Source organism: Nicotiana tabacum, chromosome 4 (genome assembly GCF_000715075.1).
Source record: "Nicotiana tabacum cultivar K326 chromosome 4, ASM71507v2, whole genome shotgun sequence".
Taxonomy (NCBI): Eukaryota; Viridiplantae; Streptophyta; class Magnoliopsida; order Solanales; family Solanaceae; genus Nicotiana; species Nicotiana tabacum.
In genome coordinates, this window is record NC_134083.1 from 89,908,169 (window position 1) to 89,970,656 (window position 62,488).

At 38.4% G+C, this 62,488-nt stretch overlaps 1 protein-coding gene across 1 annotated transcript; it reads right to left on the reverse strand.

Annotated features, from left to right (window-relative positions):
• Window positions 1–33,290: 33,290 nt before the first annotated feature.
• Window positions 33,291–36,398, reverse strand: LOC107789811 (receptor-like protein Cf-9). Its single transcript, XM_016611682.2, has one exon. It carries the CDS (start codon window positions 36,396–36,398, stop codon window positions 33,291–33,293), a length of 3,108 nt encoding a protein of 1,035 aa, XP_016467168.1.
• Window positions 36,399–62,488: the final 26,090 nt, after the last annotated feature.

Genomic DNA, 62,488 nt, shown 5'->3' on the forward strand with positions numbered 1-62,488 from the left:
ATGGAACACTGGATGAACTGCAAAGAGACTAGGTGGTAGTACAAGTCTGTAGGCCACCTCTCCAACCCTCTCGAGGATCTCAAATGGCCCGATATACCTAGGGCTAAACTTTCCCTTCTATCCGAACCTCATAACACCTTTCATGGGCAAAACTCGGAGCAAGACCCGCTCCCCAACCATGAATGCAACGTCGTGATCCTTCTGATCCGCATAGTTCCTCTATCTTGATTGGGCTGAATGAATTCGATCCTGAATCAATTTAACCTTTTCCAAAGCATCCTGAACAAATATGTACCCAATAGCCTAGCCTCACCAAACCAACCCACCAGAGACCGGCACCGCCTACCATACAAAGCCTCATACGGTGCCATCTGAATGCTCGACTGATAACTGTTGTTGTAGGAAAACTCTGCAAGTGGCAAGAACAGATCCCAAGCACCCCCAAAATCCATTACACACGCACGAAGCATATCTTTCAATATCTGAATAGTGCGCTCGGACTGTCCCTCCGTCTGAGGACGAAACGTTGTACTCAACTCCACCCGAGTACCCAAATCATGTTGTACGATTCTCCATAACCGCGATGTAAACTGCGTACCCTGGTCAGAGATGATAGAAACCGACATGCCATGAAGCCTGATAATCTCGCGAATGTAAACCTGAGCTAGTTGCTCTGAAGAATAAGTAGTAACCACATGAATGAAATAAGATGACTTGGTCAATCTATCCATAATCACCCAAACTGCATCGAACTTTGTTTGAGTCCGAGGGAGCCCAATACCAAAATCCATAGTGATCCTCTCCCATTTCCACTCTGGAATCTCTAACTTCTGAAGCAATCCACCCGCCCGATGATGCTCATACTTCACCTGCTGACAATTTAGGCACCAAGCTATATACTCCACTATGTCCTTCTTCATTCTCCTCCACCAATAATGCTACCTCAATTCCTAATACATCTTCGCGGCACCTGGATGAATAGAGTACAATGAATTGTGAGCCTCCTTGAGAATCAACTCACGCAAGCCATCTACATAGGGCATACATAGCCTTCCTTGTATCCGTAACACACTGTCATCTCCAATAGTAACTTCCTTGGAATCACCATGCTGAACAGTGTCCTTGAGGACAAGCAGATGGGGGTCATCATACTGACTCTCTCTGATACGATCATAAAGCGAAGACTGAGTAACCACATAAACAAAAACCCGGCTAGGCTCGGAAACTTCCAATCTGACAAACTAGTTGGCCAAGGCCTGAACATCCAAGGCTAAAGGCCTATCTACTACTGGTAGATATACTAAACTGCCCAAACTCTCCTCCTTGTGACTCAAGGTATCGGCCACCACATTGGCCTTCCCGGGATGATATAAAATGGTGATATCATAATCCTTAAGTAGCTCCAACCATCTTCGCTGCCGTAAGTTAAGATCTTTCTGTTTAAACAGATGTTGTAGACTACGGTGATCGGTGTAGACCTCACAAGGGACATCATACAAATAGTGCCGCCAGATCTTCAAGGCATGAACAATAGCTGCTAATTCGAGATCGTGGACAGGATAGTTCTTCTCATGCACCTTCATCTGTCTAGATGCGTAGGAAATCACCCTACCATCCTATATTAACACCGTGCCAAGACCAATGCGTGACGCATCACAATACATCGTATAGGACCCCGAGCCAGTAGGCAATACCAACACTAGGGTTATAGTCAAAGTAGTCTTGAATTTTTGAAATCTCTCCTCACACCCCTCGGTCCACCTGAATGGAGCACCCTTCTGGGTCAATCTGGTCATAGGTGCTGCAATAGACAAGAAACCCTCTACAAATCGATGGTAATACCTACCAAGTCAAGAAAACTCCAGATCTTCGTAGCTAAGGACGGTCTGGGCCAACTTTGCACTGCTTCAATCTTTTTCAGATCTACCTTGATCCCCCCACTCGATACCAAATGACCCAAAAATGCAACTGAATCTAGCCAGAATTCACACTTCAAAAATTTTGCATATAAATTCTTTTCTCTCAAGGTCTGAAGCACAGTCCTCAGGTGCTGCTCATGATCCTCCCAGCTCCGGGTGTACACCAGAATGTCGTCAATGAACACAATGATGAATGAGTAAAGATAAAGCAGAAATACAATGTGCATCAAGTGCATAAATGTTGTTGGGGTGTTAATCAGCCCAAAAGATATCACAAGGAACTCGTAATGACCATATCAAGTCCTGAAAGTAGTCTTCGTGATATCTGGCTCCTGAATCTTCAACTGATGATAGCCTGAATGTAAGTCGATCTTAGAGAACACTCTGGCACCCTGAAGCTGATCAAATAGGTCATCAATACGTAGCAATGAACACATGTTCTTCACTGTAACCTTGATCAACTAGCGATAATCAATACACATTCGCATAGAACCTTCCTTCTTCCTTACAAACAAGACAGGAGCACCCCAATGCGACACACTGGGCCGAATGAATCCCTTATCAAGCAACTATTGCAACTATTCCTTTAATTCTTTCAACTCTGTTGGGGCCATACGATACGGTGGAATAGAAATAGGCTGAGTGCCCGGTAACAAATTAATACCAAAGTCGATATCTCTCTCAGGTGACATGCCCGGAAGATCCACCGAGAATACATCTGGATAATCCCTCTCTACTGGAACTGACTCGACGGTAGGAGTATCAATACTAGCATCCCTCACATACGCTATATATGCATCACACCCCTTCTCAACCATCCGCTGAGCCTTTAGAAATGAGATAACCCTGCTAGGAACATAATCTAAAGTACCTCTCCACTCTAATTGTGGTAGACCTAGCATAGCCAACCTCACCATCTTGGCATGACAATCAAGGATAGCATGATAGTGTAACAACCAGTCCATGCCTAAAATAACATCGAAGTCCACCATACTGAGCAATAATAAATCAGCTTTGGTCTCAAAACCACTAAGAACAACCAAACACGACCAATACACATTGTCAACAATAATAGAATCTCCCACGGGTGTAGACACATAGACAAGAGAACTCAAAGAATCACGGGATACACCCAAATACGGAGCAAAATAAGATGACCCATAGGAATAAGCGGAGCCTAGATCAAATAAGACTAATGCATCTCTATGACAGACCGGAACAATACCTGTGATGACAGAGTCGGATGCAACTTCCTTCGTGCTAGCAGGAAGGGCATAATATCTAGCCTGGACTCCCCCTCTAGGGCGACCTATACCTGCCCGACCTCCACCTCAAGCTGGTTATGCATGTGGAGTGGTAGTTGGTGCTGTAAACATAGCCTGAGGACCCGGTGGAGCATGCGGTGCCTGAGTGGTCTGTGGAGGTGCACCTCTCCTGAGTCTGGGGAAATCCATCACCATATGACGAGTGTCACCACACTCAAAACAAGCTCTCGGAAGATGTGGCTGATGTGGTTAGCTCGGGCATGATCGGCTGGACTGACCGCTGAAAGCATCTGTGTATGAGGTACACTAGACAATGGAGGTGCATAATAGGGAGCCTGGGGCCTAGGAGTGGCTAGAGTACCGCTGGCGGCTGAAAGTGCTGAATGAACAGGGCGACTCGCAAAACTCCTACCCTGTCGAGCTGCAGCTGAGGCACGAGTACCACTATATGTGCAAGACCTCTTGGCCTCTCTCTCCTCCCTCTCCTGAATCAGCATACCCTCGAATCTCCTAGCAATCCCCACTACCTGCTGATATGCGATGTCCATCTCTAACTCTCAGTCCATGCTAAATATGATATTGGGGTTGGGCCCCTCGATAAATCGACGAACCCTCTCTCGAACAGTAGCAACCAAGGTTGGTGCATGCCTAGCCAAATCACTGAACTGGACCGCATACACAAAGTCATAGAACCCTGGCGCAACTGCTCAAACTCTACGCGTCATGTATCTCTAAGACTCTAGGGAACATACTCCCTCAAGAACATATCTTAGAACTAAGTCCAAGTGAGTGAAGCTGCCTCGGCTGGACTACCCAACTCATATGCTCACCACCACTGATAGGTTATTCCTCTAAGCTGGAACATAGTGAAAGAAACCCCACTGGACTCCACAACACCCATAGTATAGTGGATACGGTGGCACTCCTTAAGAAAACCCTAGGAATCCTCTGACATCAAGCCATTGAAAGTAGGAGGGTGGTACTTCTTGTACCTCTCAAGCTTGAGCTGCTCCTCCTCAGAAGCTGTTGCCCTAATCTTGAGCTGCACTGGGGCTGCCGACTGCATTAGTATGACCTCAAGAACCTGGTCGACCTGGACTCGCTTCTCTAGGTACGGGCGTTGGGAATCTGTGCTCCTCCTCTGGCCTGAGATGTGATAGGAGCAAGTGGTATCAACCCTGCCTGAGCCAAAGTGCTGAACATGCTCAGAAACTAGGCGAGAGTCTCCTGGAGGGCTGGTGCAGTAACAGTTGTCTCAGGTGCCTGCCCTCCAACTGGAGATACTGGTGGATCCTATGTAGCAGCTCGTGTCGGTACTCTGGGTGCACCACGTGGACGTCCTTGGCCCCAGCCTCTCGCTGCTCTAGCAGGGGGCGCGGGTGTCTGGTCATCCAATCCAGTTGTATGTGTCCTCACCATTTGTGAGAGAATAGAAAGACAAAAAATTTAGAATCCGAAGTCAAAGATTTCGCACGATAAGGAATCAAATAAGTGAAGGTTTTCCTAACAGTTTCATAGCCTCCCGAAGATAAGTACAGACGTCTCCGTACCGATCCGCAAGACTCTACTAAACCTACTTGTGACTTATAACACCTATGAACCTAGAACTCTGATATAAACTTGTCACGGCCCCAATTTCCCTCCATAGAATGTTGTGACGGAACCTAGTCTCTAAGATTAGGTAAGCCTAACAATTATGCGGAATAATTGAATATTAAGCTAAAACTCACAACCTCAACATCTTAAATAAATAAAAACTGCAATTCAAAATAATTACAACTCCTAAAACCCGGTAGATACAAGTTACGATCTCTAAAGAGAAATACTAAATATCTCTACACATCTAAGTCTAATGAGGATAAGGAAAACAACTTAATAAAGATAGAGGGGGACTCCGAGGTCTGTGGATTCTGGCAGATATACCTTGAAGTCTCCACGTACAAACTAGCTCATTGATATCTGGTCTGGTAGGATGTACCTGGATTTGCACAAAAAGATGTGCAGAAGAGTAGTATGAGTACACCACAATGGTACCCAGTAAGTACCAAGCCTAACCTCGGTAGAGTAGTGACGAGGTCACATCAGGGCCGTACTGGAATAATAAGAGACAAGGCTGGGAAATATAATGGTATAATGAAATGACAGAGAAGCGTAACAATAGAAATTCACAGAAGGAACAACACGGAATCAAAGAAGACAATTACAACACGTAAGGAAGCAAGAATCTTACAAGTTAAGGAGCAACAGCAACAACAACAATACAGCAATAGAGGAAATCAACAGGGGCACTCCCGAGGTACCGCCTCGTAGTCCCAAAAGTAAATATCTCACAGCGGCACGGTAGAAACCTCGTGCAAACAATAATAATCGCACGGCAGAAACCTCGTGCCTTAATAACACTCCGCACGGCAGAAGCCTCATGCCACAATAACACTCCGCATGGCAGAAACCTCGTGCCACAATAATGATCTACATGGCAAAAACCTCGTGCCACAATAACAATCTACATGGCATAAACCTCGTGCTATAATAACACTTCGCACTGCAGAAACCTCGTGCCACAACCAAATAGTTATCTGAATAAAAATCATGAAAATAGCACATAACAAATGAAACAATGAGATTACAAGCAAAGAATCCTACAGTTAAAGAATGAATACGAAATCAAAGAAAGCAGGTAATTAAACTAAGCATGTTGCACAAATTGCAAGTAAGAGATAAGACACGTAGACATGTGACATTAGGCTAAACATGATGACTACACGTGCTAGAGTAATTCAATTAAGGAAATAAAAGGAACTACTTAGTAAAAATCAAGTTTTTAACATTTAGCCCGAGTACGCACTCGTCACCTCGCGTACACGGCCTTCACGTAATGCAATTTACCATAACAGTACCAAATTTTAAGGGGAATTTCCCCCACACAAGGTTAGACAAGTCACTTATCTTAAACCTCGCTCAATCAATCAATAAGAAGGTCTTTCCCTCGATTCTCCAAATTCAATTAGCTCGAATCCATACAAAACAATTACATACAATAAATATAACTATAAAAAACTAATTTAAATAATGAAACTACAACTTTAGGAAAGAATTAAAAAATCGCTCCAAAAAGTCGACCCGGTGCCACATCTCGGAACCCGTCCAAAATTACAAAAACCGAACACCCATTCTATATCGAGTCCAGCCATACAAGAATTATTCAAATCCGATCTCATTTAGCCTTTCAAAACTCATGAATTCAGTTTAAGAACTTTTACACCTTTTTTCCCAATTTTTCAACCCAAATCCTTAATTAAATGAAGAAAATCAAGAAATCAAAGATAGATTAGTGAAATTTAATCAAAAACGAGTTAGGAACTCTTACCCCAATAATTTCTCTGAAAATACCTCAAAATATCGCCTTAATCCGAGCTATATATCTCAAAATATGAAGAAAATGCCAAACCCTCAAATATAACCTCTCTGCCCAACACTTTTCACATTTGCGGACAAATAACTCGCACCTGCGATCTAGCTTTTGCGAGTAAAATCTCGCATTTGCGGCCCTCACTTAGAAGCCCAGCCTTCTCACCTATAAGCTTCCCATCACATCTGCGATGCCGCAGAAGCGCCACATGGACCGCAAAAGCGAACTTCCTCTAGAGCCTTAAACTCGCACCTTCGATAGGCCCACTGCAGATGCGGTCACGCACCTGGGTTCTTAAATCCGCAGGAGCGGAACTCTAACCCAGGCCCAACATCGCAGAAGCGGCTTCTCACATGCGCTCCAAAATGCGCAGGTGCGACACACCAGAACCAGTCCAGCATCAGCAATGCCACAAGTCTCAATTTGTTCCGGTTTCTATCTAAATCACACACGGGGCCCCCCAGAACCCTGTCCAAAATATACCAATAAGTCATAAAATATCATACGAACTTAGTCGAGCCTTCAAATCACATCAAACAACGCTAAAAACATGAATTTCGCATCGATTCAAGCCTGATGAACTTAAGAACTTCTAACTTCTACATTTAATGCTGAAACATATCAAATCAAGTCCGATTGATCTCAAATTTTGCACACAAGTCATAATTGACATTACGGACCTGTTCCAACTTCTGGAATCAAAATCCGACCCCGATATCAAAAAGTCCACTCTTGGTCAAACCTTCCAAAAATCTTCCAACTTTCGCCAATTACTGCTGAAATGACCTACGGACCTCCAAATCAACATTTGGAGACGCTACTAAGACCAAAATCACCCTACGGAGCTATTGGAACCATCAAAACTCTATTCTTGAGTCGTCTTCACACATTTCAAACTACAGTCGACCCCTATGACTTAAACTTCAAATTTAGGGATTGTGTCTCAATTCTCTCCGAAACCAAAAACCAAAACTCCCGGCAAGTCACGTAACCACAGTACAATACAAAGAAGGCAACAAACTGGGGGTCGGGGCTAATACACTCAAAACGACTAGCCGGGTCATTACACTACTCTGGCGTGGCTCGGGTAAGTCCTCTACTGCACCACCTGCCCGTCCTCGGCCTCTCGCGGATCTAGCAGGCGGTGTGGGTGTCTGATCATCCGATTCTCTGTACTAGGGCTGCTTATCGGGCGGATTGGGCGGTTAATTACTCTTAATGGTTTGGCTTAACGGTTATCGGCTTTTAAATGTATTAATCCGCTAGCCACCCGATAAGATATCGGGCGGATTGGTATCGGTTTAGCTCTTATCGGGCGGTTATCGGGCTATTTATCGGCCTAATTAAATCTATATTGCGTGCATTAATTGTTTGTTGGCCGCCTAGCATACAAATTCATAATAGGAAATTACACATTGAGTCCCGACAAACATGTCTGCTAACGCCTACATAAGAATGATGTAGTGTGTCATGTGTTGTAGAATGAAAAAAGTAGAACACATTGTAGGCTAGATTACATCCCAAAGCAGACTACATATGAGTCCAAACATACATGTATGTTAACGCCTACCATTAAATCCCAAAGCAGACTACATTACATGAGTCCAGACATACATATGTCTGTTAACGCCTAGCATACAAATTCAGAATAGGAAATTCCAGTCTATATTCAAAGTGAGTCCAGGATACATATTTCAAAATGATTAATCCATAAGTGAGCAGAATACACAAAAATGTTTGGCCAGCAGCTAACGCCTAACAGAGCTTGAATTTATGCAGCTTCAAAGTTCAAACAACAACTTCAAATTTCTAACTTAAACTCTCAACCAGGCATTTCACGCTATATCATTAACCATACAAACAACACCGAGCAAAAGCCAGTTATGTATAGAAATAGGGATGGATTATAAGTAGTAAATAATTTACAAGAAACGCAGATGCGCTATTTCCCCAGAACATAATTCAAGACAGTACTATCGTCAATATTGTGGGATAAAAGTTGTGGCAACAACACTGTTGTTCTTCTATTAAACATAGACAGCAAGCATTAGTTTTAAAAAAATAAAAGCAGAGGTGAATCATAGACAACAGCTTAAACAATCTTATAGTAGGGTGGGAGAATAAGCTAAGCAAATAGCTGGAAGAAGTGGAAGAGTTTTTGATATTTAATATATATATGGGTAAAACAAATTATATATATATATATATATATATATATATATATATATATATATATATATATTCTTAACGGGTTAACGGATTATCCGTTAAGAAAATTGAATAATCCGCCCCCAAACCGATAAGCCGTTAATAAAAAAATTTCAATCCGTTCCCCGTCCGTTAAACCGTTAACCCGATACCAATAAGCCATTAAGCTTCGGTTTCGGTTCGGTTTTCGGTTTTGGTTCGGTTTTGAACACCCTTAGTTGTGCGTGTCCTCACCATCTGTGAGAGAATAGAAAGACAGAGATTTAGAATTTCGAAGTCAACAAATTCGCACGATCTCACGAAGATAAGTACACATGTCTCTGTACCGATCTGTGAGACTCTACTAAACCTGCTTGTGACTCGTAACACCTATGAACCTAGAACTCTGATACCAACTTGTTACGACCCTAATTTCCCTCCGTAGGATGTCATAATTGCACCTAGTCTATAAGACTAGGTAAGCCTAACATTCATCCAGAAATAACTGAAATAATGATTAAAGTCTCAATAACTCAGCAACTAATATAAGAAACTATGCAACTCAGTATATACAACTTCCCAATACCCGGCGAATACAAGTCACAAGTTCTATAAGATGGTACTGAACATCCTTATACATCAGTGTCTATAAAAAGGATAAGGAAATATAATAGGCTAGTTAGATGGGGACCCCTAAAAACTTATACCACCGCATGCGTATCCATACTCGACGTATCACAAATCGCACCTCAAGTGCCCAATATCACAACTTGCCAAGAAACCAATAACAATAGAGTTTTCACAACAGGTAGCACATGGCTCAACCATAATATGCATAAGAGTATCAACAATAACATTGAAGGTGAACAACTCAACAAGAATAGTATTTCACAACTTTACGACTTTGCCGCAATGTCAATCACGACCTTCATAACTCAATACCAAATTCAACAACAAGATATCCCAAGAATAACAACTTCATGTAAAGAACTCTATAGTTAAATGATGAATACGGAATAGAGGAAACAATACTTCGACTAAACATGTAAGGACAATTTAACAAGTAAGAGATATGACAAGTAAAGCATGTGAAGATAGACTAGTGATGCTGAATATAACATGTTAAGGTAACTCAATTAAGTCACGAATGGAATCTATAGAGCTAAAATCGGTAATTTCCACATTCAGCCCGTGTACACACTCGTCACCTTGCATTCACGTATTTCACACATCACAATTATCACAAACAACACAAATCCTAAGGGGTACTTCCCCCACACAAAGTTAGGCAAGACACTTACCTCAAAACACGCTAACTCAACCCATTAGTAGGTATTTCCCTCAATTATCCAACTCTGAACGGCTCGAATATAGCCAAAACACCTTCATACAATAAATATAAACTGTAGGAAACTATTTCGAACAATAAAGTTACGATCTTTACAAAGAAACAAAAAGTCGACTCAAAAGGTCAACCCGGGCCTGCGTCTCGAAACCCAACCAAAATTACAAAATTTGAACGCTCATTCGGTAACGAGTCCAACCATACATGACTTACTCAAATCCGACCTCAAATCGCCTTTCAAATCCCCAAATTTTAGCCTAAGAAATTTCGCAAATTTTTTCCCAAACTTCCAAGTCAAAATACTAATTAGATGATGAAAACAACAATAGATTCGTGTAATATAGCCAAAACCGAGTTAGAATTACTTACCCCAATGATTTCCTTGAAACACTCTCGGAAAATCGCCACAAACAGAGCTCTCTAAGTCCAAAAATGAAAATGAGATCAAACCCTAGAACTTAGGCCTTTTCTGCCCAGTGAATCTGCATCTGCGAACCCACAGCAGCATCTGCGGCTCCGCACCTGCGGAATTTCCATCGTAGGTGTGGTTCTCACTAAGCCCAGCATCCTCCGCTTCTGCGAGAAAACAACCACATTTGCGCACGCGCACCTGCGACCAATACCTGCTCATTTGCTTCCTTCCATCGCAAAAGCGACTTCGCTTCTGCGGAGACCTTCCTGCTTTTACGATCCCAGTGTCCCTCACTCACTATTGCACGTGCGCTCCTAAAGCCACACCCATCGCAGGTGCGATAACACCAAAAGCAGCAGTACTTCAGCAATGCTTAAGGTCCAAAATTGTTTCGGATTCAATTCGAATCACACCTGAGGCCCTCGGAAGCCCTTCCAAATATACCAATAGGTTCCAAAACACTTAACGGATCTACTTGAGGCCAAAAATTACATAAAATAATACCGATTCAATGAATCGCAATCCAATTCAAGCCTACGGAAATAATGAACTTCCGAAATCCAAAACTAATAATGATTCATACCAAAACAACTCCGATTGACTTCAAATTTTGCACACAAGTCATAAATGACATGACGGGCCTATTCCAACTTCCAAAATCAGAATCCGGCCTGGATATCAATAAAGTCAACTCCCGGTCAAACTTTTCAATCTTCCAAACCTTTAACTTCCTAACGTTTGCCAATTCAAGCCGAACCGACCCACAGACCTTCAAATCAATATCCGGTCACACTCCTAAGCCCAAAATTACCATATAGAGCTATTGGAACCATCAAAACTCTATTCTAGAGTTGTAACGACCCGATCGGTCGTTTTACTTTCTAGATCCATATTCCCCTAAATAAGACTCCCCATATGTGCTTTTACTATTTTATGACTTGCGGGGATGGTTAGTTCAGGTTTGGAAGCGTTCGGGTTGAAATCGAAACATTCAACTCCTTAATATTGGCTTTAAAGGGCTAAGTTTGACTTGGGTCAACATATCTAGTAAATGACCTCGGGATCGGGATTTGACGGTCCTAATAGGTTTGTATGATGATTTTGGACTTGGGCGTATGTTCGGATCGTGTTTTGGATGACCCGGGAGCGTTTCGACACCTAGAGTTGAAAGTTGGTTTATTGAATTTTAACCTTTTTTAAATTTAGTTTGGAGTAGGTTTTGGTGTCGAGGTCCGTTTGTGATTTCGAGCTTGGGAATAGCTCCTTAAGGTTATTTAAGACTTGCACACAAAATTTGGTATCATTCCGAGTAGTTTAAGTATGATTCGGCGCGTTCAGAGCAAATTGGAAGAACTTGAAGTTCATTAGTTGATTCGATTTGGTTTGGAGTGTGATTCTAAGTTTTTGTGTTGCTTTTCATGTTTCGTGAGGTTGATCAGGTCCGTTTTATGATTTCAAACTTGTTGGTATATTTGGGCGGGGCCACGGGGACCCGGATGCCATTCGGACGAGGCATGGAACTCATTTGGACTTGGAAAGAATAGCCGAAGCATCAGAGTTCTGGTGCAATCGCACCTGCGGAGGGCCAGCCGCAGGTGCGAGCTCGCAGAATCGAGCCAACAGCCACAGAAGCGGCCCAACGTGGCCTGCCCAGAGATCGCAGATGCGGAGCATGGTGCGCACCTGCGAAAGCGCAGGTGCGATGGAAGAAACCGCAGAAGCGGCCAAAGCCGCAGGTGCAGCACGTGCGTCGCAGAAGTGGACCAATTGTACACAGATGCAGAAGTAGGCCAACTGGGGGAGAGCCACATCTGCGATGATATTTCCGCAGATGCGGAGCCGTAAAAACGGCCATAGAGCCGCAGAAGCAGAAGTGTTGGAGGTAGTGAGGTTCATTTAATACGGGACTTAGGCCATTTTTGACTCATTTCTTTCACTTCTTGGGCGATTTTGGAGCTTCTTGGAGAGAGGTTTTCACCTAGATATTGGAGGTAAGTAATTTCTATCCAATGTAGGTTAAATACATAGATTATGGATAGATTTTAACATGTAAAATTATAAAAATTATGGGTTTAGATGAACAAACCTAGGTTTTGATAAAAATAGAGTTTAACCACGAAAATGATTATGGGATAGGATGAATATTATATATTTGAGTTCATAAGGTTATGAGTAATAATTACCTTTGAAGATTTTCGAAATCCGGGTACATGGGCCCGTGGATGTATTTTAGGAATCTTCCTACTAACTTTCTTAAGGGCAGACAAACTAGTGATAATGCAATCATTATTCAAGAAATTATTAACCATTTCCAAAATATTAGAGGGCGTCGAGGAAAGCTCCTACTAAAAATTGATCTTGAAAAGGCATTCATCAGACTTGAATAATCCTTTATCTATAGAGCTCTACAATCCTTCAAATTTCCTCCATGTATTACCAAACCTATTATGAGCTGCATCAGTACCTCTAGAATCGCAATCCTAGTCAATGAATCTAAGACAGAATTCTTCTACCCGACTAGAGACATCAAACAAGGAGACCCAATGTCACCATACTTTTTTATCCTATGTATGGAACTCCTTTCTAAATATATCTTCCACCATGTTAATATCGTCTTATAGGATCCAATTCAGCTTAATTATACTGGGCCACTTCTCTCTCACCTATTCTACGCAGATGATCTAACACTTGCGTTAAATGCCAACGTAAAATATGTTCAATCTATCAAGCATTGCCTCACATTCTTTAGCCAACTTTCGGGCCAGAAGATTAATACTAATAAATCCAAAATTACCTTTTCTAAGAATTGTGATCCTAGTACCAGGAACCATCTTGCCAACATCCTTAATATAAAAAATAAGTGATAACTTTGGAAAATACTGGGGATTTCCTATACTCCCTCACAAACCCAAAGCATCTAATCTTCACTACATCATTGATAATTTGAATTCCAAACTCTCCGGCTGGAAGAAAATTTTTCTATCCATCGCAGGTTGAACAACCTTAGTCATGTCAACCCTAAACTCGCTCCCAAACTACTCCATGCAATATATTTTACTCCATGTATCCATTCTAAAGAAATTGATAAAATTCAACCGCAATTTTATATAGGGTACTATCACTTCAAGAAAAAGAATTCACTATATCAAGTGGGATACTATCACTCAATCTAAGCAAGACAGTAGACTAGATATTAGAAAAGCCAAAGACAAAAACATCTCTTTACTCTCTAGTCTCTCTTGGCGCCTTTGTAAAAATACTAACTCTATCTGGGCCACTACGCTCATTAGTAAATATAGTCAAAAAAGGAATCTCAACTCCCACTCTTTCATATGGGCCAACATCTTAAGAGGTTGGAAATATTACTCCAAAGTGGATAATTGGACCAGGTAACATTAGCTTTTGGTTTTCGGCTTGGATTCCCAATCTTTATTCATTAAACAACCTTATACATGGACCACTAAGCCAATTAGACTCTTCCCTCAAAGTCAACGATCTTTGGGATAACAATCACTGGGACCTGTCCAAAATATTCCTACGAGTTTCCTAAACATATCATCAACAAAATTCACTCTATTAACATTTCCAATCTTCAAGAGTCCAGGGACATACCAATTTGGGCTCTTACTCCCAATGGTTCTTTCTATACAAAAACAACCTATAAGCTCATCTCCACACCAACACACACTAATTACAAGTTCCATTGGATATGGAAATTAAATACTCTTAATAAAATTAAGTTCTTCCTTTGACAATGCTCCCATAACCGTATGCCTACCAAATCCTATCTCCATCACATTGGCCTAGACATTGATACAATTTGTTCAATCTATAAAGGAACTGAGGAAACTATTACCCATATCTTCTTCGATTGTCCAATAGCGCAAACCTTTTGGAAAGAAACAATCCTGCAGAACCAGATTCTAGACCTCAACTTTGACCACTGGCTCATTACCCTCAAAGACTCACCCATCAACATTGAACACCTGAGTCTAACCTGGAATAAATTCTTCCCGTTTTCCATTTGACACCTTTGGCTCAATAGGAACAATAACTACCACAATAACCTTTGTAACCTACTCACCCTCAACTCTGTAGTCATGCGATGCATGGAATATAAATATTGCGCTAACTCACCAAATCAAAACTACACCACCACCTCTATAATGATAAAATGGTGTCCCCATGTTACAACTGAGTTAAAACTCAACATTGATGGGGTATTCAAAGACAAATACAACAAAGGTGGTGTTGGAGGTATTTTCCGAAATAGAACTGGCGACTTGATCCTAGGCTACTGTATGCCCACTTATGAATAAACATCTACCTACATGGAATTACTTGCCTTAAAAATGGCCTTTATATTGTACGAGTTTTTAATTTTCATAGTTTAGAAATTGAAATTGATGCTACTGAAATACTCAAATTGCTTTGCCATGACAATTATTCCCTCTACACTAACCTTGTTAATGAGTGCAGGTTACTACTAAAGGAACTGGGGAATCCAATGATCCGGCATAACTTCAGAGAAGGAAATAAAGTTGCACATGCTTTGGCTATTGAAGGATCCAAGCAGGCTAGCACCAACCCTCTATCAACGTTAACCTACCCGTCTAATGGTTTTTGGAAAATGCTTCATGAAGACAAAATTGGAGCACATAGTACTAGATTAGTAACTACTAATGTACTAAATAGCTTATCTAAACTTGGGAACCTTATTAGTATTAGTAACCCTACCTCCAAGAGCTCTACTAGCTTAGATATTTCCGATGCTCCCAATGGGACATCATCGTACCCCTATCTAATGTAACTAGCTAAGTTATTAATAATATTTCGTATTTTAAGGTTTAACCACAAAAAAAAGATAATGTTTAGAACTTTGCAAATCACGATTACCTAATAGCGAAATCTTTAGGTCTAGTACACCTTGTATGATATGTTCCTTCTCTAGTAAGAGTTAGTGATGTGTATATTGTACCTTCTTGAAGGTAACTTAGGTGACGAGAGAGTCAAACTGCTATGGTAAACCCATGTGTTGGCCCAAGTAAAGGATAGTTTTGAAGATTGACAAAGGAACTCAGGGATGAACCAGGTCCATCAAGGGTAGGCATAGACACGGGCAGATTCAAAGCACGTGAGATGCACATGCAGGAGATAAACGAAATCTGGCATAATAATAGATATCTCCTGATCGAAAAGATTGCATAATTGATAAAGGAGAAGGACTCCTTACTCAACGAGAACATTATCCAAGATAAAGAAGGAGTTAGGAGTTGAGATTAACTAGAACTCTTCCACCAAGGAAGAGTAGCATTAGAAATCTAGTCATTTTCTACTCTACTAACTCTATAAATCGCAGAATGTTCTCATTCTACAGGGGACGCACAAAAGCAGAAGTTAAACGTGAATTGAGAGCAAAATAGCAAGGCATTTTGCAAGCAGTTCATGTGTGATTCAAGTGTGCGAACCTGAAGCTACATGAATCAGATAGAAGAACCAGCTCCAAGTGTCCGTCTTTTATTCTAGTTCAATTGTAGTAGGCGTTTTCATATTATAACTTTCAGCTTTATCTAGAGGCAATTATAATAAGTACTCAGAGTATTCAAGTTAGAGTTAACTTGAAGTTGTCGTAGCAGTTAGAGGCTGGTTGCCACAACGGGATTAGAGTTAATCCTAGGTTTACAAAAGTGTTTTGTGAATGTAGTTTTTGGCTCAGTGATTTAGTGGAGAGTTTGGGAAAATCCTACTAGGAAGTAGGTCGTGGTTTTTTCACCTTTTGAGCCAGGTATTTTCCACGTAAAATACTTGTGTTCTTTAAATTCTGCATTTATTATTCCGCAATAGTAGTATAAGGAACACATAGAAAAACTAGGTCCTTCTATAATCTGTGCACGCAAAAAATTGGACACCACACAAATCACCCCTCCCCCCCCTCTTGTGTGGTATTGACGTATAAAATATCAATTGGTATCAGAGCGGGTTATCTTTGAAGAGGCTAACCTTAGGAGAAGATCAAGATGAGTGCACCACTGGGAACCAGGAAGGACAATCAATTGCTAGGCCTCCACTCTTCAATGGACAGTACTACTCTTGGTGGAAGAACAAAATAAAAGACCACATAATTGGAGAAGACTACGAGCTATGGGACATTGTTATTGATGGTCCTTTGGCTACCATGAAGAAGAATGATGAAGGAGTAGATGTGCCAAAGACAAGAGCTGACTGCACTACTGAGGACTTGAAAAAGTGGGAGAAGAATGCTAAGGCCAAGAAATGGCTTGTGTGTAGACTTGGTCCAGACGAGTACAGCAAAATTCAAAGTTGAACTACTGCTAAGGAAATTTGGGACACCTTGCAAGTGGCTCATGAAGGAACTGCTCAGGTGAAGAGGTCCAGAGGTACTTTACTATATTCTCAATATGAGAATTTCTCTATGAAGGAAGGAGAGACTATCCAAGAGATATATACAAGGTTCACCATACTGACTAATAAACTGAAGTCTCTTGGAAGGACTCTTCTTGAAGAAGACAAAGTTGAGAAGATTCTGTCTAGGGTTCTACCAGTTTCTTGGGAAAGCAAAATCACTGCAATTTAGGAATCTAAGAACATTGCAACTCTTAAACTGGATAAGCTGATTGGAAATCTCACTGCGTATGAACTTAGAAGGCAGACCATGAAGATGGATGTGCCCAAGAAGGAAAGGAGCCTGGCACTCAAAATCACTGAAGGTGCTGATCTGGAGGAAGATGAAATGGCTATGATCACCAAGGACTTCAAAAAATACCTTATGAGAGAAAAAGGTTCTTCAAAAGGTGGAAATTACAACAAAGCAAGGTTTCCTAAAAAAATGACCAATGAGGGCTGCTACAAGTGTGGGAAGATTGATCATCACATCAAGAACTGCCCTCAATGGGAAATTGAATGGAAAAAGGAAAGATCTGAACGAAGGAATAGGAAGAAGGAACAGGTTCATCCCAAGAAGAACAAAGGATCAACAAAGGCTATGGTTGCTGCTTAAGGAGAAAGTTCAAATGAGGAATCAGATGATGAAGATGGAGATGAACAAGCACTTATGGCAATTGGAGAATCAGATGGGAAATCTCATGAGGAATCTGAGGTAAGTATAATTCATCTCAAAGACAAGATTAAGTTTTTGTCTAAAGAAAATCTCTCTGAATTATTGCTAGATTTCATTGATGAATCTAAGGTAATAAATAAAGAAAAAGAACAGTTGTCTAAGGATTGTGTGATTTTAAAAGCAAAGTGTAAGAACCTGGAACTCAGAGTTAGTAAGGCTGTGAGTGAAAATACTGCTCTGAAGAACCAGGTTCATACATTTGAAGCAAATGTTCTTGAGTTAAAATCTAAAAATCTAAAACTGAAACTAGGAACCAGTAAGAAGACAACTGATTGCACACAACTCACTTTAGAAGAAAATGTAGGCAAACTGAAAGATGAGTTGTATAGGAAGGATGAGCAGGTAAGAGTGCTAAAGGAGGATCTAGTCAAGGTCAAGCATGAACTAGACAGAACTAGTAAATGGAACAGGTCCTCCGATGCTTTGTCATGGCTACAGGAACATCACAGTAGCAATAGAAGAGGACTTGGATTTGGGAATCAGCTACCTAAGTGGGATCCTAAAAGAAAGTACCTCACTCTTCCTGAGAACAAGATTTGTACTCACTGTGGTAAGACTGGTCACTATAAAAGTAAATGTAATGCAAAAGAAAGGGCCAGTCAAAAGAACAAAAATTTTGTTCAAGGGAAGAATTGGTTACCAAGTTGGGCTAAAAAGAATTTAATTCATCCTTTTGCTTATAGAAAGGGATCCAAACTAGTTTGGGTTCCTAAGACTAACCCCTGATTTCCTTTTGTAGGTTCAAGTGAAGGGGAGCAGCCAAATATGGTACATGGACAGTGGCTGCTCAAAGCATATGACAGGAAGCAAGGACCAATTCCTTTCACTTGAGGACCTCAAAGGAGGAAATGTCTCCTTTGGAAATAGAAAGAAAGGTGAAATCATTGGGATTGGTAAGGTGGGTAAGGATGACTCTCATTCCATTGATAATGTCTGCTTGATAGACGGCTTGAAGTATAGCCTAATTAGTGTGTCACAATTGTGTAATAGAGGTAACTTGGTAGCATTCACCTCTACTAAATATTTTGTGATAAATCTTATCACTGACAAGATTGTTTTGCAGGGTAAAAGAGTGAATATAATATATATATATATATATATATATATATATATATATATATATATATATATATATATATATATATATATATATATATATATATATATATATGTCCACACTCTCAGAGAATGAACTAACTTGCTTAAGTGTGCTAGATAGTGATCCCCTCCTTTGGCATAAGAGCCTTGGACATGCAAGTATAAGTCAACTTAACAAATTAATCTCCAAGGACTTGGTGATAGGACTGCCTAACATTAAGTTCAAGGAAGACAAAGTTTGTGAGGCTTGTGCAAGAGGGAAGAAGGTAATATCCTCTTTTAAATGCAAGAAAGTGGTAAGTACCACCAGAACGATGGAACCGGTTCATATGAATCTCTGTGGTCCAATGAGAACATTAAGTAGATGTGGTAAGAGATATGTGATGGTGCTTGTTGATGATTACTCTAGGTTTACCTGGACACTGTTTTTAACATCTAAAGATGAAGCATTTGACATGTTCACTTCCTTTGTTAGAAAAACTCAGAAACAATTAGGAAATCAACTTGCATCAATTAGATCTGATCATGGTACTGAATTTGAAAATGCTAAATTTGCTAAATTTTGTGATGTGCATGGCATAGATCATAATTATTCTGCCCCTAGAACTCCACAACAAAATGGAGTAGTTGAAAGAAAGAATAGGACTCTTGAAGATATGGCTAGGACTATGCTTCTTTCTAGTAAGTTGCCCCATAGCTTCTGGGCAGTAGCTGTAAATACTGCATGCTATATCATAAATAGATGCATGACAAGACCTCTAGTAGAGAAGACTCCCTATGAGTTACTTAAAGGGAGAAAACCAAACATATCCCATCTTAGGGCACTTGGATGCAAGTGCTTTGTGCACAACAATGGTAAGGACTCCCTAAGTAAATTTGATCCCAGAAGTAATGAGGGAGTATTCTTGGGATATTCTTCACATAGTAAAGCTTATAAAGTTTATAACAAAAGAACTATGTGTGTTGAAGAAAGTGTACATGTGGTTTTTTATGAAACTAACATTCTTTCTGAGAGACAGGAATAGGATGATGAAGCAATTGGGTTGGTTAAACACTTAAATGAAATCACAGCCCCGACTGAAGCATCTCTGGAGGAAGGAATATGTGATGGAACAGGTCCATCTATCCCTAGCAACATGACAGGGGGAATAGAACAAAACAATTCTCAAACTTCAGTGGAACCGGTACCTGAACCTGTTCCACAACAACAAAACATTGAGGGAACATCAAGGGGTAACCAATTGGTTGTGAAACCTTACAGATATCAAAGTTCTCATGCTATTGAGAACATCATCACTGATCCAACCTCTGGAATCAAAACCAGATCTTCTTTAAAGAATCTTTGTACTTTTGATGCTTTCTTATCTCTTATTGAACCTAAAACTGTTGCTGAGGCTTTGCAGGATGCATACTGGGTAAATGCAATGCAAGATGAACTCAACCAATTTGAAAGGAGTTAAGTTTGGCATCTGGTGCCAAGACCTTGGACAGATTAGTAATTGGCACAAAATGGATCTTCAGAAACAAACTTGATGAAGATGGGACTGTTACAAGGAACAAGGCAAGATTGGTGGTTCAAGGATATATCCAAGAGGAGGGCATAGAGTATGATGAAACCTTTGCTCCAGTTGCAAGGTTGGAAGCAATAAGACTCCTCATAGCCTTTGTTGCTCATACGGAATTTACCCTCCACCAGATGGATGTCAAGAGTGCCTTCCTCAATAGCTATCTAAAGGAAGAAGTGTTTGTTAAGCAACCTCCAGGGTTTGAAAGCAAAGAGAGTCTTGATCATGTATACAAACTTGACAGATCACTTTATGGGCTCAAGCAGGCGCCAAGAGCATGGTATGAAAGATTATCAAAGTTTTTGCTTGAGCATGACTACAAGAGAGGTAAAATTGACAATACTTTATTCTTGAAAGAGAAAGGTAAAGATCTCTTGGTAGTTCAGATATATGTTGATGATATAATCTTTGGAGCAACTACTGATAAGTTAAGTAAAGATTGTGCTAAACTAATGGGGAGTGAATTTTAAATGAGCATGATGGGTGAGCTTAATTTCTTTTTAGGCTTACAAATTAAACAAAATTCAAATGGAACTATGATCCATCAGCAGAAGTATGTAAAAGAGTTGCTTAAAAGGTTTAAAATGGAATATTTCAAAGAAATTGACACTCCTATTGCAACAGCTACAAAGTTGGATATGGATGAACCTGGTTCATCTGTTGATCAGAAGTTGTATAGGGGAATGATTGGCTCATTGTTGTATCTCACTGCTAGTAGACCTGATACTGTTTTCAGTGTAGGCCTTTATGCAAGATTTCAGGAAAATATAAAGGAGTCTCACTTGACTGTTGTCAAGAGAATTTTGAGATATTTAAAAGGCACCACTGATCTCTGTCTATGGTATCCAAAAGGTAGTAATTTCAATCTAGTGGGATATGCTGATGCTGATTATGCAGGTTTTCTAGTGGATAGAAAGAGCACCTCAGGTATGGAACACTTTGTTGTATTTGTTGTGGTAAAGCACGAGGTTTCTGCCGTGCGGTTGTTATTATTGTGATGCACGAGGTTTCTGCCGTGCGGTTGTTGTTATGGGATTGCACGAGGTTTCTGCCGTGCTATTGTTACTATTGATATTTGCACGTGTGTGTTGTCATGGTGTTGCATGAGGTTTCTGCCATGCTATTGTTATTATTGATATTTGCACATGCGGCGTGACAAGGTGGGATATATATATGTGTGGGTTGCGCATGTGGCGAGACAAGGTGGGAATATTATTATGCACGTGTGGCGAGACAAGGCGGGCAATTATGTTACTATTGCACACATGGCGAGACAAGGTGGGTTGTGTCAGGGATTGATTTGTGATGATTTATGGTCTGGGGGCATTCTTGTTGTTGATATTTGTGTAGTGGTATACGTACATGTGTGAGCTTTATCTTGTGAAAGCTGTGAGAAAATATTTTACTTGTTGTCCGTTCTTCTTCATCCTTATGCTTATTTGCTGGTATGGACTATGTTAGGACACTTGCACAAGCATACACGTAGTTAAGCATTCTTATCGGATAAGAGGTGTTCTTGATATTGTTGAGCATAGATGCCCACCCTTGTTTACTTGCCTTCTATGTGAGAATGGCTCTATTGGCACGTGAGTCGTCAGTGTGGTTATGAGGTGTTATGAGGGCACAGGATCCAAGTGTTAGGGTTCAGGTATTGAGACCCGTGAGTTGTGAATTATCCGAGGTTCGGTACCTCGTGGAGTTGTTGACTAAAACTTGATGTAAAAGCGGTTGTAATTACTGAGTTATTACTTGTCCTTGCTGTATTCGTGATTCCGGATTTAGGTTGTGTTCCATTCACTTTGTCTGCGTCATTTTCATGATATTCCGCTGATACTTGTTGTTTCTTGCTTTAATGCCATTACTGTATTGTGAGTCATATTGCATAGTCTTTATGTAGACATCATACTTCTGTTATTCATGTACTTATATCTATTCAGTTTATTAGACCAGTGGGTGTCTTGACTGTTTTTCGTCACTACTCCACCGAGCTTAGTCTTGATACTTACTGGGCACCGCTGTGGTGTGCTCATGCTACTCTTCTGCACATTTTTGTGCAAATCCAGGTACTTGTTCGTTAGCTAGCTGGGTGGACTATTGCTGTGGAAACTCAAGGTAAACCTGCTGCTGCGTTCGCAGGTTTCGGAGTCACCTTCTAGTTTTCGTTTTGCACTATTTATTCTTATTTCTGGACAGTTGTATTTAGAAGTTTTCTAGCAAACACTATGTAGAGCTTATGACTTGTACTACCGGTTTTGGGAATTTTAAGAGATTCTATTTAAATAATGTTGTTATTTTGATTATTGTTAGGCTTACCTAGTCTCTAAGACTAGGTACCATCACGATACCCAACGGAGGAAAAATTGGGTCGTAACAGGAACTCAGGGATGAACCAGGTCCATCAGTGGTAGGCATAGATACATGCAGATTCAAAGCACGTGAAATGCACATGTAGGAGATAAACAAAATTTGGCATAATAATAGATATCTCCTGATCGAAAAGATTGCATAATTGATAAGGAGAAGAACTCCTTACTCAACGAGAACATTATCCAAGATAAGGAAGGAGTTAGGAGTTGAGATTAACTAGAACTCTTCCACCAAGGAAGAGTAGCATTAAAACTCTAGTTATTTTCTACTCTACTAACTCTATAAATTGCAGGATGTTCTCATTCTACAGGGGACACACAAAAGCAGAAGTTAAATGTGAATTGAGAGCAAAATAGCAAGGCATTTTGCAAGTAGTTCGTGTGTGATTCAAGTGTGCGAACCTGAACCTACATGAATCGGATAGAAGAACCAGCTCCAAGTGTCCGTCTTTTATTCTAGTTCAATTGTAGTAGACGTTTTCTTATTGTACCTTTCAGTTTTATCTAGAGGCAATTGTAATAGGTACTCAGAGTATTCAAGTTAGAGTTAACTTGAAGTTGTCGCAGCAGTTAGAGGTTGGTTGCCACAACGGGATTAGAGTTAATCCTAGGTTTACAAAAGTATTTTGTAAATGCAGTTTTTGGCTCAGTGATTTAGTGGAGAGTTTAGAAAAATCCTACTGGGAAGTAGGTCATGGTTTTTTCACCTTTTGAGCCATGTGTTTTTCACGTAAAATACTTGTGTTCTTTAAATTCTGTATTTATTATTCCGCAACAGTAGTATAAGGAACACATAGAAGAACCAGGTCCTTTTATAATCTATGCACACAAAAAATTGGGCACCACACAAATCACCTCTTTGTGTGATATTGACGTATAAAGCATCACCATGGCATCTTAAAATAAACTCGAATCTGGCATATGTTTCGTCCAATCTATGTAAAGATGTGATGATCTTTTTGCCAATTTAATTACCATTTACGTACATCAATTGCTATAAATAATTTAAATAAAGCATTGTCGATCATCTTATAAAAATGCATGTTTTATTATGATATAAGCATATCCCAAGAAAAATACTATGATTGATGTTATTACCTCACTCAGTCGGTATGACTGACACATTTCTTATAATTGCTTTCGCCCCAAAGATTATTTAGTCAAGGTGGATACTTTCAAGCAGGAAGAGTGATAGGTAAAGCTGCTGACGGATCCAGTAAGCTCCATTGCTTTGATTAATTTTAGCATATATATAGGATTACTATTTATCTTTTTTCTTAAAATTTTGTTTTTTAACTCATTTATTTCATTTATCTGCTACATAAAAAAACACTGAAACGTCGTTATATTAAATTGTTTTAATTACACTTCCCTCTTTCCCTCTTTTTCCGTTAACCTCTTCCTCTCTTCCTTAGAATTGCACCGGTCCAAATTAATTACCATGTCGTTTCCAGATGTTATACATCCCCACAAACGACACAATAGTTTTCTCAAATTGCAAAGAATTCTCTATGTAAAAATCACTTTGCGGGAAAACAACAAAAAGGCGATGAAGACTACACATTCCAATTCTAAAAGAGGTAGTTCATTTCTTAAAATTCTGTCTATTTTCTTTTCGAGTAGATGTCCATAGATTATTGTAAGCATATTTATGTTGGAATTGTTATGGGTTCTCTTGAAGGTAGACGGCACATTCCAATTGTAAAAGACGTAGTTCTTTTCTTAAATAGTTTTTTTCCCCTTCTTATAGATGTTCAAAGATTTTTGTAGGCATATTTATGTTGGAAATTGTTATGGGTTCTCTTGAAACAGCATGGGGACTCTATTATATTGGAACTTGAAGATGAAAATTTGGGACTTTTCCCTTTTTCTAAATATGGAATATTCATCATAGATTTCTGAAATGAGATTCTGAAATTTGTTGATGTCATATAATGTTCTATGACGTTCACCTTTGGTCTTTCGAACCAGAAAGCCTAATCCATGGGAATTTTCAGCCAATCTAAGCACGGCGAGGAAAATAGGGCCTTTCATTGTGCACTCGAGCAATGAAAGATGGAAGTGGTTGTTCAAAGTCTTTTTTGGCATGTCTGTTATTATTCTAAAAGTTCATCATTACATGTTGTGCAGTACCATCACATTCTCTTCGTTGTATTTCAGTAGTTCTTGAATTCTGACTGAGATGTTAGGATGACTGTTCTCTGAGCAAAGTATTATTTTCTACTCAATGTAGTTTTCATTCTTGATAATGTCGCATATATAGGAAATGTTGAGTACTATAAGTATAGTGACTGGATTTTCTTTAGAAGATGAATTCTGTATTGTCTTCTCAATTTTTGTATGGTAAGAATTGATTGTCTTCTTATTATATGTGTGATAAGCTTTGACTGTGGATGCGGAATTGAATATTTGATAATCTTTCTGTCTTTATTTTTGTAGGTCTTCACAGTTTGGGGATTTCATTGAGAATAAAATTTCTTGATAAACTTATTTTAGGAGGATGGGGGTATCGTTTTCTTGTATATATATAAATAAGGGGAAAAGAATGTCGACTTGGCACCTCTCTTTGGCCAAGAGAAGTACTTTTTTTTTTCTCAAATGTTTGCGTTTTATCTTATTTTTCGACTAAATATATGTTTTCTTCTTTCCAACAGATAAAGTGAAACTGCTGCCATTAAAATTGTGACATATGCAACAATACATATTTTGCTACTATTAATCTGCTGCAGGCTTCCAAGAGAAAAAGGAATGGGGAAGATAATAACATATGTCGCTACAAATGATAGTATTTGGGGAGTCAAATACAAGCTTGATGAAGACGCTATCATCAATGATGTATGTATATTTTGTTACTCTTAATCCGTTGCAGGCTTGTAATTGTAGTGTGAGTTCATATTTAATAGTTTTGCTTTTTTTTTGGATGTAAAAATACCCCTTTTTTGAATATTAGGAATGATTATACTAAGTGAACTTTCTCTCTATATATATATATAGAGAGAGAGATAATAGGCGTATTTGAATGATAGAAGGAATCGGTTAAAAGAGTACTAATCTTTTAGAATTTTTCATAAGATTGTTAAGAAGGGGATTGTTGATTTGGTTATTTAAGGAAGGATAATGATTTCTGGGTATACGGAAGAATTAAAGACTGTGAAATATTAGAAAATAAATTAAAGAAGAAAAAATAAAAAAAAATGTATTCTTATACTATATTTTGTTAAACATTTAAATGTCTAACCTTTATTTTTAACTTCAGATTACTTTTATAAAGAGATGTGTGTGAGAGAGGATGAGGGGAGGTATAATTAAGATTATTTAAAAAGTGAGTTTGGACCTTTTTATATAGCACAAAATATAATATACGAAAAAATTGATCAAGAGAGAAAAATGTAGGAGAAAGGGGAATTGACTTAGATTATTTAAGAAAGGATGTCGATTTTTCATTTTACTGGAGGAATTGAATGATATGAGTATGAGAAGAAAAGAAGAAGAAAATAAAAAAGAAAAGCAAGGTGAAAAGAATGAAAAGAAGCTTAGGAAAGGTGGGAACTAGGAGATAATGTTGGAGTGAATTAAAATAAATATAAGGTACGAGTACATGGAGAAAATTATCAAAATAAAAAATGATAGGAAAAAAAAGGGAAAGATTATCAACAAGAAAAATGACAAAACGGGAGATGGGGAATTCAAAAATGTCATCGGAAAAAAAAATTCAAAATGTCAAGGTAATGGGAAGTAGTAAATGATAAACTATTTTTTTTTTTTTGGTGTATTTTGAGAATTAGAACTATTTTTTTCTCTTTTTAAAAGGGTAAAGAAAAGTATAATATTACTTGAATATAGACTTATTAAATTCTTAAATTGTGAAAGTAGAAGTATTTTACTTAAACATATCAACTAGAAATTTTTAGAAAATAATTGAGAAGGAGGTACAAAATTAAGCGTCTACTATCGGCAAAAAAAAAATCAAAATGTCAAGGTAATGAGAAGTAGTAAATGATAAACTATTTTTGTTTTTTTTTTTTTGGTGTATTTCGAGAATTAGAACTATTTTTTTCTTTTTAAAAAGGTAAAGAAAAGTAAAATATTAATTGAATATAGACTTATTAAATTTTTAAATTGTGAAAGTAGAAGTATTTTACTTAAACATATCAACTAGAAATTTTTAGAAAATAATTGAGACGGAGGTACAAAATTAAGCGTCTACTATCGGCAAAAAAAAAATCAAAATGTCAAGGTAATGGGAAGTAGTAAATGATAAACTATTTTTGCTTCTTTTTTTTTTTGGGTGTATTTCGAGAATTAGAACTATTTTTTTCTTTTTTAAAAAGGTAAAGAAAAGTAAAATATTAATTGAATATAGATTTATTAAATTCTTAAATTGTGAAAGTAGAAGTATTTTACTTAAACATATCATAGAAACTTTTAGAAAATAAATGAGACGGAGGTACAAAATTAAGTGTCTATTATCGGCAACCCTTTTAATATTTCGATATCATAAAAAATATCATGTCGTTAGTTTAACTGCGCGTAGCGCGGACATATTTACTAGTTAGTATTATATTTAATTCTAGAGTTTTCTCTTTAAACCTGTCTTAGGATTAAGGCTGGCAAGTGGGCCGGTCCAGATCCGGAACTGGCCCGGGACCGCAGGCCAAACGGGCTAAACAGGCCAGGACCGTTTGGCCCGATTTTAGCGGGCCTGGTCCAGTCTCGTGGGCTGCTCCTATGATTTGGGCCCATCAGGCCCGGCACCGTTTAGCCCGCCAGGGCCCGGGACCGGCCCGGTCCCTTAGCGGGCTAAACGGTCCCAACGGCTATTTTTTTAAAAAAAAAAAATATAGCCGTTCGGCTGTCAAAAATAGCTGTTGGCTATTTATAAAATAGCCATTTAACCCCCCCAACTTTGTTTTAATCCCAAATTTTTTATAATTACACTTTTTCCCTATTTTCAACTATAAATACCCCATCATTATTTTATTTTTCTTACAAAATCATCAATCTATCACAATCTCTCTCTAATTTACTTCTATAATTGCTACTATTGCTTACTTTATTGTTACAATTTGTGAAACAATTGTGAAGTTGGTGAATTGAAATCTTCAACGATAATCAATTTCCAACAAGTTGTTCGTCAATTCGGTAAACTTGTTCCAACTCTTAAGTTTTAATATTATAATTTTGTTTGTTTTATTTACTTTGCTTGATTAATTAAGATGGCTTATTCCTTAAAAAATATGCTTAGTAAAAATAAGAAAAAATCGAAGAGTGGTGAATCTAGTGGCCAATCTGTTCCTCCTCCACTTCCCCCGGCTCCCCGACCCAAACCTGTTACCCGTCCTACACCTCCTATTCTTGATAGCGATAATAGTTTATTACAATTTACCGAAAGTCAATTTTGCCATAATATTGCACCCGGTGAACAATTAAACCATGAATATATGAATGCTCTTTATGGTAATCCAACTATTGATGAAAATGATGATGAAGAAATAGATTTTGATGAAACGCAACCGGATGACGATACACCCACTAGTCCTGCTCCTGAAGTTAACTCAACTAATAATAATAATCCAGATGATCCCCCGTCTGACCCTCCTGTTAGTGCCCCTACTTTTTCTAGACAACCTTTTAAACGGGAAGAAACATCTCTTGTTTGGCAATTTTTTACTCAACTAAGAGAAAAAAATAGGGCTAAGTGTAAAACTTGTGGCAACGAGTTAGTTTTTCAATATGTTGGAAGTCGGGGGGGAGGGGGAGGAAGTTTGACTAGACACATATTGCTACACCCTCAAGATAAAGCTAGATATTTTCGTATGAAAGATTTGGCTGAGGGGACAAGTGCACCTAGTCAGTCTGACCTTAGTACCGGATCAAATCAATTTCAACCGAAAATTAACATTGTTACCGGTGGTATTTTATATTATGATCCAAAAAAAAATCGGGAAGAATTGGCAAAAATGGTTACTGTTATGTGCTTACCCTATAGTTTTCCTTCTAACCCCCACTTTGTGCATTATATTAAAAAAGTTTATAATCCTACTTATAAAGGTTTTCCTCGCACAACCGTAAAGAGTGATATTTATAAATATAAACATGAATATGAACAATATTTGCGCTATTTATTTACTCATATAAATTGTCGTCTTGCTATTATAACTAATATTGGTAGAAGTGGTAATGACTGTGATTACCTTACTGTTACCAGTCATTGGATTGATGAGCATTGGATAATGCAAAAGCGCATTATTGCTTATAGAATAATTAATTCACGTCACACAGGGCAGTTTATTTCTAGCACGATTGCGGATATTTGTAGATATTTTTGCATTAGTGATAAAATAATGTCAGTTTCAATGGATAATGCTACTAGTAACACAAATGTTGTAGCCTTGCTTACCACTACACTAAGTCCTGTATTTAGTAATATTTTTCATGTTAGATGCATTTGTCATATTTACCATTTAATTGTGGGTGATGGTATGCGAATTTTAAATGTTGAAATTGAAAAGGTTAAAATGGCTCTTAATTGGTTTTTTTATTCAAACCGTAGAAGTAGATTTAGAGAATATTTTAAAAGATGCGATGAATTTGGCCTAAGAGAAAGAAAGGTTCCTAAACCTTGTCCAACTAGATGGAATTACATGTATGAAAGTTTAGTTGTTGCATATGAATATAGAAACCCCATAAACTCAAAGTTTAATGCTCATGTAAGTGATGATGATGAGCAGCTTACAAATGCGGATTGGGCTAATGTTAAAATGCTTGTAGATTTTTTAGAAAAATTCCATATTGCTACAAATAAATTTTCTGGGCAATATTATCCTACTATTTCTAACTGTTTAGTTTATATTGCAGAACTTGTAAATTTGTTTGATCATTTTTCAGAGGGTGGAGAAATTTATCAACTTGCTATTGATTCCATGAGAAAAAAGTTTAAAAAATATTTTTCCCTATTCCCCCTATTTATGGTATTGTTGCATTGTTAAATCCTACTATGAAATTAGGAGGTCCTCAATTTTGGTATGAAACTGTTTATAATGGTTTAGCACTTGAAGATGAGGAGTTGTCTAAACTTCCGGACACAATAGCCTCAATTAAAATAAATATTCAAACTATTTATAATGTTTATCAAGTTCATTAGATCATGCTAGACCAAATGTTCCAACTCCTTCTTCTTCTAGTTCTCAATCATCTAAAAGAACTGCGGGAGTAAGAGCACTTAGTGCTTGGGCAGGGTTCGGGGGTTCTCAAGGTTCTAGTACTAGTAATTTTTCACAACTAAATGAGCTTGAAGTTTATTTATCACAGGGAATTGAGGAAGTGAATCCCGACGGCTCCTTTAATATTTTGGAATGGTGGAAGGACAAAGAAAAACACTTTCCGATTCTTTCAAGGATGGCCCGAGATATTTTAACTATTCAAGCTTCAACAGTGGCATCAGAGAGCGCTTTCAGTCAAGCAAGACTTCAACTCGGTGATTATAGAGCGTCTATGAGGGAGAGCTTGGAAAAATCAGTACTTTTCAGAGTTTGGATCCGTTCGGAAAGAAGAAATTTTGGACTTGCTGAATCACAACCAGAGGTAGACGAAGCTTACGAAGAAATGCTAGCTGAACTTGCGGAGGATGATGCTTCGCAGCGGTGATGACCAAGCTTTATTTCCGCCACCACCAACGAAAATTCCTCCGGACCTTGAAGGATTTATGAAATTTGTAAGAGATACCATGTAAATTAATATATAACTTGTATTTTGGTACATCTTGATTAGTTTCTTTTTTTTCTCAATAGTGGTATTAGCACCTTGTTGTGCTCATTCCATAGGGGGAGGAAGACTAAGAAAGATATTGCCATGATTTTTAATGCTATAATAAAAAAATATAACGCATTGATTTGAATATCTCTTTACAATATTTTTGTCTTTTTATATATCTTAAGCTATACATATAGTATAATATAGCTTAAGATATATAAGCTATATTCGATATACATATATCGATATACATATATATATAAGCTTATATATATACTATACTATACTATATATACATCTTAAGATATACTATATATACATAGTATACTAGATATACTAGATATATATATAGTATAGTATAGTAGATATACATGTATATATAGTATATCTTAAGATGTATACTATCGAATATGGCTTATATACTATGTATATATAGTATAGTATAGTATAGTATAGTATAGTATATATATACTATATATACAACTTAAGATATATAATCTATATTCGATATACATATATATATATATATATATATATATATATATATATAAGCTTATATTTATACTATACTATAGTCTATACTATATATACATCTCATAAGATATATAAGCTATATTCGATATACATATATATAAGCTTATATATATACTATACTATACTATATATACATCTTAAGATATACTATATATACATAGTATACTAGATATACTAGATATATATAGTATTAGTATAGTAGATATACATGTATATATAGTATATCTTAAGATGTATATATAGTATATAAATCGATTATAGCTTATATATAGTAAGATGTATATATTATAGTATAGTATAGTATATATAAAAGCTTATATATATATATATATATATATATATATATATGTATATGTATATCGAATATAGCTTATATATCTTAAGTTGTATATATAATATATACTATACTATACTATAATATATATACATCTTACTATATATATTATATATATCTTAAGATGTATATATAGTATATCTTAAGATGTATACTATCGAATATGACTTATATACTATGTATATATAGTATAGTGTGTATATATATATATATCTTAAGATGTATATATAGTATATAAATCGAATATAGCTTATATATCTTAAGATGTATATATAGTATAGTATAGTATATATATATATATATATATATATATATATGTATATCGAGTATATCGAATATACTATGTATATATAGTATAGTGTGTGTGTGTGTATATATATATATATATATATATATATATATATATATATATATATATATATATATATATATATATATATATATATATATCTTAAGATGTATATATATACTATAATATACTATATATATACTATAATATATATACATAGTTTATAAGTCATATTCGATAGTATACATCTTAAGATATACTATATATACATCTTACTATATATATATATAGCTTATATATCTTAAGATGTATATATTCAATATATATACATATCTTAAGATGTATATATAGTAAATCGAATATAGCTTATATATCTTAAGATGTATATATAGTAAATCGAATTATATTATATATATAAGCTGTAACGACCCGGCCGGTCGTTTCGAGAGTTGTAACCCTGTTTTCCCCATTCCTACTTCTTTTGGTGTTATTCAACAATATTATATTATATCGGGTTAGTTGGTTATTTTAAGATGTATATATAGTATATTTTAAGATGTATACTATCGAATATGGCTTATATACAATGTATATATAATATAGTATATATATATTTTAAGATGTATATATAGTATATAAATCGAATATAGTTTATATATCTTTATTACCATTTTTTTTCTCTAACTTCTATTAAAAAAAAATTAAAAATAGAAAGTATTTGTGGGGCCCGCTTAGGCCCGTTTAGGCCCACTTAGGCCCGGGACCGTTAGTTCGTGGTCCCGGTCCCGAGCCGGTTTCAGCAATAAGCCCGCGAAGCCCGGGACCGTTTAGGACAGGACCGCATAGGACCGGCCCATTGAGGACCGGGCCCGCGAAGCCCACTTAGGACCGGGCCCGGCCCACTTGCCACCCTTACTTAGGATTTAATATTTGCAAAATACTTTGATTACAAATCGTTAAATTGGAATTGATTGAACGTTGGTAGGTTTTAAAATTATGAATTTTTAGCATGAAAAAGGGGTAGGCTTACTAAAGGGTTAGTCTTAGCGTCTTTGGTTCCTGAGTCTGGTTAGTGGTTAGTAGAGTTTCACTCTACATAGACAAAAAGAAGATTTCAAGATACATTTTACCAATTTCATAAAAGAAGAGCTCATCTGTTCACCACCTGCCTCCATTTTTCGTTCTTTCCATCTGTTCACCACCTGCCTCCATTTTTCGTTCTTTCCATTTTCTGATTTTCTTCATTCACACCTTGAATGAGATTTTGCTTCAATTGTCGTAATGTCCTCCTTTTCAAACAAATCATATTGCTGGAACACCACCTGTTTGGTAAAATGCCTGAATGAGAAGTTATGTTTTGACAGAAACCAACGGGAGGACGTAACCTGTTAATTTTGGGATGCAGTTTAGGTTTGACACATAATTTAGAGATGGAATGTGAGAAGGAATACAAAAAGTTGCCAATTTCTGCAGCATTGTCCAAAAGAGAACATACTCCTAGAATATTCCTTTTGTTCTTTCTTTTCCTCTCTTTTCATTATTAGCTTACAATGCAAAGAACCCCAATTTATAACCCCAGTAAATATAACACACCTAAGAACAACAGAAGCATTAGCAAAAATTGTCAATGCAGCAATGCATGAAATTTACAAATACTAGAAGCCACTTGTTATTACTTCATCCTCTTCTTTTCCGACGTCTTCTCTTGGCCTCAATTTTCTTAACCATCCTGTATCCTTCTTCGTTGACAATTCTCACAAACCATTTTGGTCTCCCTGTTAAGAAAACGACATATCCCATAAACAATCCAAACACCATTCCACAACCATATCCTATTACCACTGCTCTCCAATCCATAAACCCTGGATCATCTTCTTCTTCATCGGCCTCAAATGAAGGAGGTTGTTGCGGCATCTCATTATCTCCACAATTTCTTGACAAAGGAAATCCACATAATCCAGCATTTCCTGAATACGAGTCATTTTCAAATGTATCAAGCTGTGGACCTCTAGGTATGCGTCCGATCAGATGGTTCTGTGAGAGATTCATGACAGCAAGAAAGTTCATAGTTGCAAGTTGTTGTGGAATCTTCCCTGAGAGTTGGTTTGACGACAGGTCTAACGATTCAAGAACTGATAAATTTCCAAAGGACTGAGGTATTGGACCAATAAGTCTGTTATGTGACAAATTCAAAGCTCGAAGTGACCTAAGATTGCCAATGTATTTTGGTATATCACCTTCAAATTTGTTACTTGAGAAATCAATGGTTGCAAAGATAGAAAGAATCCTCACAATTTCAATCTGCTGCCCTTTTATAGACACTGTCACGGAATCATGGTATAGATCTTCTCCAATATACAATGTAGGAGTTCCCGTTCGATCTGATATCATCATGGCTTTCAGGTTTCTGAAATACCTTTCTGGAAAATTCCCAGTGAAGTCATTATAAGAGAGATCAAGGATTTTCAACTTAGAGAATAAGACTTGCTTTCTTGAAGTGGTAATCGGGCCGTGTAACCTATTGGATCTCAAACTGAGAACATGTAGCCTAGGAAGTGTTCCCAACCATTTTGGAAATGTATCATTCAACAAGTTTTCTCCAAGATCAAGTACCTCCAGCGCTCTGCAATTGGCCAGGGTTTGTGGCAATGTTCCTTCTAGTTTATTATTCCGCAAATTGAGACTTCTCAAAGTACTTTCCCTGCCAAACTTTGTTGGAACTGTCCCATGAAATTGATTATCGTGCAGGTCCAACACTGAGAGACTCCTGCTCATGTTTACCAAACATTTTGGAATTACTCCACTCAAGCTGTTACTGGACAAATCAAGAATCACAAGGGTACTCATCCTGCATAACGGTGAAGGTAACTTCCCGGTGAAGTTATTTTTTGAGACTATGAAGAGGAACATGCAGGGAGGTGGAGCGGGTAGTTCTCTTTGAATCAAGTTCGATCCAAGATCAAGATAAACAAGATTTTCAAAGTCATGAAGTGGGTTAATAGCAGTTAGAAAATTGCTTGAAAGATTCAGATAAAACAATGAGCTTTGCCAATCAGACCACGCCCAATCAGGAATTTTGCCATAGATCTTGTTGTTGGAAAGATCTAATTGACCAATTCTCGTTGCAGCTTGTAAGAAATTTAATTCCCTTATATTGCAGGAAGATGCATACAATCTTCCAATAGAACTCGGCAAGGCCATATGTTTGTGGCTGGAAAACACCGACAGATTGTTAAAAGAAAGACCAAGACGTCTAAGTTGTTTGCAGTTTGAAAACATACCAATGTCTAGACCACCAGAAAAGTTGTTCGTAGAAAGATCTAGTGTTGTCAAGTTCACAAGTTTGGAGAATGATCTTGGGATAGGTCCATGCAGCTTATTGCCACCAACATCAAGAACTTCTAGCAAGTTGTATCCAAATTCCTTAAGTTGACCAGTAAGATGATTGGCTCTCATCTGTAAGAATTTTAAGGAAGGAAGATCAAATATCCAAGATGGTATTTCCCCAGTAAGCAAGTTATCTGATAGGAAGAGCAAAATGAGGTTTGGGAATCCAGTGGCGATAGAAGGAATAGGACCAGCAATTGAACAATTAGAGAGTATTAAACTCTCCAGCTTTGTTAGGTTTGTAACTGAGGATGGAAACAACCCTGTGAACAAGTTATCTGCAAGGGATAAAGATTTGAGCTTGGTGAAGTTACTGAAAATATTTGGAATATCACCACTAAAGTTGTTAGATGAAATATCAAATTCAACTAGTTGCACCAGATTTGAGATTGTTGATGGCAGTGAACCATTGAAGTTGTTCGAGAAGAGGCGCAAATTATTGAGCTTTGTTAGATTCCCTATAGATTGAGGAATGGTTCCAGAGAAGTAGCAACTTGAGAAATCTAGGAAACTTAAAGAGCTGAGATGACCAATAGCATCTGGTACATTCCCGGAAAAGCCTGATGAAGAAAGATCTAACTCCGTTAAAGAGCTGCTACTGTTCCACTTAATCTTTGGCAAATGTCCCGTGAGATCCGAGTTGCTTCCTAAGTTAAGCTTTTGTAGTTTTGGCAAATGAAAATTTTCATCAGGGATTTTCCCAGACAATTCTGTGCTGGGAAGATTCAGAACAGCCAAGGAAGAGGAAAAGTTTGATGGGAGTGCTGAAGAGATGTATGTAAAGGTGAGGTAAAGCTCCCTTAGTTGAGTTAAGTTTTGAAGGATCAATTTGAAAGTGTGAGGTCCAAATCTCAACTCCTCAAGATTTTCGGAAAGATCAAGTGAAATCAAGTTAGATAGATATGATACTTTTGAAGGTACTCTGCCTGAAAAACCAGAATTCGAGAGATTAAGATGTGCCAAACTTGGAAACCAGCCAAATTTGCTTGAAATTTGGGAAGGGGAGAAATCATTGTATGCTAAATTAAGCTTTTGCAGATTAGAAAGCTGGAAGAGGGTGCTGTTGGAATCAATTGTTCCATGAAGTTGGCTGCAACTAAGATCAAGACCGGTTATTTGACCTGTAATTCTATCACATGTTACTCCATCCCAGGTACAACAATCAGTGCTGCTATTCCAAGAAAATGTCTTTGGGTAGGCAATGTGACCATTTGAATCACAATCAGCAGAAGCAGAGTCATCTATGGCCAATTTAAACTTCAATTGTTGCAAAGCCAAGCTCTGGTCTTGGCGGCATAAATGATTTGAAAAAGGAATGTTAGACGAAAAAACAAATGGATAATGTAACACAGAAACAAGAACAAGAAATAAGCATCCCATCTGCAAAAATTGAATCATCTTCAGTCTTCGGATTCAACAAATAATGCAATAAGATTCAATATTACCTCTTTATAGAGTATATTGCATCAGCATCTGCAAGTGGGAGAATGTATGAATAATTCAAACGGGGACAAGAGCAAGATTTTATGCCAGCAAGATAATAATGGAATTAATGATTGCAGTTGTAAAAGTTGACAAAACACCTTTACTTTCTTATCCTTCTAGTCCTACGAAGACATGGATATTAATGGAGTTCGGAACCAAAATGTGGTTCTTTTGGACTCAAAGAACCAAAATGTGTGGAAAAACAATATAGTGAAATATATATAACGCCCTTTTAAGGGCGCTATACCTTAACGGCCGTTTGTCCGTTAAGGTATAGCGCCCTTTTAAAAGACGCTATAGTTGAACCTGAAAAGAGCAGGAAGGTATAGCGCCTTTTATTAAGACGCTTGTCACGACCCAAATTTTCCCTCCGTATAACGACGTGACGGCACCTAGTCTCTACGAATAGGTAAGCCTAACATTCGTGGAATAATAAAATGAAAACAAAATTTTAACACCTAACTGTTCAAAAATACACAGTAAATCCCAAAACCCGGAACATCGTGAATCACAAACTACAGAAGGAAAAATCTAGTGTCTCTATACATCATAGTCTAACAAGGAAAAATACAGAAGATAATGGACATGAGAAAGAGTATAAGGGGACTCCGAGGTCTGCAGACGCGGCAGATATACGTTGAAGTCTCCAAAGCTGTCACGACTCACTGATAGTGCGGCTGATAAGGTGCACCTGGATCTGCACATGAAAAACATGTGCAGAGAGTAGTATGAGTACACCACAATCGGTACCCAGTAAGTGCCAAGTCTAACCTCGGTCGAGTAGTGACGAGGTCAGGTCAGGGCCCTACTGGTAATTATATAAATAAACAATATAGAGTGTATTACCGCAATAAAATAAAGGCTGAAATTTAACAACAATGGAATCATAGAAGGTAACAGCTCAGTACACAGAAACACAACAGGGGATCTTCCGAGATACCGTCTCGTAGTCCCAAACGTAAATGTGCAGGGAAATCTCCCTGAATACCGTTCCGTAGTCCCAAAGTAAATGTATAGGGGAATCTCCCGGAATACCATTCCGTAGTCCCAAAATAAATGTGCAGGGAAATCTACCGGAATACCGTTCCGTAGTCCCAAAATAAATGTGCAGGGAAATCTCCCGAAATAACGTTCTGTAGTCCCAAAGTAAATATGCAGGGGAATCTCCCGGAATACCATTCCGTAGTCCCAAAGTAAATATGCAGGGGAATCTCCCGTAATACCGTTCTGTAGTCCCAAAGTAAATGTGCAACGCGAGTGATAGAAAGACAACTACATCACGAAATTCTTACAATTTAGACTAAGTACCAGTCAGGGAATAAGCAGGAAATTCACTAAGCATGCTGCACATAATTCACATAAACACTTAAGACACGTAGACATGCTGTATTAGACTAAACATGATAGCTACACATATTGGAATAACTCAATTAAGAATGAAAATAGATTAGTATTTATTAAAATTATATAACTCAAAATAACAGGAAAACATGTTTCTGCTCGGCAAGAAAATCGGATTTTTCCACAACTAGCTCGTGTACGTACTCGTCATCTCACGTACACGGCGCTCACATAGCATAATAGTTCTTAAGGGAATTTTTTCCACGCAAAGTTAGGCAAGCCACTTACCTTGAACCAAGCTCAATCAATCGGTCACAATGCCTTTTCTACGAATATCCGGCTCTGAATGACCCCAAATCTAGCGAAAAGCAATTACATATCATAAATACAACAATAATAGACTCATCTAATTAACGAAATCAATATTTTAACGAAAATTTCAAAATTAACTCAAAATCGTCCGTGGGCCCCATATATCAGAACCCGATAAAAGTTACAGAATATGAACACCCATCCAACTACGAGTCCAACCATACAAATTTCACCAAAATCTGACATCAACTCGAGCCTCAAATCTTCAATTAAAATCTATGAAAATTTTTACCATTTTCAACCAAATCTTTACCCATTTGAACCTAACAATCTTTCCATGACCTTATTGGTATGTATACATAATACTCTTATACCCAAGAATCATACTATAAATCACCCGTCTTTATTCCAAACCCGAAATTGAAGAATTGAGGAAAGAAATTCTTACCTCTTTGAAGCCCTAGCAAAATCCTTGTGAAATCTTCAAACCTTGAATAAGAAGTTGATGGATAAATGACTAAGTCTTCACTTTCTCTCTCTAAAATACTCTCACCTCTCTCTAAAATATCAGATGAAACCCTTCAAAATGACCCCCAATAGTGTTTTATAAGAATAGGGTCGGGTTTATAAAATCAGAAAAATAAAGCTCTGGGACAGGTTCTGCGGTCGCATATGCGACCGCATAATGATTATGCGGACCGTATATCGGTCGCATAATCGGTGTCCAAAAATAGCAAACATCTGTCTGTGTATGCGGTCACTATGCGGCCCGCATACCTGTTCTGCGGTCGCATAGTCGACCGCTGATTTCATCCAAATTGGCCCTCTTCTGCATCACTTCTGCGGCCATTATGCGGTCCGCAGAGTGATTATGCGGTCGCATAATGGACCGCAGAAATGCGTTTTTCTGCCAAGAATTTTCCTTTACTTCCCGGTGCATTGTTCAACCCAAAAAGTCCGAGCCGCGAGAAATTTCTACAACCTTTGTACTATTTGATCTACCTCGACGCCACAAAAACTTAATTTCCTTAGCAAAACCTTTCGGGTTACTACACATACATCAACATCTGGTCAACCTTTTTAACTGAATTTCGAAACCTTGGAACTTGGTATTCCAAATCATTCAAAAATCTCACCGGACCCGAACCAATACCCCCGGTAAGTCACATAACAAATATAAAGCATAAATTGAGCAGTAAATAGGGAAACGAGGTTATAATACTCAAAACGACGGGTCGGGTCGTTACATTCTCCCCCTCTTAAACAAACGTTTGTCCTCGAACGGGTTTAGAATAATACCTGGAGTCTCAAATAAGTGTGGGTATTTACTCCGCATTTCCTGCTCAATCTCCTAAGTAGCTTCTCCGACTGGCTGGCCTCTCCACTGCACCTTCACTGATGCTATATTCTTTGACCTCAGCTTTCAAACCTACCGGTCGAAAATAGCCACTGGCTCCACATCATAAGTCAAATTACCGTCCAGCTGTACTGTACTGAAATCCAAAATGTGAGACGGATCCCCGACATACTTTCGGAGCATGGATACATGGAACACTGGATGAACATCTGATAGACTAGGTGGCAAAGCAAGTTCATAAGCCACCTCCCCAATTTTCTTAAGTATCTCAAAAGGCCCAATATACCGAGGGCTCAACTTGCCCTTCCTCTCGAACCTCATAACGCCCTTCATAGGCGAAACTCGGAGCAAGACTCGCTCTCTAATCATGAATTCCACCTCGCGAACCTTACGATCCGCATATTTGTTCTGTCTAGACTGCGTTGTGCGAAGTCTATCCTGAATTACCTTCACCTTTGCCAAGGCATCCTGAACCAAGTCCGTACCCAATAATTTGGCCTCGCCGGGCTCAAACCAACCCACTGGGGACCGACACCGCCTACCGTACAGAGCCTCATACGGTGCTATCTGAATGCTGGACTGATAACTGTTGTTGTAAGCAAACTCTGCAAGTGGTAAGAGCTGGTCCCAAGAACCCCCAAAATCTATCATACACGCACGGAGCATATCCTCTAATATCTGAATAGTGCGCTCGGACTGCCCGTCCGTCTGAGGGTGAAATGTTGTGCTCAACTCAACCCTAGTACCCAATTCATGTTGTACAGCTCTCCAGAACCGTGATGTAAACTATGTACCCCGGTCAGAGATAATAGATACCGGTACACCATGAAGCCTGACGATCTCACGGATGTAGATTCGAGCTAGCTGCTCGGAAGAATAGGTAGTTATCACAGGAATGAAATGAGCCGACTTGGTCAGCCTATCCACAATTACCCAAACTGCATCAAACCTCCGCTGAGTCCGTGGGAGTCCAACAACGAAATCCATAGTGATCCGCTCCCATTTTCACTCCGGAATCTCTAACTTCTGAAGCAATCCACCTGGTCGCTGATGCTCATATTTTACCTGCTGGCAATTAAGACATCGAGCCACATACTCTATTATGTTCTTCTTCATTCTCCTCCACCAGTAATGTTGTTTCAAGTCCTGATACATCTTTGCGGCACCCGGATGAATAGAGTACCGCGAACTGTGAGCCTCCTATAGAATCAACTCACGCAAACCATCTACATTGGGCACACATAGCCTGCCCTGCATCCTCAATGCATTATCATCTCCAATAGTGACCTCCTTAGCATCACCGTGCTGGACCGTATCCTTAAGGACAAGCAGATGGGGGTCATCATACTGATGCTCCCTGATACGATCATAAAGAGAAGACCGAGAGATCATATAAGCCAATACTCGACTCGGCTCAGAAATATCCAATCTCACAAACGGGCTTGCTAAGGCCTGAACATCCAACGCCAATGGCCTCTCTACTGCTGGTAGATATACTAAACTCCCCAAACTCTCTGCCCGACGACTCAAAGCATCGGCCACCACATTGGCCTTCCCAGGGTGGTATAAAATAGTGATATCATAATCCTTAAGTAGCTCCAACCACCTCCGCTGACGTAAGTAAAGATCTTTCTTCTTAAACAGATGTTGCAAACTCCGATGATCGGTGTAAATCTCACAAGGAACACCGTACAAATAATGTCACCATATCTTTAAGGCATGAACAATAGCTGCTAACTCAAGGTCATGGACAGGATAGTTCTTTTCGTGTACCTTCAACTGTCTGGACGTGTAGGCAATCACCCTACCGTCCTGCATCAACACCGCGCCGAGACCAATCCGCAATGCATCACAATATACAGTATAAGACCCCGAACCTGTAGGTAATACCAATACTGGGGCTGTAGTCAAAGCTGTCTTGAGCTTCTGAAACCTCTCCTCGCATTCCTCTGTCCACCTGAACGGAGCACCCTTCTGGGTCAGCCTAGTCATAGGTGTTTCAATAGATGAGAATCCCTCTACAAAGCGAAGGTAATACCCCTCCAAACCAAGAAAACTCCGGATCTCCGTAGCTGAGGAAGGCCTAGGCCGACTCTGCACTGCTTAAATCTTCTTCAGATCCACCTGGATCCCCTCACTCGATACTATATGACCCAAGAATGCCACTGAGTCTAGCCAAAACTCACACTTTGAAAATTTTGCATATAACTTCTTTTCTCTCAAGGTATGAAGTACAGTCCTCAGGTGCTGCTCATGATCCTCCCGACTCCGGGAGTATACCAGAATGTCGTCAATAAACACAATGACAAACGAGTCAAGATAAGGTCGGAACACAATGTGCATCAAGTGCATAAAAGCTATTGGGGCATTGGTCAACCCAAAAGACATAACAAGAAAATCATAGTGACCATATCTGGTCCTGAAAGCAGTCTTCGGGATATCCGGCTCCCGAATCTTTAACTGATGATAACCTGAACGTAAGTCAATCTTGGAAAACACTCTGGCACCCTGTAACTGATCAAATAAGCCATCAATACGAGGCAATGGATACTTGTTTTTCACTGTGACTTTGTTCAACTGGCGGTAATCAATACACATCCGTATAGAACCATCCTTCTTCTTCACAAATAAGACAGGGGCACCCCAAGGTGACACACTGGGCCGAATGAAGCCTTTATCAAGCAATTCTTGTAATTGCTCTTTCAACTTCTTCAATTCAGGAGGAGCCATACGATATGGAAGAATAGATATGGGCTGAGTGCCCGGCAACAAATCAATGCCAAAATCAATATCTCTGTCGGGCGGCATGCCCGGAAGATCAGCTGGAAACACATCTGGAAAGTCCCTCACTACTGGAACTGACTCAACTATAGGGGTATCAATACTGACATCTCTCACATAAGCTAGATACGCGTCACACCCCTTCTCAACCATTCGTTGAGCTTTAAGAAAAGAAATAACTCTGCTGGGAGTATACTCTAAGGTACATCGCTACTCTAATCGCGGTAAATCTGACATAGCCAGCGTCATGATTTTAGCGTGACAATCAAGAATAGCATAATGGGGCGACAACTAGTCCATGCCCAAAATAATATTAAAGTCTACCATGCTGAGTAATAATAAATCGGCGTTGGTCTCAAAACCACTAAGAGCAATCAAACACGACCGATACACGCGGTCCACAATAAGAGAATCTCCCACAGGAGTAGATACATAAATAGGGAAACTCAAAGAATCCCTAAATACGCCCAAATACGGGGCAAAATAAGAGGACACATAAGAATATGTAGAGCCTAGGTCAAATAATACCGACGCATCTCTATGACAGACCGAAACAATACCTGTAATGACAGAATCAAAAGCAACTACCTCTGTACGAGCAGGAAGTGTATAATATCTGGCCTGGCCTCCCCCTCTAGGGCGACCTCTACCTCCCCGACCTCTACCTCGAGCTGGTTGAGCAAGTGGGCTGGCAGCTGGTGCTGTAATCATAGCCTGAGGACCCGGTGGAGCACGTTGTGGCTGAATAGTCTATGGAGGTGCACCCCTCTTAATCCTGGGGAAATCCCTCACCATGTGGCGAGTGTCGCCATACTCAAAACAAGCTTTGGGAGGGCGTGGCTGCTGTGACTGGCTCGGGCCAGGTCTGCTAGACTGGCCGCTAGGAACACCCCGTGCAGGAGGCACACTAGATACTGGCGGTGCATAATAAGGCTCCTGGGGTCTAGAAGGAGCTGGAACACCGCTGGAGGCTGGAAGGGCTGAATGAACGGGGCGGCTCACATAACCCCTACCATGGCGAGCTGCTGGGGCACGAGCTCCCGAATAATAACCAGCCTCTCGAGACCTTTTGGCCTCCCTGTCCTCTCTATCCCGGGCAAACATGCCCTCGAATCTCCTGGCAATACCCACAACATGCTGATAAGAAATATCCATCTCCATTTTCCTGGCCATACTACTCCAGATGCTAGGATGCAGACCCTCAATAAACTGTCGAACCCTCTCTCGAACTGTGGCAACTAAGGCCGGTGCATGTCTGGCCAAATCACTGAAGCGAACTGCATACTCTGACACAGTCATAGCCCCCTGGCGCAGCTGCTCAAACTCCATGCGCCATGAGTCCCTGAGGCTCTGAGGGACATACTCTCTCAAAAACATGTCCGAGAACTGAGTCCATGTAAGTGAAGCTTCCTCAACTGGACTACTCAATTCATAAGCACGCCACCACTGATAGGCTGCTCCTCTAAGCTGGAATATGGTAAAAGAAACCCAGCTCGTCTCCGCTATACCCATAGTACGGAGAATACGATGACACTCCTCCAGGAAATCCTGAGCATCATCTGTAGCCAATCCGTTGAAGGTAGGTGGGTGGTACTTCTTGTACCTCTCAAGTCTGAGCTGTTCCGCCTCAGAAGATGTTGCCCTAACCTCGGGCTGAGCTGGAGCTACCTGCTGCATTGGTACAATCTCTGGAACCTAGTCGATCTGAGCCCACTGCTCTGGAGTACCGGCGACGAGAGTCTGTGCTCCTCCCCCGGCCTGAGATATGGCAGGATCAAGTGGAATCAATCCAGCCTGAGCTAAGGTGCTGAACATGCTCAGAAACTGGGCTAGAGTCTGCTGGAGGGCTGGTGCAGGAATAGGTATCTCTGGTGTCTGCCCTCCAGCTTCAGCTACTGGGGGCTCCTCTGTAACAGCTCGTGCGGGTGCTCTGGCTGCACCACATGGATGTCCTCAGCCTCTACCCCGGCCCCGGCCTCTCGTGGCTCTAGCAGGGGCACGGGTGCCTGGTCATCAGATCCGCTTGTACGTGTCCTCACCATTTGTGAGAGAATAGAATTCAGAAGTTAAGAATCTTTGAAGTCAACAATTTTCGCACGACAAAGAATCAAAGTAGTGAAATTTTCCTAACAGTTTCATAGCCTCCCGAAAATAAGTACAGACGTCACCGTACCGATCTGCGAGACTCTACTAAATCGGTTTGTGACTCACAACATCTATGAACCTAGAGCTTTGATACCAACTTGTCACGACCCAAATTTCCCCTCCGTATAACTCCATGACGGCACCTAGTCTCTACGACTAGGTAAGCCTAACATTCGCGGAATAATAAAATAAAAATAAAATTTTAACACCTAACTGTTCAAAAATACACAGCAAATCCCAAAACCCGGAACATCGTGAATCACAAACTACAGAAGGAAAAATCTAGTGTCTCTATACATCAGAGTCTAACAAGGAAAAATACAGAAGATAATGGACATGAGAAAGAGTAGAAGGGGACTCTGAGGTCTGCGGACGCGACAGATATATGTTGAAGTCTCCAAAGCTGTCCCAGCTCACTGATAGTGCGGCTAATAAGGTGCACCTGGATCTGCACACGAAAAACATGTGCAGAAAGTAGCATGAGTACACCACAATCGGTACCCAGTAAGTGCCAAGCCTAATCTCGGTCGAGTAGTGACGAGGTTAGGTCAGGGCCCTACTGGTAATTATATAAATAAACAATATAGAGTGTAATACCGCAATAAAATAAAGGCTGGAATTTAACAACAATAGAATCGTAGAAGGTAACAGCTCAGTACACAGAAACACAACAGGGGATCTCCCGAGATACCGTCTCGTAGTCCCAAACGTAAATGTGCAGGGAAATCTCCCGGAATACCGTTCCGTAGTACTAAAATAAATGTGCAGGGGAATCTCCCGAAATATCATTCCGTAGTTCCAAAGTAAATATGCAGGAGAATCTCCCGGAATACCGTTCCGTAGTCCCAAAGTAAATGTGCAGGGGAATCTCCCGGAATACCGTTCCGTATTCCCAAAGTAAATATGCAGGGGAATCTCCAGGAATACCGTTCCGTAGTCCCAAAGTAAATATGCAGGGGAATCTTTCGGAATACCGTTCTGTAGTCCCAAAGTAAATGTGCAACGCGAGTGATAGAAAGACAACTACATCACGAAATGCTTACAATTTAGACTAAGTACCAGTCAGGGAAGAAACAGAAAATTCAGTAAGGATGTTGCACATAATTCACATAAACAATTAAGACACGTAGACATGTTGTATTAGACTAAACATGATAGCTACACATATTGGAATAACTCAATTAAGAATAAAAATAGATTAGTATTCATTAAAATTGTATAACTCAAAATAACAGGAAAACATGTTTCTGCTCGGCAAGAAAATCGGGTTTTTCCATAACTAGCACGTGTACGTACTCGTCACCTCACATACACGGCGCTCACATAGCATAATAATTCCAAATCTTAAGGGGATTTCCCCCACGCAAAGTTAGGCAAGCCACTTACCTCGAACCAAGCTCAATCAATCGGTCACAATGCCTTTCCCATGAATATCCGGCTCCGAATGGCCCAAATCTAGCCAAAAGTAATTACATATCATAAATACAACAATAATAGACTCATCTAATTAACGAAATCAATATTTTAACAAAAATTCCAAAATTAACTCAAAATCACCCGTGGGTACCACATCTCGAAACCCGACAAAATTTACAGAATATGAACGCCCATCCAACTACGAGTCCAACCATATAAATTTTACCAAAATCCGACATCAACTCGAGCCTCAAATCATCAATTAAAGTCTATGAAGATTTTTACCATTTTCAACCCAATCTTTACCTATTTGAACCTAACAATCTTTCCATGACCTTATTGGTATGTATACATAATACTCTTACACCCTAGAATCATACTATAAATCACCCATCTTTACTCCAAACCCAAAATTGAAGAATTGAGGAAAGAAATTCTTACCTCTTTGAAGCCCTAGCAAGATCCTTGTGAAATCTTCAAACCTTGAACAAGAAATTGATGGATAAATGACTAAGTCTTCACTTTCTTTCTCTAAAATTCTCTCACCTCTCTCTAAAATATCAGATGAAACCCTTCAAAATGACCCCCAATAGTGTTTTATAAGAATAGGGTCATGTTTATAAAATCAGAAAAATAAAGCTCCGGGACAGGTTCTGCGGTCGCATATGCGACCGCATAATGGTTATGCGGACCGCATATCGGTCGCATAATCGGTGTCCAAAACTAGCAAACATCTGTCTGTGTATACGGTCACTATGCGGCCCGCATACCTGTGCTGCGATCGCATAGTGACCGCAGAACAGTTATGCAGTCGCATAGTCGACCGCAAATTTCATCCAACCTGGCCCTCTTCTGCCTCACTTCTGCGGCCATTATGCGGTCCGCAGAGTGATTATGCGGTCGCATAATGGACCGCAGAAACGCATTTTTCTGTCAAAAATTTTTCTTTACTTCCCGGTGCATTGTTCAACCCAAAAAGTTCGAGCCGCGGCGAGCTTGCGAGCCGCGAGAAATTTCTACAACCTTTGTACTATTTGATCTACCTCGACGCCACAAAAATTTAATTTTCTTAGCAAAACTTTTCGGGTTACTATACATACGTCAACATCTGGTCAACCTTTTCAACTGAATTTCGAAACCTTGGAACTTGGTGTTCCAAATCATTCAAAAATCTCACCGGACCCGAACCAATTACCCCTGGCAAGTCATATAACAAATGTAACGCATAAATTGAGCAGTAAATGGGGAAAAGAGATTATAATACTCAAAACGATGGGTCAGGTCATTACAACGCTATAGTATATCGTCTTAATAAAAGGCGCTATACCCACATAAAAATCCGTCTCCTTCCCTTCCCCACCAAACTAGAAACTCCCCTCCCCCCTAAAACAAAACAAAAAAACAGTTGCCCCCCCCCCATTGTCAACGAAAAAAAGCTCGAGTGGAGCCCACCAGTCCCATAAAAAGTATAGATTCTCGGTCCCACATCCTAGCTAAGGCATTATCTCGTAGTGGGTTGTTTATTTCGGCTCCAAATCACCAAATCTTCAACTTTCCAAAAATCTTAAATCAAGGTATTTCAGCTTAGTTTTTGTTAAAACTCGTATTAAAAATGCATATTAGTTGTTTTTAATGTGCTCTATGTTATTTTGTGATTGTTTTGCGATTTAACTAATTTGTTATTTTTTATCCGGACTATAGTATTAGTGTGCTAAAAAAATTAGTAAAATAGAGAAATTGTTATTAGTTGTTAAAAAAACTATTAATTAGTTACTCTTTACTGTGGTATATGTATTTTCGTAATTATTTTTTTATTAAATTAATTTGTTGTTGTTATCAGCTTTAAATTATTTATTTGCCAAAAGACTAATAAAATAGATAAATTGCTAGTTTAGTTCCCTATAGTGGTATCTTATGGCCTAATGTAGTGCTCGTATTTATAATGTAGTGCCCTTTAGCGTAGTATCCTTGTAATTATTAAAATTAATCATTTAAGTATCTTTTATACCCAAAAATACGTCAAAAAAGTTGATAGTTCAAACACAAACTTTGTCCAATTTTAGTCAATGATCGTAAGAAAATAACACGAGAAAACAACAATATTTCCCGGACTAAGTATTGTTATATGAATATTTAATAATTAAATATTGTATAGTTATGAAAATTAATTATTTAATTTTATTATAGTCAAAAATAAGTGAGTCATAAACAAAAATATATAATAATAAAACTAACATATAAAATAATAAAACTAACATATAAATTAATAAAACTAACATATACAATATTAAACTAACATATAAATAATAAACTAACATTTAAAATAACAGACCTATTGAGTGATAAATCGGAAAAAAAATTTCATCATGAACAAAAGAATTCAGGATACCGTTGATGTGTCTCGATATTGTTGAGCATCATGCCACCTAGCGAGTACTTTGCCAGTTTGGTCGCCCGCAGCTTGTACCGCCACCGCCCGCTAGGCATATGACACATTACCAACAGGATGGTCGTTCCATGGTTGACCAAACATATGTGGCATGGCTAGAGGCGTAGATCGATATTTGGGACCAGCGGCATAACCTGATTCCGCCACCCCCTCCACCTAACCGTACGGATGGTGAGCATTAGTATATGGGCTGGTACCACAGCGTTACCCGACTTTTCGTCAAAAATCTCGTTTATCGCGCTGGCGGTCGATACGTTCCATACGCCGGGAGGCACGAGGCACTGGTATGCTATTTGGTATACTTACTTATAATGTTAACGTTCCGTACTTATAAATTAGCGTTCCGTAATTTATATTATACATGTTGTGCAGGCTATTGGCCTACATCTGTTCCACTAGTTGGGACTGCAGATGCAGCAGCATACGGCGAGGGAGCAATCGCTTTGCACGAGTATGGCCGGCAGGTTACCGATATGGATTCCTTGACATTAAGGCGAGCCCGAGATGATGAGCGATTAGGATACGAGGCTGAGTATGTGGCGCCAGAGCAGTACCATCGTGGGCCACTAGTAGAGCCGGAACGTTGTCGACGTGGCAGGCGTGCCCAGAGAGGTAGGGATGTGCCACGAGGTCGTGAGGGTCGGCGAAGAGGTGGTCCCCAGCAAGGGGCCGTTGAGGCACCTGTTGAGGATGTTGGAGTTGATCAGCCGGATGACCACCATGAGCCAGACCATGCTCCTAGAGATATGCCATCATTCAACCTTCAGCTTACTCCAGGGACTTCGTAGGTGATCCCGTCAGCTCCATTATTGATCGCGGGCACGGCCATTACACGACAGGAGTGGGATCAGTATTTTCCTGACCCATCGACCGTCGCTGATGATCGTCCGACACGAGATATGGATAGTGGGCACCGGCTGAATTATGGTTCATCATCGAGGGATGCTGAGGATCTTTCACAGGCGCATGTTTGTTTGTATTACTATTATTTATATTTGTTTTTATCTCATTAATTAGTCATAAATATCTAAATATTTTTTTAAGGCTTCATCCTCGCCCGTCACGGAGGCCACCTTGTGCGATACTGACATGGCTGTGACGGATGATTATATTCAGGAGTCTGACGAGACCATGGTAAGACAATTTAAATTTATATGACTTAACACGTACATTACTAATATATATTTCATATACTAAAATATCTTATTATTCTGTAGGTTACTGCTGGACCGACGGCCCCTTCTACCGAGCCTGCCAGCCCTACTGATGATCATGCTGCAGTGCATCCTCCGATAAAGAGGCGACGTGATAAGGATGATCCTGATAGTGTAGCCGGGCAGGATAGGATGCGCCTCAGGCCAACGGCTGCTTTAAAGCATACAGAATGTAGGACACATTGATTTTTTATTTTTATTTTATGTACATATGACATTCAGTAAATAATAGCAACAATTTTTATTGTTTATATTATATGAGCATTATGTTTTTATTTCTCCGGTTCTTCGTTATTTTAATACTACAACAAAAACACAAACATAGCAACTTAACATAATTTAAATTTAGTACAACTAATGAAAATACATGACACGAAAAACATAAAGATAAAATACTACACTCAACACATACATGTGTTTGTTTAGTCACTACCGCCTATTATTCTATGCCCCAACCACTTAAATTTCTCTTCCAGCCTATTTTTTTCTTCTTTTGCCTCTTTTAGTTTCTCCTGCACTGCCGTAATTTCTCGTTGCATTTAAGAGATCTAGCGTTTGTATTCACCGTTCATATTCCAAACATACTGCAAATATGATTTGTAGTATTCCTGGTTAATGGGTTCATCATACCATTCCTCAAACATACATTGATTTCCGTCATTGCGTCCAAACAATTGTTGACATATCCAGTATCTGTGCCCAACATTACCATCTGACCAACATGCCTTCAAAATTGCACGTTTGCCACAATAGCACCTTGGTTGGTCATTGCGTCCAGACATTTGTTAATGCAAGAAAAATAAAAACTTTATGGAAAGTTTTGCTATTTGTTTTGGTTAAGCGCAGATAATAACTAAAATATGCTAGTTATTTATAGGCAAGACAACACACATAACATAGTATTTCACCGCGCTATGCTTCACGTGTTAAATATTCTTTCAGGTACAATACAACTTTTTCAGAAGATAGCTTTTGCAGGCGAGCAGCTTTCCTGGTCAACAAGACAATTGTATTTTTTTTAAAATGGGTTTATGTTAGATTGTTGTACTGAAGTATTAATGTTAAATATCAATAAGATTTAACAGCAATGGAAATATAATTTTATTTCATACATTCTGTAAGATAAACAAGTACATACACTTATTACAACCACATTACTGAAATAAAACACTACGTGTATCCTTGATAGTTGGGCACATTAGATGAACTTCCACCAGGAGCTGGATTACCATCGCCATCCAAACCAGCTGAAGGACATTTATGATAGTCGTGTCCTGTTTGCGAGCATATGCCACATTTGCACGCATAAACGGTATCACCAACATCCATTTGGTTCCGTATACACGTTCTTTTTTTCACTTGTCATTGACGTACATAGTCCTTGTTACACACCATTTTAAATTATTCTGGCGGCCAATAAAGCTCAACACCCACTGGCTGTAACTGCCCACTATAGGTGTTTAAGTATGCAACAACCCTATATTCTTTATCAACGTAGTTGGTTGCCCCTAAACCTGTATGTTGAAAGCACTTGATGGCATGTGAGCACGGAATGTGGTAGATGGACAATTTCCCACAAGAGCATAACCTTCTGGCTTCATTTACGGTGTGTGTATTATTCCCCTGGTTTTGATGGATAGCGGTGTGAACTTCAAAAATATTTCGCTTGTTGCAATACTGTAAATATGAATGCCAATGTGCTTGCCGTCTGTTTTTCTCAAATCTTTTCATTGGTATTGGCATACATTCAACACCTCTTTCCATCAATAACGATGCACCTCTAGCCCTTTCAACAAACCTCATTGCCATCTGTTTGAATGACATTTGCACCATGGCAGTGACAGGCAATCCACGTGCAGACTTCAATAACCCGTTGAAAGACTCGGATACATTTGAAGTCAGAATTTCCCATCTTCTACCACCATCCGCATGCAAAGTCTACTTGTCAAGCTCATGTCGCATCAACCAACGATAGGCTCCCTCGTCTTCCTGCTTGATAGATTCCATGCGCCTCCTGTGTTTTCACTCTTGGTGATCTGTTGCAGCCATCCATATTAAATCATGCAAATCCTTGTTGGGATATGCCTTCTGGAAATTGGCCTTCATGTGCCTGACACAGTAACGGTGGTAGGCATACAGTTCCTGCCATGCACACAAATTCTGTACAGAACTTAAAATACCACTATGCCGATCAGATATTAGACAAATACCTGAACATTGTTTGATAACGTGCTCTTTCAAGTGGTTCAAAAATAGTGTCCATGTCTCTTGGCTTTCATTGGCACAAATAACAAAAGCTAAGGGAAATATACTTCCATTAGCATCTACTGCAACGGCGATAACAACTTAATATCATACTTTCCATAGACATGAGTGTCGTCTATAGATATTACCGGCCGCAATGCAGAAACCCATCAATTGCTGGTTTAAATACCCAGAACACATATTTGAATATATGTTCTGGTATTTACGGACTCCGCTCAAGCTTCCATTCAACAACAGTCCCGGGGTTAAAGTGTTGCAATGCAGCCATGTACCTGGGTAGAGATGCAAAGGACTTATCCCAGTTACCATAAACAATTTCAAACGCATGTTTGCGCCCGAGAAATGCCTTTCTTTTGGTAATGGTTCACCCATATTCCTGGTGGACGGATGTTATACACTCTTTGATCTTGTACCTTATGGACGCTTCAATGTGTGCAATCAAGACAAGAGAAATCAAGTCAGTATTCAAGTTAAAATGATCCCTACTGAATGTGTTTATTTCACAATTGTGGGTGCCAATGTATTTATCCACAACCCACATATTTGTTTTCTTCTTCCTCGCACGCAACATCCAATTATAACCTGTAAACCATCTATGGCAGACTATCTTGTATACTATGTGAAGACGACTCCGAAATGGAGTTCCATCGGTTCCATTAGCTCTGTTGGGTGATTTTGGACTTAGGAGCGTGTCCGGACTGTAAATCCGAGGTCTGTAGCTGATTTAGGCTTGAAATGGCGAAAGTCGAATTTTTGGAGATTTGGACCGGAAGTGGACTTTTTGATATCGGGGTCGAAATGTGATTCCGAGAGTTGGAACAGCTCCGTTATGTTATTTGGGACTTTTCTGCAAAATTTGACATCATTCCGGGTTGATTTGATAGGTTTCGGCACAAGTTTTAGAAGTTGAAAGATTTGAATTTATAAGTTCGATTCATGGTGCGATGCGTAGTTTCATCGTTAGTTGATGTGATTTGAGGGCTCGACTAAGTTCGTATGGTGTTTTAGGATTGGTTGGTATGTTTGGTTGAGGTCCCGGAGGCCTCGGGTGAGTTTCGGGTACTTAACGGACTAAAAGTTTGATTTGTGTTACTGCTAAGTCTTCAGGCTTCTGGTATTTTCGCACCTGCGAAGAAGAGACCGCAGGTGCGAGAGCGCACATGCGGAGAGGCAAACGCAGAAGCGGAAAGATGGAGGAGCGCCAGGGGTCACAGGTGTGAGGAAAATTCAGCATCTGCGATGCCCGCAGATGCGGATTTTGGCGCGCAGAAGCGAGAGGAAGAGCAGGTGCGGCTTGGACGTGCGCAGATGCGGCTATTTATGCGCAGGTGCGGTCACGCCTGGGCAGAAAAGAGAAATCCGAGGGTTTGGTTTCATTCTTCATTTTTGGACTTGACAACTCGGAATTTGGCAATGTTTCGAGGGTTTTTCAGAGGAAACTTTGGGGTAATGATTCCTAACTCGTTTTTGGTTGTATTCCATTAATCTATAGTTGTTTTCTCCATTTAGTTTCGGATTTTTGGGGTTGAAATTGGGAAAAATTGGAAGAACTTCTTCTATGAAGATTTCGAGTTTTGAAAGGGGATTTGTGGTCGGATTTGAGTAATTCTTATATGGTTGGACTCGTGAGTGAATGGGTGTTCATATTTTATGATTTTTACCCGATTCCGAGACGTGGGCCCGGGTCGACTTTTTAGGAAAAATTTTAGAATTTTTATTAAATATTGATTTCATTGATTAGATAAGTCTATTATTGTTGTATTCATATTATGCAATTGTGTTTGGCTAGATTTGGGCCATTCGGAGTCGGATAATTGAGGAAAGGGCATTCTTACGGACTGTTTGAGCTTGGTTCGAGGTAAGTATCTGGCCTAACCTTGTGGAGGGGATTTTTCCCTTAGGATTTGAGTCTTCTATATTGATTGTAGTCCATGCAAACGAGGTGACGAGTGCGTGCTCGGACTTATTTATGAAAAGTTGGACTTTTAGGATTCTTAGGTCCTTATATTCACTAAGTATGAAGTTTTTCTTGATATGATTAAGTTCCTATTTACTAGTTTCACCTCTACATGCTTTAATTAGAATTAATTGCTTTTAGGATTCACTCTTATTGCCTATTGTATTCTTATTTGACTTAACTGAAGATTTTACCTCCTCTATTGTCATGCTATCTTTTCATAACTTCTTATCTTTATTTGAAATTATTATTATATCATCTTATAATTTATTCAGTCTTAATTGAGGTTATGATTATCTTTCCGCTGCTTATCCTTAATTAAATTGTTGAAAATCCTTAGTAATTTCTCAACCTTAAAAGAAGTTTTAGATATCCTATGTCTTAGTTGACTTGTTTTATTTTGAATTATTTAACTCGTGTTAGTTTCCCTGTTGTTGAAATGTATATTGTGGGATCGTTGATACATATTAGTTTCCCTTTGTTGAGTTGTTCTCTTTACGCCTAGCATTATTTACTGTGGTTATTCTTTGTGATTTGGTCCCACATTTTCCTGTGATTTTAAAAGTTCTTGAGTTGATTTACTTGTCGTACTTTGTATAATTGCCATTGTTGTTGTTGTACTTGTTGTGGTAAAGCACGAGGTTTCTGCCGTGCGGTTGTTATTATTGTGATGCACGAGGTTTCTGCCGTGCGGTTGTTGTTATGGGATTGCACGAGGTTTCTGCCGTGCTATTGTTACTATTGATATTTGCACGTGTGTGTGTATATATATATATATATATATATATATATATATATATATATATATATATATATATATATATATATATATATATATATATATATATGTATGGGTTGCGCATGTGGCGAGACAAGGTGGGAATATTATTATGCACGTGTGGCGAGACAAGGCGGGCAATTATGTTACTATTGCACACATGGCGAGACAAGGTGGGTTGTGTCAGGGATTGATTTGTGATGATTTATGGTCTGGGGGCATTCTTGTTGTTGATATTTGTGTAGTGGTATACGTACATGTGTGAGCTTTATCTTGTGAAAGCTGTGAGAAAATATTTTACTTGTTGTCCGTTCTTCTTCATCCTTATGCTTATTTGCTGGTATGGACTATGTTAGGACACTTGCACAAGCATACACGTAGTTAAGCATTCTTATCGGATAAGAGGTGTTCTTGATATTGTTGAGCATAGATGCCCACCCTTGTTTACTTGCCTTCTATGTGAGAATGGCTCTATTGGCACGTGAGTCGTCAGTGTGGTTATGAGGTGTTATGAGGGCACAGGATCCAAGTGTTAGGGTTCAGGTATTGAGACCCGTGAGTTGTGAATTATCCGAGGTTCGGTACCTCGTGGAGTTGTTGACTAAAACTTGATGTAAAAGCGGTTGTAATTACTGAGTTATTACTTGTCCTTGCTGTATTCGTGATTCCGGATTTAGGTTGTGTTCCATTCACTTTGTCTGCGTCATTTTCATGATATTCCGCTGATACTTGTTGTTTCTTGCTTTAATGCCATTACTGTATTGTGAGTCATATTGCATAGTCTTTATGTAGACATCATACTTCTGTTATTCATGTACTTATATCTATTCAGTTTATTAGACCAGTGGGTGTCTTGACTGTTTTTCGTCACTACTCCACCGAGCTTAGTCTTGATACTTACTGGGCACCGCTGTGGTGTGCTCATGCTACTCTTCTGCACATTTTTGTGCAAATCCAGGTACTTGTTCGTTAGCTAGCTGGGTGGACTATTGCTGTGGAAACTCAAGGTAAACCTGCTGCTGCGTTCGCAGGTTTCGGAGTCACCTTCTAGTTTTCGTTTTGCACTATTTATTCTTATTTCTGGACAGTTGTATTTAGAAGTTTTCTAGCAAACACTATGTAGAGCTTATGACTTGTACTACCGGTTTTGGGAATTTTAAGAGATTCTATTTAAATAATGTTGTTATTTTGATTATTGTTAGGCTTACCTAGTCTCTAAGACTAGGTACCATCACGATACCCAACGGAGGAAAAATTGGGTCGTAACAGGAACTCAGGGATGAACCAGGTCCATCAGTGGTAGGCATAGATACATGCAGATTCAAAGCACGTGAAATGCACATGTAGGAGATAAACAAAATTTGGCATAATAATAGATATCTCCTGATCGAAAAGATTGCATAATTGATAAGGAGAAGAACTCCTTACTCAACGAGAACATTATCCAAGATAAGGAAGGAGTTAGGAGTTGAGATTAACTAGAACTCTTCCACCAAGGAAGAGTAGCATTAAAACTCTAGTTATTTTCTACTCTACTAACTCTATAAATTGCAGGATGTTCTCATTCTACAGGGGACACACAAAAGCAGAAGTTAAATGTGAATTGAGAGCAAAATAGCAAGGCATTTTGCAAGTAGTTCGTGTGTGATTCAAGTGTGCGAACCTGAACCTACATGAATCGGATAGAAGAACCAGCTCCAAGTGTCCGTCTTTTATTCTAGTTCAATTGTAGTAGACGTTTTCTTATTGTACCTTTCAGTTTTATCTAGAGGCAATTGTAATAGGTACTCAGAGTATTCAAGTTAGAGTTAACTTGAAGTTGTCGCAGCAGTTAGAGGTTGGTTGCCACAACGGGATTAGAGTTAATCCTAGGTTTACAAAAGTATTTTGTAAATGCAGTTTTTGGCTCAGTGATTTAGTGGAGAGTTTAGAAAAATCCTACTGGGAAGTAGGTCATGGTTTTTTCACCTTTTGAGCCATGTGTTTTTCACGTAAAATACTTGTGTTCTTTAAATTCTGTATTTATTATTCCGCAACAGTAGTATAAGGAACACATAGAAGAACCAGGTCCTTTTATAATCTATGCACACAAAAAATTGGGCACCACACAAATCACCTCTTTGTGTGATATTGACGTATAAAGCATCACCATGGCATCTTAAAATAAACTCGAATCTGGCATATGTTTCGTCCAATCTATGTAAAGATGTGATGATCTTTTTGCCAATTTAATTACCATTTACGTACATCAATTGCTATAAATAATTTAAATAAAGCATTGTCGATCATCTTATAAAAATGCATGTTTTATTATGATATAAGCATATCCCAAGAAAAATACTATGATTGATGTTATTACCTCACTCAGTCGGTATGACTGACACATTTCTTATAATTGCTTTCGCCCCAAAGATTATTTAGTCAAGGTGGATACTTTCAAGCAGGAAGAGTGATAGGTAAAGCTGCTGACGGATCCAGTAAGCTCCATTGCTTTGATTAATTTTAGCATATATATAGGATTACTATTTATCTTTTTTCTTAAAATTTTGTTTTTTAACTCATTTATTTCATTTATCTGCTACATAAAAAAACACTGAAACGTCGTTATATTAAATTGTTTTAATTACACTTCCCTCTTTCCCTCTTTTTCCGTTAACCTCTTCCTCTCTTCCTTAGAATTGCACCGGTCCAAATTAATTACCATGTCGTTTCCAGATGTTATACATCCCCACAAACGACACAATAGTTTTCTCAAATTGCAAAGAATTCTCTATGTAAAAATCACTTTGCGGGAAAACAACAAAAAGGCGATGAAGACTACACATTCCAATTCTAAAAGAGGTAGTTCATTTCTTAAAATTCTGTCTATTTTCTTTTCGAGTAGATGTCCATAGATTATTGTAAGCATATTTATGTTGGAATTGTTATGGGTTCTCTTGAAGGTAGACGGCACATTCCAATTGTAAAAGACGTAGTTCTTTTCTTAAATAGTTTTTTTCCCCTTCTTATAGATGTTCAAAGATTTTTGTAGGCATATTTATGTTGGAAATTGTTATGGGTTCTCTTGAAACAGCATGGGGACTCTATTATATTGGAACTTGAAGATGAAAATTTGGGACTTTTCCCTTTTTCTAAATATGGAATATTCATCATAGATTTCTGAAATGAGATTCTGAAATTTGTTGATGTCATATAATGTTCTATGACGTTCACCTTTGGTCTTTCGAACCAGAAAGCCTAATCCATGGGAATTTTCAGCCAATCTAAGCACGGCGAGGAAAATAGGGCCTTTCATTGTGCACTCGAGCAATGAAAGATGGAAGTGGTTGTTCAAAGTCTTTTTTGGCATGTCTGTTATTATTCTAAAAGTTCATCATTACATGTTGTGCAGTACCATCACATTCTCTTCGTTGTATTTCAGTAGTTCTTGAATTCTGACTGAGATGTTAGGATGACTGTTCTCTGAGCAAAGTATTATTTTCTACTCAATGTAGTTTTCATTCTTGATAATGTCGCATATATAGGAAATGTTGAGTACTATAAGTATAGTGACTGGATTTTCTTTAGAAGATGAATTCTGTATTGTCTTCTCAATTTTTGTATGGTAAGAATTGATTGTCTTCTTATTATATGTGTGATAAGCTTTGACTGTGGATGCGGAATTGAATATTTGATAATCTTTCTGTCTTTATTTTTGTAGGTCTTCACAGTTTGGGGATTTCATTGAGAATAAAATTTCTTGATAAACTTATTTTAGGAGGATGGGGGTATCGTTTTCTTGTATATATATAAATAAGGGGAAAAGAATGTCGACTTGGCACCTCTCTTTGGCCAAGAGAAGTACTTTTTTTTTTCTCAAATGTTTGCGTTTTATCTTATTTTTCGACTAAATATATGTTTTCTTCTTTCCAACAGATAAAGTGAAACTGCTGCCATTAAAATTGTGACATATGCAACAATACATATTTTGCTACTATTAATCTGCTGCAGGCTTCCAAGAGAAAAAGGAATGGGGAAGATAATAACATATGTCGCTACAAATGATAGTATTTGGGGAGTCAAATACAAGCTTGATGAAGACGCTATCATCAATGATGTATGTATATTTTGTTACTCTTAATCCGTTGCAGGCTTGTAATTGTAGTGTGAGTTCATATTTAATAGTTTTGCTTTTTTTTTGGATGTAAAAATACCCCTTTTTTGAATATTAGGAATGATTATACTAAGTGAACTTTCTCTCTATATATATATATAGAGAGAGAGATAATAGGCGTATTTGAATGATAGAAGGAATCGGTTAAAAGAGTACTAATCTTTTAGAATTTTTCATAAGATTGTTAAGAAGGGGATTGTTGATTTGGTTATTTAAGGAAGGATAATGATTTCTGGGTATACGGAAGAATTAAAGACTGTGAAATATTAGAAAATAAATTAAAGAAGAAAAAATAAAAAAAAATGTATTCTTATACTATATTTTGTTAAACATTTAAATGTCTAACCTTTATTTTTAACTTCAGATTACTTTTATAAAGAGATGTGTGTGAGAGAGGATGAGGGGAGGTATAATTAAGATTATTTAAAAAGTGAGTTTGGACCTTTTTATATAGCACAAAATATAATATACGAAAAAATTGATCAAGAGAGAAAAATGTAGGAGAAAGGGGAATTGACTTAGATTATTTAAGAAAGGATGTCGATTTTTCATTTTACTGGAGGAATTGAATGATATGAGTATGAGAAGAAAAGAAGAAGAAAATAAAAAAGAAAAGCAAGGTGAAAAGAATGAAAAGAAGCTTAGGAAAGGTGGGAACTAGGAGATAATGTTGGAGTGAATTAAAATAAATATAAGGTACGAGTACATGGAGAAAATTATCAAAATAAAAAATGATAGGAAAAAAAAGGGAAAGATTATCAACAAGAAAAATGACAAAACGGGAGATGGGGAATTCAAAAATGTCATCGGAAAAAAAAATTCAAAATGTCAAGGTAATGGGAAGTAGTAAATGATAAACTATTTTTTTTTTTTTGGTGTATTTTGAGAATTAGAACTATTTTTTTCTCTTTTTAAAAGGGTAAAGAAAAGTATAATATTACTTGAATATAGACTTATTAAATTCTTAAATTGTGAAAGTAGAAGTATTTTACTTAAACATATCAACTAGAAATTTTTAGAAAATAATTGAGAAGGAGGTACAAAATTAAGCGTCTACTATCGGCAAAAAAAAAATCAAAATGTCAAGGTAATGAGAAGTAGTAAATGATAAACTATTTTTGTTTTTTTTTTTTTGGTGTATTTCGAGAATTAGAACTATTTTTTTCTTTTTAAAAAGGTAAAGAAAAGTAAAATATTAATTGAATATAGACTTATTAAATTTTTAAATTGTGAAAGTAGAAGTATTTTACTTAAACATATCAACTAGAAATTTTTAGAAAATAATTGAGACGGAGGTACAAAATTAAGCGTCTACTATCGGCAAAAAAAAAATCAAAATGTCAAGGTAATGGGAAGTAGTAAATGATAAACTATTTTTGCTTCTTTTTTTTTTTGGGTGTATTTCGAGAATTAGAACTATTTTTTTCTTTTTTAAAAAGGTAAAGAAAAGTAAAATATTAATTGAATATAGATTTATTAAATTCTTAAATTGTGAAAGTAGAAGTATTTTACTTAAACATATCATAGAAACTTTTAGAAAATAAATGAGACGGAGGTACAAAATTAAGTGTCTATTATCGGCAACCCTTTTAATATTTCGATATCATAAAAAATATCATGTCGTTAGTTTAACTGCGCGTAGCGCGGACATATTTACTAGTTAGTATTATATTTAATTCTAGAGTTTTCTCTTTAAACCTGTCTTAGGATTAAGGCTGGCAAGTGGGCCGGTCCAGATCCGGAACTGGCCCGGGACCGCAGGCCAAACGGGCTAAACAGGCCAGGACCGTTTGGCCCGATTTTAGCGGGCCTGGTCCAGTCTCGTGGGCTGCTCCTATGATTTGGGCCCATCAGGCCCGGCACCGTTTAGCCCGCCAGGGCCCGGGACCGGCCCGGTCCCTTAGCGGGCTAAACGGTCCCAACGGCTATTTTTTTAAAAAAAAAAAAATAGTCGTTGGGCTGTCAAAAATAGCCGTTGGGCTGTCAAAAATTGCCGTTGGCTATTTATGAAATAGCCATTTAAATCCCAAATTTTTTATAATTACACTTTTTCCCTATTTTCAACTATAAATACCCCATCATTATTTTATTTTTCTTACAAAATCATCAATCTATCACAATCTCTCTCTAATTTACTTCTATAATTGCTACTATTGCTTACTTTATTGTTACAATTTGTGAAACAATTGTGAAGTTGGTGAATTGAAATCTTCAACGATAATCAATTTCCAACAAGTTGTTCGTCAATTCGGTAAACTTGTTCCAACTCTTAAGTTTTAATATTATAATTTTGTTTGTTTTATTTACTTTGCTTGATTAATTAAGATGGCTTATTCCTTAAAAAATATGCTTAGTAAAAATAAGAAAAAATCGAAGAGTGGTGAATCTAGTGGCCAATCTGTTCCTCCTCCACTTCCCCCGGCTCCCCGACCCAAACCTGTTACCCGTCCTACACCTCCTATTCTTGATAGCGATAATAGTTTATTACAATTTACCGAAAGTCAATTTTGCCATAATATTGCACCCGGTGAACAATTAAACCATGAATATATGAATGCTCTTTATGGTAATCCAACTATTGATGAAAATGATGATGAAGAAATAGATTTTGATGAAACGCAACCGGATGACGATACACCCACTAGTCCTGCTCCTGAAGTTAACTCAACTAATAATAATAATCCAGATGATCCCCCGTCTGACCCTCCTGTTAGTGCCCCTACTTTTTCTAGACAACCTTTTAAACGGGAAGAAACATCTCTTGTTTGGCAATTTTTTACTCAACTAAGAGAAAAAAATAGGGCTAAGTGTAAAACTTGTGGCAACGAGTTAGTTTTTCAATATGTTGGAAGTCGGGGGGGAGGGGGAGGAAGTTTGACTAGACACATATTGCTACACCCTCAAGATAAAGCTAGATATTTTCGTATGAAAGATTTGGCTGAGGGGACAAGTGCACCTAGTCAGTCTGACCTTAGTACCGGATCAAATCAATTTCAACCGAAAATTAACATTGTTACCGGTGGTATTTTATATTATGATCCAAAAAAAAATCGGGAAGAATTGGCAAAAATGGTTACTGTTATGTGCTTACCCTATAGTTTTCCTTCTAACCCCCACTTTGTGCATTATATTAAAAAAGTTTATAATCCTACTTATAAAGGTTTTCCTCGCACAACCGTAAAGAGTGATATTTATAAATATAAACATGAATATGAACAATATTTGCGCTATTTATTTACTCATATAAATTGTCGTCTTGCTATTATAACTAATATTGGTAGAAGTGGTAATGACTGTGATTACCTTACTGTTACCAGTCATTGGATTGATGAGCATTGGATAATGCAAAAGCGCATTATTGCTTATAGAATAATTAATTCACGTCACACAGGGCAGTTTATTTCTAGCACGATTGCGGATATTTGTAGATATTTTTGCATTAGTGATAAAATAATGTCAGTTTCAATGGATAATGCTACTAGTAACACAAATGTTGTAGCCTTGCTTACCACTACACTAAGTCCTGTATTTAGTAATATTTTTCATGTTAGATGCATTTGTCATATTTACCATTTAATTGTGGGTGATGGTATGCGAATTTTAAATGTTGAAATTGAAAAGGTTAAAATGGCTCTTAATTGGTTTTTTTATTCAAACCGTAGAAGTAGATTTAGAGAATATTTTAAAAGATGCGATGAATTTGGCCTAAGAGAAAGAAAGGTTCCTAAACCTTGTCCAACTAGATGGAATTACATGTATGAAAGTTTAGTTGTTGCATATGAATATAGAAACCCCATAAACTCAAAGTTTAATGCTCATGTAAGTGATGATGATG

Coding starts and splice junctions, on each gene's coding strand:
- LOC107789811 (XM_016611682.2), bottom strand. CDS start 36,398: ATGATTCAATTTTTGCAGATGGGATGCTTATTTCTTGTTCTTGTTTCT.